Genomic DNA, 72,089 nt, shown 5'->3' with positions numbered 1-72,089 from the left:
ACCATTCCCATCGGAGATACTTGCAAAGATACGACATTTATCGACGCCATCTGAGGCCATCTTGAAGACCACTTTACCCTCATTGGGCTGAATATATTTACCTTCACTGACGTCTTGAAGTTCAAGTTCAGGTTCATAGTTATTCAATGAAACGAACTATAGTTCCTCCGGACCAGATGCCCAACAAGGTGCATATGTTTCACAAGCAACACAGAAAATTACTACAAATAGCTTAACACATAATGACATATAATCCATAAAATTAACAATCAGAATAAGATGCATTTACGACTCAAGTCGGAAGCAAGCTGTGTAATAGTATTGAGACTCCACAGGTGATGAGAACTGGGTGGTCGCGGAGCGTTCAGCAATCTCACGTCCTGGGGGAAGAAGTTGTTCCCCATCCGAGCAGTCCTTGTCCTAATGCTGTGGTACTTCCGGTCTTATGGTGGGGGTCAAATAGGGGATAATAGGCGCTGTAGGAAAGCGCGCCTCACCAGTTTTTTCGTTGTTGAATATGGCTTACAGACTGCATCCCGATGTACGGCTGTCTACTATCGCCACTACAGTAGTGTTCACCTTCCCAACGGGCAGGCTTAATGTTTTATACACAGTATTCTTTGTCATTCAGTAAGCCATAATGTTTAAATGATCATTGCAAATGTGCAATAAATCCGCTCTGCGTGTGTATTTCAGGCGCTTTTCAATAAGGCAGAATCGGGATCAGGCAGAGTCGATATTCAGACGGATAGAGTACAGATACGAATGCTGGAAACCTCAGGAAAATTCATTTCCACAATCTGGCATCAAGCAGATCAAAGCACAGGACTAAAATATACTGAGCAATAAACAGAGAGGCAGATGATAGGTGGGGCAAAATGAGACATAAGCGGCAGCAAAACAGGCAATAATGAGAAAAAGGGGTCGGTGTCGAGCAGGAGCGGTGAGAGGGGCTTATGGGGCATGCATGAGTACAAGTCATTACAAAACCAGAGACTGAGGGCTAGGGGAAAAAGACACAAAAAGACAAAGTTCAACTGGAGATACTGACAGGTGTGGCATCCTCCAGATTCTCTGGTTTCTTTCCACAGCCAAAAGAAGTACTGGTTAGTACGTTAGTTGGTTATTGTAAATTGTCCTGTGATTGCGCTTGGGACAAAACAGTGAGCTGCTGGGTGGTGCGGGGTCGTTCGTCCAGAATGGTTTGGTACGCACTGTATCAATGAATGAATGAATGGATGAATAAATAAATAGATCTGCAGATAGATACCTACATTCATGCATGCATACACAGACAGTTACATTGATACATACACAGGCAGACAGTTAGGTAGATAGATATAAAGACACATAGATAGGTAAATACGTAAACACCAAATAAATATATGTTGTCGCCGAAGGCGTGCTGAAAATTCCGGTCTGTCCCCAGCACAATCCTTATTGATTTGATTTGACACAAACGGCACAGTATGATTGTTTCTACGTATGCCAAATTAAGCTAATATATTATAATATTTAATGTATTCTATTTTATGTTCATTTTTTCTGTTTTAGTGTTGTATAATGCGCTTGACTGTCCCAGTATTTTCAATGTTTTAAAACGTTAAACATGTTAATTGTTCCAGTAAACCAAGTGTGGGCGTCATTTGCCCGATTGTTTATTTGACTTCTGTCTTATGGACTGGACTTATTTTCCCTAATGTCCTTCACGTTTCCATTATAGTCCATAAATAAACTGATTAGCACAGTCCAGGGACAAGTTGATACCATCGCACCTACTTTAAAACCTCTTTAAAGATGAAGTCAGATTTCTACACCAAATTCTTGAAAAATCAGCAGGTCTGGTAACCGTAAATAATTTGTGTAAAATGATATTTAAGTCACTCTCTGTGTGTGGAGCTAACATTCGCAGTCGTCTTATGAGTCACACCCACTATAACGACTACACTCTTGATAAGACAAGCTATACCTTTAACATAAGTAAACGGGTCTCTGTCGTCAACTTTACTTGGTTCGCGCTTCAGCAACTTCCTCCCATCTGAGAACTACAGTCTTTGATCCCACACTACAGGCTTTAGGAAGAGTTCAAACATCAGGCTCTGGAATCAAAGTGAATGACTTAAATCACCGCAGCTCTGAACTGCTTCCGCGATCTCTTGACTCTCTTTCAAACTCGTGTCCTCAGTATTATTTATGCATTTATCCATCATCCCTTTATCCGTTTGTTTATTTATGTATGATTGATTGAATTCAATTGATTTATCATTCATGCATGTTTTATTTATTTATTTCTATTTTTCTATCTATCCATTTATTTACTCGCGTCTTTTCGTCTTTCTGCCTCTCAGTCTTTTGTGTGTAGTTTTTTCATTGCATCCATTGGACATCTGTTTCTACTGTGAAAACACGTAAGAAAATGAAACCTGTGGTCGCATATGAAGATGTGTGCATACTTAGATAACAAATTTACCTTTGACTTTGATGATAACCATGAGTTACAGAAGCTAATGTGTGGGTGTGGGTGTGGTGGGTGGGGACGGTGGTCTCAGGGCGGGAAGTAAGGCTGATGGCCGTTATTCAGAAACTAACGGAATCGATAGAGAGAATGGTCAAGTCACGGGGAAACATCCATATAGTGTCGCACTCCCAATCGTGGTAAATCGTGGCCAAAAGGCAGTGAGAACGTTGATCTTCCTCCCACAGGGATGGTTGTAAATGAAGAGCAGAACTGCAGTACGACGAACAACAGAAGGTTCCGGTGATGGCGAGTGCGGAGGAAGTGGGTTGTGGGAGGTTAGTGCTGACGGCCGAAGAACGCTCAGGACACAGAGAGCAAATAGCGGAATAAGATGTCGGAGACGAGTTAACTGTAATTCTGATTGAAGCTCCTAGACGGCACATTATCCGCGACTATTCTCCGCAAGTACTGTCAGCAACCGAGTCAAGAAAAGACACGATAAATCTACCGTTGTTTCCTCTTTTATTTAGAGCTGTGTTACACAAGTTCCAATCACAGCACAGGAGATTGCTCCTGATTCTACACACAGCGGCAGTTCAGATACAGCACAATAAAGACAATTTTACACAGAATTAACCGTCGCAAAAGATGGATTATTATTGCCACCTGCTCTGAAGTTGATAAACATTCTGTCTGTTTCCATTAGCGAATATTACTACACATTTACATTTCAATGGGCTGCTATACTGAACCAATCATTGCTTCACTGCATTAAACAAGAGCAAACAATCCGCGTGTACTGCCAGCCAGCACACTCTCACTGCGCACAGGCGGCCGAAGAGATGGTGTTGCGCAACGGCGAGCTCAGCGAGCTGTGACTCACGCTGCAGGAATAGCTCGAGCCCTTGTTCCAGGCAGCGGCGGGTACCCGCAGGTAACTGCTCAGTCTGTAGGTCTGGTCGGTGTGCAGGGACACAGTGCCTGTCGTCACTCAGCTCTCCGTCTCGACTCCATCCACGGTCCAGCGCAGCGCTACCAAGCCCGGCTTAAAACCACTAACTAGACAGGAGCGAGTGGCCGAACCCAAGTGGGTCTCCTCCGGAGAAGGAGGGAGCAGGAGAACTGACGGCTCCCGGGAAGCGCTACCTGTGGGAGAGAGCAGACGAAGAGGAATTAACACAATATTAGTTCATGGACTGTTCAGAGATAGAAACACCAGCGCCGAAATTAACGCAGGCATTGGGACACCTTGTATGGCGTATTTGACCTCTCGGGTGCCAACCTTTGAGTGAAGAGTTGTCCGGATTATTCACAGACTTGCGCGGCTACGACGTGACGTTATTTATTTCAAAACTGTTTTTGAATTCACTCTGCTCTCTGCAATGTATTAAACGATACCTTCAACACTACTCAATAACTTCGCTAATTGCCCACACCGTGCCAATAGGATTGGTCCCTTTATTGAGACCAGTTCTTTATTGTTCTCCAATAACTCCCCACGGTATCAATGTTTATCGAAGAACGCCACTGTGAAATGTTCGCTTGTTTTTATTTCTAAAATGGTATCCTGTAGTTTGGTTACTGTAAGGCTTGTTCTATGCATTACCTCTTAATGGAGAATTGGAGATGGTGATTAAAGTTTGAATACGTGTCGTTCATAACCTGGGATATGGTAATTCTTCCTCAACCCTTTCCTGGCCGTAGGACACTGATCAATACAGTTCACATCTCCCTCATTCAGTCAGGCGCTTTCAATTTTTTCTCCCATGGACCCATGATTTTTTTTTCGTCCCTGACCGGAGTACAGGATGAGATGGATAAATAGATAGGGTCGAAATGTTTGTGCTGTAAGCGGCACTGATGCAGCTGCGGCCCGCGTCATCTCCCCATGGGGACCAGGACGGGGCTTGCACAGCCTTTATTTAGTGACAGTTACACAAATTGCTGCTGTTTCTGTCCTGTTAGTGAAGTGGTGCAGGTGGCGCGGTCAGTAGCTCCTGGGAAGGTGGGGGCGCTGATGAAATACGGCAGAACGTTTTTTTATATAATTTTCTAAATCTGAGAAACTGCAATAATAGGAAGAGACACATTCTAAAACTAAACCTGAAAAATAAAAGCTTACACAATTGGAAGTAGTTGTGACAACCAATGAATGGAAGGACATAGGGACAGGGAAAAGAGAAGTAGAATGAGTTAAGGGAAACAGGAGAGACAGAGGGTGAGATGGTGAGGGCGGGGAGCGAGAGCGAGATGGGGTGAAAGAAAAAGCACTGCGAAGTGTGGCAGAATGAGTAAGATCAGAATGTGAGCGGAGACAGTTTGTGTGAGAGATAGGGAGAGACAGAGAGAAGAGAAACTGAAGGAGGGGACAGAGAGACAGGCAGAGAAAGGGAAAGAGAGAGGAGGGAAAGGGGAGATCCCGAAGAGGTCGAAGAGTGAGGGAAGGGTGTGTGTATCTGTCTGAAAGAGAGAGAAAGAGGAGTGGTGTAGATGATGATTCAGCTCTGTGTCTGATAAATGTACAACTTTGAGAGTAGGGAACAGAAAACTCACTTCAGTAACATAGACTACATGGAGAGTGATCATGGGCTCGTTATCTCTGTCCATCTCTGAACCCACCTGCAACATAATCTGAGGACCCCGATAAATGTTTCAATACAAGACACAAAGGGAATTTGTAAGAACATTGATAGACCTCGCGCACAGGCTTTGCTGTTATCCAAGATCAAAAATGGTCATAACCCCAGCACTACCTAGCCGATATCTTCAGCGCTGAATCTCATCGTGCCAAAACATGTATCAGTCCCATTATGGATTTTGGTCGGCGACTGAAAATGCACGGGGCTCTGGGAGAGAAAATTGACAGGCTCTGACTGAATTCAGTCACGTCATGGCTGTTTATCCTATTCCCCCATCGTCCATCCAGAGGAAACAGATTTTGTGTCCTTTTTGTAGTCGAATCAGCATCTTGTCTTCTGGTGTATTCTCCTTACAGTTTCCCGAACTTGTTCGGTTTTGCTTTCCCAGACTGTCATTACGGGTCAGTTCTCTCCTCCAGAGAACATGATCAGCATTGGGTAATTCAATCCCAAAACACACCTGTTTCCTATACTGAACAATTGTCATCCGACCAAAAAGTTCCGTCCTCAAACTGCTAGGAAAAAGCCAAAATTAATCCCTCACAACTGGTTATACTTAGATATCATTCACCTGCGAAGGATGTAATTGATCCTTAATTTTATTCGTTATTACTAACTTCAAACATATTTTGACCTTACATGTCAGTCTCTACAATAAATAACTTTTTGGACGCCTCGGGAGTGGTTCTTGTTAAGCCTCACTGACAACCAACTATAACACAAATTCCCTACCCCCGACAACCGTGACATTTAGACTTACAGAGTTATACAGAACAGAAATGGGCCTTGTTGCCCAACTTGACCATGGCGGGAAAGTTGCCTAACTGCGCTCGTCTCATTTCTTCGCGTTTGACTAATGTCACGATAAAATTTTAATATCCGTCTAACTACCTAGATGTCTTTTAAACTGCACAATTTTACGACCCTCTACCACTAACTCTGGCAGGTTGTTGAACATATCTATACTGGTCTATTAAGGGACTTTTAAAGGGTCTATTAAGAGACTTTTAGATAGGTACATGGAGCTTAGAAAAATAAACGGCTATAATTAAGCTTCGTAATTTCTACGGTAGGGATATATTCGGCACAACTTTGTGGGTCGAGGGCTAGTATTGTGCTGCAGGTTCTCTGTGTTTCTATGTTTCTATGACTGAGTCTATATTGACGGCTTGTATCATTGCCTGCTATGGAAGCACCAACGGAAAGACGTACAAAAAGTAGTGGAATAAAGCCGAGTCCATCACGGGTAAAGCCCTCCCCTCCACTGAGCACACCTAAAGAGGAGTAGTCGCATGAAAGCAGCAACCATCATCAAGGACCACTCCCCACCCCTCCAACCCCACTATGGAAGCCTTGCTCTATTCACACTGCTGCCATAAGAAGCATGTACATGAGCCTGAGGTCCCACAACACTATGAATAGTTGTAGACAGTTGTCACCCTCTATTATCATCCTCTACTATCAGACTCTTGAAACAGAGGGATCACCTTCACTCAACTTCATTCACAACAACACTGAACTGATTCCACCATCTATGAACACTTTCAAGAACTCACGATCCTAATCTTTATTGCGATTTTACTTTATTATTGTATGGGGAATTTATTCATTGGTTCATTGTCCCTCTTTTTGCCTGCCGTTCTTAATTCATTGTTTTTCGCTTCCTTGTATTTACTCTGAAAGTCCGCAAAAAATGAATCCCGTAGGAGTATATGATGACATATATAGACATCGATTCTAAATTTACGTTTCCTTTAAGGCTGAGAAGGACTCCATAACTTTTCTAATTTAATAGGTCTCAAAAGTACCACTTCTATTTTTTTTCTAAATTTAAACATAACATAGTTTGAGAGAACCAATTAAATACACTGGGAGGATCAATTTCTTTCCAATTCAACAATATAGATCTTCTAGCCATCAGAGTTAGAAATGCAATCATTCGACGGGCTGAAGAAGATAAATGCAGTGAGTCTAACATTGGTAAACCAAAAATTGCGGTAATAGGATGAGGTTGTAAATCGATATTCAAAACCGCAGAAATAATATCAAAAATATCTTTCCAAAATTTCTCCAGAAATGAACACGTCCAAAACATATGAGTTAAAGACGCAATTTCAGAATGACATCTATCACAAATAGGACTTATATGAGAGTAAAAACGAGCTAATTTATCCTTGGACATATGGGCCCTATGTACGACCTTAAATTGTATTAGTGAAGGTTTGGCACATAACGATGATGTATTAACTAATTGAAGAATTCTATCCCAATTCTCACTAGAAATACTAAAACTAAGCTCTCTTTCCCAATCCTTTTTAGTCTTATAAAGAGGCTCTGAACGTATCTTCATAATTATATTATAAAGTTATGGAGACCATTTATTCAACATTTTCATATGATGTAATATGACCCTGTGCCAAGTTCTTTTGATTTCCCAGCTTTTAACTTATGTATTTTGAGAGGACCGGAAGTGACGGCATTGATGAATACTTATTTTTGTGAGATATTATAAACAGCCCCCCTTTTTTTTCTTTTCTTTCTCTTTTTTTTTGTTTCTTTTTTTTATTACTTATTAGCTCTAGTTATTAGATTAGCTAGTTTTGCATTATAAATTTTTTTTGTTTTTTTTCTTTCCTTTTTCTGTTTTCTTTATATTATACATTATGAAATATTTAGATTTACTATGTCCATACATATATCTTATGGCTTAGGTCTTGGTAAACCCATATATATTGTAACTATTATGTATGTTTTTTTCATATGTAATGGAATGTGTATGTTGGTAATTTTTTTATCAATATATCATTTGTATTCTGTCCATATTACTAATACTAATAAAAAGATTTAGAAAGGCTGAGAAGGAGAAGTCAAGCTCTCTCTAAAGTTCAAGAAAATGAGAGGCAATCGTATTATGCATTACTGAATTGAAAGCAAAAGGAATTTAAAGTATTTCTCCTCTGTTGTGGTAGGGCTGGTGGGGAGGGGGTTAAGCGATGGTGGCCAGGATAAGAAACTGTGCTATCACGCAGTTCCATCAGGAACTGACAACTGATGAAATTCACTCTCTAATAGTCCGCCAAATTCCAGTCTAGAATTGATATATATTTGGACATAAAATTATGTAGCATCATTCCTTCTGCCACTGGCGTCCCTCAGTCTCTCTGTTCTACAACACTCCCCAGGTTCCTGGAATTTGACGCGGATGTTATTGCAGCTTATCAATCCAAAATGCAACATGCAAAGCATTCCAACTTTATCATCCAAATGATTATTATAGCCGAGCAATCGTGGAGTCAGCACATGTCCCTATTGTACACCATTGACAACAGTCCGCCAGTGTGCAAAAGAATGCTTCAGTACTGCTCCCAGTCCAATGACACACAAAGATTTTTTAGGTGATTGGCACACTCATGTTGGCCCTTATGTTTTCCAAGCTTCCGAACCATCTTACCATGCGGATACTTGAGAAGGGACTTGCTAAAGTCCAGGTAAACACCAAGAGATTTATTCACAACATCTGAGTTTACCAAAACGGCCATACTCTGGAAATTTGCCATCCTTCACTTCGATACTTTCTTTCAGGCATTCGTTGACAGTTTATTTCTTTGCTGTCTGAAGAGGTATCACACTTTGTCGTCTTCTACTAATTCAGGCATGCTTCGTGATTGGGGAGAACGCCGACCTCATCAAATTTTCCTCCAACCTTCACGCTGTCCACAAATATATTTTGTTTATTTCCGACACCTCCTTCTCCTGTTTCGATCTCTCGGCTTTGATCTTTGGAGGTAAGGTTATTTAGATGTCTATTATAAGCTCATTGATTCTCACAGCTACCTAGACAACACCTCTTCAATATGCAATTATTCGTAAAGGTGCCATCAACTTCTTTCGATTCCTCCGTCTCCACCGCATCTCTTTTCAGTATCAAAACAAAGTTGTCCTCCTTCTTCAAAGAAAGGTGCTTTTCATTCTGCACCATCAACGCTGCCCTCAACCGCATCACTTTCATTTCAAACACTTGGATCCTGACCTCATCCTCCACCACCCTACGAGGGATAGGATTCCTCTTGTCATCACCGATCACACAACCGGCCTTCGTGTCCAGTAGGCTTCACTGTAACTTCCACCATCTCCTACAGGATACCAACACCAAGCACCTTTCCGTCTTCCCCTCTCAATTTTATGCTTTCCGCGCTGATCGCACTGTATGCGACCTCCTTCGTGCCTTTCCACTGCCTCTATACATCCTCCCTCAATACCATTCAGGGACCCAAACACTCATTCCAGGTGATGCGATGCTCCGCCTGTGAGTCTGTTGCGGTCACCTACTATATCTGGTGCTCCTGATGTAGCCTCCAAATATTGGTGAAACCCAACGTAGATTCGGAGACCGCTTCGCTGAGCACCTAAGCCAGAAGAAGCTGGATCTCCCAATGTCCACGCATTTTAATTCCACTTCCCTTTCCAATCACGGCATGTCAGTCCATGGCCTCGTCTACTGTCATGATGAGGCTACACACAGGCTGGAGGAGCAACGTCTTCTCTTCCGTCCAAGGACCGTCCAACCTGTTGGCATCAGTCTCGATCTTTTGCACTTCCAGATGCTCCCCCACTTCACCATTCCCCATTCCGATTTCCGTTGGTTTATTTATTCCCTACCTTCTCCCATGGAGTCTTGGTCGCCAAGTATCAGTTCTGGGCATCCTCTTTCACTTGCTTCACATGAACTGTTAAGGCACGAATATACTCCCACCAGCATATCGAGATTTAAACAAATCAGCGAGTTATTAGATGGCAGAAGTAAACAGGCGGATTGGGAAGAGACAATGGAGGAAATATAATAGTAATCTGTACCGTTACTTCTTTGAGGTATTTCCTGTATGTTAATACCCTTCTGCTGCTGTTCCACATTATCTGCATTCAGAGATGCTCCTCTTCATCACTGTTGAACCACGTGATCTGCACAACTGTGTTAGTACAATCGAGTTCCCGTCGCTTTACTGTCATCTTGAACTAGTCTGACTACCCTCCTCTGACATCTCTCAATATCAATTCGTTTTAACAAATACAAATGCTGCTCACTGGATAGATATCTTTAACTGTTTAATTGTTTGTTTTAGCATGATTTTCTGTAAATTCCAATAACAGAATGGATATTCCCTTCTGCCGCCGGCGTGGGATGGCTAGTCTGTCGGGACTCTTGGGACTGGTGGAAACTGTGTGGTGATTTCTTTTGAACTTATAGTCCTTTAACATCTTTGGACTATTTTTACTGTGCCCATAGTCTGTTTTTTATTAATTATGCTATTGTTTGCACTGTTGTAACTACGTGGTTTTGTGCAGGTCTTGTAGCTTTAGTTTTTGGTCTTCTTTGTCTGGTGGATTCGAAGCTCCTTTCCGGGAAAAGCGCTAAGATGGTAGCGCGATATTATATGCAGCAGCCTCTCCGGACTCTGGATTGGGGATTGCCAAACGTTATGTGGATTTTCTAGTGTAGACTGTTTTGTCATATGCTTTTGTGATATCATTCTGGAGGAACGTTGGCTCATTTTTTTAACTGCATTGCATTTGTGGTTTCTAAATAACAATAAACTGAATCTGAATCTGAATCAGTTGTGTGTTAAAATTCCAGGAGAGCAGCGGTTTCCGAAATACTCGAAGCTCTCCATCTGGCACCAAATATCATTCCGGTCAAAATCACTTGGAGCACTTTTGTTCTCCATTCCGTTGTGTAGTCTAAACAACAACTGAACTTCTTTACTATATATGCCTACTTTTATAAAACAAGCTGTAGCCACTTGATTACATATTTACATGAATGATCGAGTATATAAGTGTACCATCTAAGTGACTACTGACAGTATTCTGTAAGGTGGAAGAATTTAATTCCTACATCACTCGATTGTTCTCAACCTTTAACGAAAGTACAGAATTGTGACCAATGTAAACAGCGAACCCACAAAACTTTAGCAAAATAGATCATCCGTTTCGGCACATGATGCTGGAATTCAAAAGCAACACAAACAAGATGCTGGAGGAACTCAGCAGGCCAGGCAAGTTCTAGGGAAATGAATAAACAGAGGACGTTTCGGGCCGAGACCCCTCTTCAGGATCTAACTTAAAAAGAAGTTTCACAGTTATTTGTAATCTTTGCTCCCTGCCTTTAACTGTTCTTCTTTTTCAGTTCATATATTACCCCAGTTAATTTGAAACTGCGGCAACACACACAAGCTGTAGGAGGAAATCAGCAGGTCAAGCATCTATGGAAACATCAGCAATAAATGGTAATTAATGGGATATCAACAATCCGACGGAAATTCCGTAAGGAAATTAGCGGAGCGCATGACAAATGTCGCGCTTAAAGGTGGAAGACCTGCATTCAATATTCAACTTATTTCTCCAAATAGATTGGGCATCAATCCCACGCCAGAGAACATCCAAAGATCCTATCCATGGGAGGAGAAGTATCTGTCGGCGTTCTGCAATCCAGCGGGGGTGACGGGCTTAAGACGGAGAAAAAGATATTACCATTGCAGCTTAATTGTTGTTCTGAGTAATAAATCTTCAGAGCGGAACAGATTCGGAAAATAAATTTGGCACTGGACATCCAAGTAAGGTGTCAATCTGATGCGTTTTAATTCCTCCATGTATTTAACTGATTTACAATTTTTCAACTGCGACCATGAAACAGAAGCAGGAGCCTCATGGAGATGTTGTTGGACACTCATAGAGATGTTGTTGGACACTCATAGAGATGTTGTTGCACCATCCTTCCCTGAAAGATGGTGCGAGAGATCGCAACAAGAACCTGGTTGTACTTCATACGGTAGCTTTCGTTTGTTATGTGATTCCTTTCATGCAAATCAGTCCTGAGTTGCACAAAGGAATATTACCCCTTGGTGCGCGGAGTATAAAGAGCGATACCAAGAGCAATACTACAGCTTCTTATAACTTAACGCAATTTCGGGATTTAATTGTGTGTGGATGGGACTCAACTTTTAATCACGCTTTCCTAATCTATCGTGTCATTCCAGGAACAAAGGCAAGTATGTGATTAGTCTTATTTGTCACATATTCATGGTAAATTCTTTGTGGTGCTCGGTATTGACGGCTGCTATCACCAAACCTCACACCCGTCACCCGACGGATTTCATTAAAAGTAAAATTGGACAGATATATGGACAGGAAAGGAATGGAGTGTTATGGGCTGAGTGCGGGTGAGTGGGACTAGTTGTGTATGCGTTAGGCACGGACTAGAAGGGACGAGATGGTCTGTTTCTGTGCTGTAATTGTTATATGGTTATATGGATTTCAAATCATAGTTGGTTCTCCAGTCCAAAAATTCTCTGCCCAATAATCATCAACATATCATCTGTAACGCCAGGCGTCACAACACACGATATCATTGGTATATAAAAACAAGGAATACCTACTGTTTCCTGCCAAGACCGCATTTAGGGAAACCTGATCATTTGCCCACTGATCCCTTCTCCTTCCTGTATACAGAAGGCTCCAACGCCAAGGACAACAAAGGGACGGTCGCAGAAAGCGGTGGATGGGTACTGGACTACTTCTAGTCGCGGACTGGGAAATGTTCAATGACACATCTGAACATCTGAATACGGTTGTCACAGACTTTAAAACAGTCGTAGACGAGTGTGTCCTCACAAAACCATTCAGAATGTTTCCCACTATAAACATTGGTTGAACTATGACATCCACAGTCTGCTCTACAAATTGTTGGCTGGTCCATAATATAAACCCATTAAACATTTTATACCTTCCTTATTGCTCGTTTCTAACTATAAGCTCTGATTAGACGAGCTCTGCATTCATTTCTCACTGAGCACTGCCATGATATTTTCCCTGAGAAGTAACACCACACCTCCTCCTTTCATTTTTCCCGCTCTATCACTTCTAAGACAACGGAACCTCCGCACGCTGAGCTCTTGTTCATCCTAATGGTGCTGTAGTAGCAGACTTCGGAAGGACTTTTAGCGCTGTCTGGAAGAGTGTGGAAGTGAGAAATGGGTTTGGTTGATTTGGCCTTTGGCATTCTTTTGATCTATTTTAAATTTTGAACGCGGCTGTCTATATAACTTGTTTTCATTTTTTTCCCGTCTATCCCTTGTTTTGGCGGCCGGTTTTTTTATCGCCTTTGCGTAAGCGGTTCGCCTTTCCTAACGGTAATAGAGGCGTTTAGCGTAATTTTCAAAGTAAAAAAAAAACAAGTGGACATACAATTCGAGCAGGGGCGGCGCTTTTGTAGGCCGAGCAAGGCAGGACTAAGGGTCGCTTCGGGGTATGGTTTACCAGTGGAGAGAGCGGAGATGGCCGACTTTAGCTCAAGAGGCTTAGGTGAGCAGTCACAGTTGAGTAGCCGGTAAAGCTTTTGGGGTAGTTGAATGAAAGTCACCAAACTACAACTAATTACATAAAGTAAGGAAGATGCAAGGTCAGGTGATGTGATTCGGCGTCTTCCAGCAATTGTACTTCCTCAATAAAAGAAGACTGCAGTATTCAAAATGGTCACCCGTCAGCCCTCTTCCTTAGCCCATCACCACCCACTCACGCCTCCTCCCCGCCCAAAGACCGCACCAACTGCGTTGCTTCGCAAAGAAGAGAAATCACATCAGCAATTTGCGTCACTGTGGGTTTGATAGGGAAGGGTAATGTCCGAGTTTATTAGCAAACTGCTTTGCAGGTCTCAAACTCACACTCCCATAACTCAATACGGACACCCACTCGACTAATCCCGATTCGATCTGTCCAGTAAAAAGGTATGGAAGAGCTGGAGTACATACTTTATTCCATCGACTCTGTATCACAATAATAAGACCACCGAGAAAATTCCTCCTTCCTTGCGCGCTCTCCATATCGCCCGATTTCCTTTCTGTGAGTAAGACAACAGACACCTTCATAAATAATGTATACTTACTGACTCCAGAGTGGAGCACCTAAGGTGACTGGACGTAATTGAACATAATTCCGGCAAATCCTTGGGCCAAACAGGTGCCAAACGTGTTGTTTCATAAGCTTTCCTTTGAAAAGGCGAGAGGGTGATCTTTACGACTGGGATCCCAGGATCTCCACATATTCCGCCTCAGCTTATGACGTTGAATGTCATTACGTATTGTCCTTCGAGACAGACGGGTTTCAATCAACCACCCCATCCACTGGTGGGACATGAAAATATTGAGTTCCGCAGCCTTTCCTAAATGAATACATCGCTCTTATTTCCAAATGGCCGTGGTGTAACGCTAATCGGAGGCTCTCTTGGAAGCACTCTGGCATTGCCAGGCTCTCTCATGCCTGTCTTTCGGGCTGATCACTTTTCACTACACTCATTCTGCACTGTCACCTATTTTGGCCTGTCCACTCAACCTCCTTTGGTTGAACTATCCTGTCAGCCCAGCCCTCCTTTCTTACAGTAGAAAACCCATCCATCAGACACAATACAATATGGTTTCATTAATTTGTGGGATATGGGTTTCATCCAACGAGGAGAGATAGAATAGGAGAAGCCCACCCCCACTGAACTGTAGTTCAATGTAAGCGCATTCATTAAAATTCCTTTACTCCTCTAAAATGCTGCTACATCAGGCCTTACTTTCGCCCTATTAAATTTCAAGTTGAACTCAGTCATATTGTGATAACTGACTCCGAATGGTTCTTTTACATTAAGCTCGCTAATCATCTCCGGTTCATCCAGTATAGCTGATCCCCAGTATGCTCAACGACAAACTGCTCTAAAAATCCATCTCGTAGACATTCAACAACCTCACTCTCCTGCGATCCATTTCCAATCTGATTTTCCCAATCGACCTGCGTTTTCAAATCTCCGATAACTACCATAAGTTTTCCTATTTGACACGCGTTTTCTAATTTTCCTGTTGTAATCTACTGTCCACACCCCAGCTGCTGTTGGGAGGCCTGTACATGACTGCCATAAAAATACTTTTAACCTTGTAGTTTCTTAATTCAGCCCACAAGGATTCAACATCTTCCAATCACATCTTTCTACTGTTTTGTTGCCATTCTATACCAGCGTAGCCATGCCATCCGCTGTGCCTACCTTCCTATCCCTCCGTTACAACATGTACCTTGGGCATTCTTCACCCGAATATAACCATCCTTCAGCCACGATTCTGTAAATTCCATACATGACAATCTGTTATAGTGCAACAGGATCATCGACGTTATTTCTTATACTCCGTGCATTGAGATATTAAACATTGAGTGGGGCATCTGTTACCCTTTTTGATTAGGCTTCCCTAATGCACTGATACTCACACTGCTGTCTGTAATTATGTCCTATCATCTGCATGTCCATCCTGCACTTTGACTGCACGCTAATTTTGCTTTTCCACCATCCGTCCAATCCTGGGTTCCTTCATACTGATTCCCACCTGCCGTCCCACCGCCACCCCCAACCACCTCCCGCGCCCAAGTTTGTTTAAACCCTTCTAAAAGCTCTGACAAACCTGCTGCCGAGATTATTGGTTCCCCTTCGATTCACATACAACTTTTGAATCAGAATCAGGATTATTAACAACGGGATTTGACGTGAACTCTGTTAACTTTACAGCAGCAGTCCAATGCAATACATAATATAAAAGGAAAATAAACAAAATAATAATATAATAATAATAATAATAATAATAATAATAATAATAATAACAAACAAACAAACAAACAAACAAATAAATAAATAAATTGCTGTGTACCCATGTTGAATAGATTAAAAATCGAGCAAAAGCAGAAATAATATAAATTAAACGTGAGGTAGTGTCAAAGGGTTCATTGACCATTTCGGAATCGGTTGGCAGAGGGGAAATATCGCTGAGTGTGTGCCTTTTTGAGTGTGATGGTGTTTCCGTAGCAAACCATTCCTGTTTTTCCGAGGCTGAGTTGCTAGTTCGACGTTCAACCCGACTTGGATTCACTCGCGGAAACTTTTGCTCCGGAGCCTGCGCAAATATTATTGAGCCACCAAGCGGTACACAAGCTGTTCCAGAATCTCCGAGTCTGTCCCTTCAGGCTTCTATACCTCCTACCCGATGGTAACAGTGAGAAAGGGGCATGCCCTAGGTCTTGGGGGTACTTAATAATGTATGCAGCCTTTCTGAGACACCCCTCCATGAAGACGCCCTGAGTATTTTGTTGGCTAGTTCCCAAGATAGAGCGGACAAAATTAACCCACTGCAGCTTCTTTCCGTCCTGTGCAATATTCACCCCCCAACCCATACCAGGCCGTGATGTAGCCTTTCAGAGTGCTCTATCGAGGTTTTTGAATGCATTTGTTGACTTACCAAATCTCTTCAAACTCCTAATGAAGTATTTCTGCTTTCTTGCCTTCGTTATTACTGCATCGATACGTTAGGACCAGGTTAGTTTCTCAGAGATCTTGACACACAGGAACTTTAAACTGCTAATTCTCTCCACTTCTGATTTCTCTGAGAATTGGTACGTGTTCCTTCTTCTTACCCTTTCGGAAGTCTACAATTAGCTCTTTCGACTTACTGAAGTCGAGTGCCAGGTTATCGATGCGACACCATTCCAAAAGTTGGCATATTTCATTCCTGTCCGCCCTCTCGTCACCACCTGAGATTCTAGCAACAAAGGCTGTATTGTCAGAAAATTTATGGATAGTATTTGAGCTATACCTAGCAACGCAGTCCTGTGTATATAGAGAGTAGAGCCGTGGGCTAAGCACACAGCCCTGAGGTGTACGTGTGTTAATCGTCAGCGAAGAGGAGCTGATATCACCAATCGGCACAGTTTGTGGTCCTCCGGTAAGGAAATCGAGGATCCAATTGCAAAGGGAGTTACAGAGGCCCAGGTTCTGCAATTTCTCAATCAGGATTCCGGGAATGAGTGTACTAAATGCTGAGCTACAGTCGATGAACAGCATCCCGACATAGGTGCATGTGTGTCCAGTTTGTCTAGGGCTTTCTGAGGAGTCATTGAGATTGCATCTGTCGTTGACATATTGTGGCGATAGGCATATTGAAATTGGTCCAGGTCCTTGCTAAGGCAAGAGTTCAGTTTAGTCATGACATTTCATCATTTCATCACTGTAGATGTGAGTGCTACCGGGCGATAGTCATTAAGGCAGCTAACAATATTATTTATTATGCACAGGTCATACCTCACCCAAAAAAAATCCCAATATCCCTGAAGACATGTCCCATGCATTAGCTTCTCAGCTACACATTAATTTGCAAAATCATCCTGCTTTTACCCTCATTGTTGCATGGCACAGGCAGCATTCCAGAAATTACTATCCGGGAGATCTTGCTTCTCAGCTTCCGCCTGGCTCTCTAAATTCTTTTTCAGGACCTCTCCGCTTCACTTTCCTATCTCATTGGCACCAATATGTACCAAGACATCTGACTGCTCTCCCTCTTTCTCCAAAATTCTGTAGATGCGTTCCGGGACGTCCCTGACTGTGGCACCTGAGAGGCAACATACCATTCGGGTGTCCTGTTCACGTCCATTAAAATCCCTGTCTGTTCCCCTGATCATTGGGTCCCCTGTCACTACCGCTCCCCTTCTGAACCATGGACCCATGCTCTGTGCTAATAACCTGGTTTCCGTTGCATTCTCCTGGGAGGTGATCCCCCACGACAGCATCCAAAACAGTATTCTGATTATTAAGGGTAATTGACACAGGGGTGCTCTGTGCTATCTGCCTATTCACCTTTACATGTCTCCTGTCACCAAGTCATGATCTTTCTATTGACTGGCGCGTCTCAGAAACTTCATGAGGAAAGATAAGTCTCTGGGCAGTACTCGGTACATGAAAGGCGCAATGTTAATGCATGACCGTCTCATCGCATTGTTGCCAACATTTTCAGAACAGTTGCATAAAAAATGTCATCAATCCCAAAATACCACGCATATGTAATATTAAAAAAATGACTGTGAGCTCCATTAACAGGCATCAAATAAGCAGAGTTATAGAATCACAAAATCACACAGCACAGAAACAAATCTTTCAATCCAACTGGTCCATGCTAATCATGGTGGTCCATAAAAGTATGTCCTACTTGCCTGTGCTTGAACCATATCCCTCCCAACAATTTCTATGTACATGCCTTTAATTGACTTTTTATGTTTTCGTTGTACCCGTCTCAACCAAATCCAGGTAGATACCACCCTTTATGTAAAAAGGTTGCCCCTGAAGTTCATCTCCTCTTTCCCCTCTCACTTGACACCTATGCCCTCCATTTCTTGATAACTTAAATCTGTGAATAAAGACTTCCACTATATATTTGCAGTTAGTGATTTTATACCCACGAGATGATCACTTCTCAATCTCCCACGTTTTAAGGAATGAAGTCCTGGCCTGTCCACGGTACCAATGTAAGTCATCCCACGACTCCTAACATCCTTGTAAATCTTATCTGAAATCTTTCCAGTTTAATAACATCTTTCCGAAACTACTGATATCCAAAGATATTCAAAGACATTCTCTGGAGATTAAGGAGTCTAGAAAGGAAAACAAATAAAAACATCGAGTGAGCGGAATTTTTGTGGGCGCCAACGCCTTGCTTCTGAGAGAGATTAGAGGAAAATAGCCAGACTTGCTCAAGCTGACTGGAAGGTGACAATATTTCATATAACCACGCGTTTCAACAGTGATGTACAGAAGAGCGTTTATGAACTGAAGTGATACAAAATTCAGGACCACGAGCATACACTTAGTGGACACCTTAATAGATACACATAATAAAATGACTATTGAGTATATGAAGGTCAACGTGCCAAATATAATTGCGAATTAATTCAGTGCATTTGGTGAGATGCAGTCTGAAGGGGTTAAACCCCGGTGTAATTATCAACTTCCACGGATCAAAGAATGAATTGCTAAAAGTGTTTCCATCCCAAGGAATCTCCCTCTTAGCCGACCCACACATATCACCCAACTCTCCACAAAAATAAAACAGTTCACTGAAGATTAAGGATGTATTTCCATGATGTTCTCTGGTTCTGATCTGCACAATATTACATGCTTTGGAAAAGTTATCATAGTAAGAGTTTTACCAAGGCGGTACCAGTACTTAGAGATGATACCGAATAACAAAAAAAAACTCCAAAGAGGAAACCAAGTTTATCAAATAGTTTGATGGGAGTGAGCAACACACACGCAGAATGCTGAACAAATTCAGCAGATCAGGCGGTATCTATGACGGGGAATGAACAGCCGATGTTTCGGGCCCTGCCCGTTCATCAGCACATCTCTATAGATGCTAACTAACTTAATGAGTTCCTCCAGCATTATGCTTGTGTTGCTCCGGATTTCCAGCATCTGCTGACTCTGGTGTGTTTTTGATAACCATGAGAATACTGGCTGACTGCAAGACTGGGTTGGGGAACTGGTCATAAGGATAATCCCTAATAAATCCAACGTAGAAATGGGGAAATATGTAAAACTTTAAGATTCGGAACAATGCGGAACTCGCAGGAGACGGTGAACAATCGCAGCGGATTTAATGCCAAACTTGGTGGTCACACGAGTAGGAAATAATGGGAAGTAGATAGCGATGAGTGGCATGAAAAGAGGTGAGAGCGAGTTCAACATGGAGGTACTCAACAGAAGTATATTCCAGTTACAAGCAAGAAAGTAAGGAAGAGCAAGCCTTGGATAACCAAGGAAATAAAAGAAGACAACAAATTAAAATCTCCTGCATAAAATGTCGCCGAAACTGTTGGGAAGCTGGAAGACTGGGGACACTTTAAAAAGTAACAAGAACCACTAAGCGAGCAATAAAGAAAGTGAAGCTAGATTATGAATATAAATTAGCACAACATATAAAAGGGGATGTTATTTTTTTTATTATGTAAAGACAAAAGGGTGGCTAAAATGAACGTAGGTCCGTTGGAGGACGAGAAAGAAGAATTGATGTGGGTAATGAGGAAATTGCAGAGGCTTTGAAGGTCTATGTTGTGTTTGTCATCACGGCGAAGAACATGGCTAATTTGCCAAAAACAGATGTTATAGATGCAATGGGAGGTGAGGACGTCGATGCAATAGCTATCACTAAAACGCTAGTGCTGAGCAATCTTGTGGGCCTGAAGATAGACAAGTCCCCTGGTCCTGATGGAATGCAACGCAAGGTACTGAAAGAAATGGCAGAAGTTACAGTAAAGGCTATGATGATATAAGGCGCGCAGTGGATAAAGGGGAGCAGTTGGACGTTAATTATTTTGACTTCCAGAAGACGATTGATAAGGTGTTGCATAAAACAATTATCCTTAACATCAGGAAGCATGGAGTTGGGGTGAATTATTACCACGGATAGAGGATTGGTTAACTAATAGAAAGCAGAGACTTGGGAACATGGGTGTTCCTCTGGTTGGCAATCAATGGTGATACAGGTTGCCGCAGGGATTGGGGCTGGGCCCGGAAATGTTTACGATAGACAGTAACGATCCGGAAGAGGGGATTCGAGCGCAGTGTATCTAAGTTTTCTGATTATATTAATTGAGTGGAAATGCAAAATGTGCAGAAGATACAGAGAGTCTGCAGAGAGATACATATATGTTAAGTGAGTGGGCAAGGGTCTGGAAGATGGTGTACAATTCTGGTAAATGCGAGGTCATCAACTTTGGAAGGAAAACCGAAAGAGCAGACTACTATTTCAATGGTAAAACTTTCAGCATGTAAAAGGGGACTTGGGAGAGTTTGTATCTGAATCACAAAGGTTGGTTTGCAGGTGCAGCAGCCTCTCAAGAAATCAAATGGAATGCTGGTCTTCCTTGATGGAGAGATTGCATTTAAGAATAGTGAGATTATGCTGCAATTGTACATGGTATTGGTAAGGAAATATATACTGGTCTTTGAGGCGATGGAGAGGAGTTGTGGAATTCGCTGCCCAATGAAGTGCGCAATGGAGGCTACCTCAGTAAATATATTTAAGACAAGGTCAGATATATTTTTCATAGCAGCGGAATGAAGGGTTATCGTAAAAAGGCAGGTTGGTGGAGATGAGTCTGTGGCCATGTTAGCCATGATCTTATTGAATGGCGAAGCAGGTTCGATGTGCCAGATGGCCTCCTCCTGCTCCTATTTCTTACGTTCTTGTGAGTTACTGCAAAGCAGAACGACCAATGAACTTCTACGGGGGCAGCCTCACGCCCGGTTGCGAAAGACTGAGGCTTGGAACTGGGACTTACACCCCATCCCGTAAAAATACTTCGCTACAGATATAACAACAGAAGATCCAAAGGCCACATCCATGGGTGGACAAAGATCTTCGAAGATGGGTCCTACCTGGGGACAATTTGAAAGACTGGCACAGGACAGAGGATTCTGTAAAGATGCTGTCAGCGGCCTATGATGCAGTGGGGATTAAGAAGAAGAAACATCGCAACAAGGGAATCACCGAATGCTGAAAAACTCAGAACTCCGACAGATTCTTTTGGACAAATGATCAACAGTTAAAGTTTCGGGAGGAGGCCCTTCATCAGAACAGATGACTTTGAGATGAGGCACAAAGAGTGAAATAGGTTTAACTTAGAATTGAAAGCACAACTGCTGGATTTGGACCGAAATGGTCATGTCGTGCCGTAACCAAATTGGTGCTCGAGAGAGATCTGACCTTCAGTAACAAGGAAACGTATCCAGCACAGATACAAAGGCATCAGGACATGCTGTCATCATAGTCGTCCAGTGAACTGCTATTGTGAAAATCCCAGTCAGACTCACTCACGATTAATCTATTTCATCTTCGGACGCTTCAAATACTGGTAAACAGTTGCAGCAACAGTTAACGGTCAAGGTGGAAAATGTGACCGAACTAGAACTTTTGTGTGTGTTTCCTCTTTTCTTAGCTTCGACGCTGCTGCACAAAGGTCAGCTTCGTAGCATTTATGTTATATGTCACCTTGGAAGGGCAACAACGAGCATTTTTATGGAAATTAAACTCATATAATCTGTCCTAAGTTTATTTTTGTGAACGCGAGAATTCCAATATGAACAACGTTCAAACCTAAATAAATAAATAAAATATCACACCGGAGAAACATACTTCTGGAGTACTGACCATCTCGAATGGGATCTGCATCGATAATTAATGTCACTTCAACGAATCCTGAGTAATTCTGGTTGCATGTGACATCAATCAGAAACATCAATCGCTCTTCATATGCAAACCCTTTCATTCCCAACGTCATTCTCGTGAACCTCCTCTATACCATCTCCAGTCGAATTTCGTCCTCCCTTAGATAAGGGAACTAAAGCCACTGACAATAATCCAATTCCTGTCTGACCAATGCCTTACAAAATCTCAGCATTGCAACAACGCTATGGAAATCACCATTAATTATAAACACTGTTTGCTGGTATGAATATAAAGACTGCAAGAGCAGGTCAGAGGTTGGAATCTCAGAGCGAGTAATATTTTGTGACAGCACCATCAATTTCTACCTTAACACGGGTCATAAATGCAACGGAATACAACTTACTAGTGTCTCTTGGTGCTGTTCCGACAAGGCGAACACGGCATTGTACATCGTAAAGTACTCCTATCAAAATTCACTGCAGCTACCCTCCCAAACAACTCCAACAGCTGTTCCCGAACCGTGGGCAAGCAGTTCAAGTGTAACAGGTACGGCAATACACCGCTGCAGGTTCCCTTCCCTGAGGTGAATTATCCGGGCTTATACATCAGTGTTCCGTCAATGTCTCTGATACCTTTACAGGAGGAGCTGCAGTAAGTACACACAGTCGACTCATCGCCAGCTTCTGCGGGAATTTAATCAACAGGAAATAAATGTCGGTTTTGTTAGAGATATACGTGTCTAAATCCCGGAGGCCATAGTCAAACCATGCTCTGTTTGGCAGACTTTCTGAACACTTCTCAGAAGCCGTTTGATCTTGTGACGAACAGACGCGGTAACCTGGTGCAATACGCATAAGGCGCAGGTTGGATGAATAGGCCCCGCCCCGGATCTTCGACACCGAGCAGTATCCACGGCAGCTAAGAAGCTGCACAGACTCGCGGCTGAAATCAGTCCGACTCCTGAGAGTCGAGCACAGCGCTGCCGACTACCGACCGGAGTCCAGATGTTGATGGAAGCTTTGACCTTGTTCGTTACCATTCAGATGTTTCCTGTTTACGGTGAGTGAGTCAGCCTTGAGAACTTCCAAACAAGATCGCCCGAAATGTTGGGAGAAACGGGCCCTTGTGAGTTTGTTATCCCAGTGGAAATGTTGTTCGGTTATAAAAGCAGATCAATGATCGGGGTAAGTTAATCACACGGTCCGCGCCCCTCTCTCGGCATCAAAGCATCCCACGAGAGTGAGGAAATAAATTTTAGTGAATCATATAAATTAGGGTTACAATGCTAGAATCTGTTTAATGTTGATTTTAAAACTACCTAAATAAATTCTAAATAACTTTCTCGCTAAGTCTCGCTCATTTTCTCTTGGTGATGCGTATCTGGCGCACTGATTCTCTGTGCCCGTATGTAAAGCCAAACCCAGTGCAGTATGTTTGGCGAGCCTGCATGAAATGCCCATTAAACTTCTCGATTTTAGGTCACATGTGGAATAACGAACAAACTAATTTTGCCGGCTACACATCCTGTAAATGAATAAAGGAAAGCTCTTAAAATTTTGAGCTGTTTAACGTGTATTTTCCTTCTGGTCGACCGTTGGGTGTTGTTGAGATACCTTAACAAATAAATACAAACTAAAGTAACGGTGCATTTTAAACTATGGGCAATGTGTTTAATCCGACTTCGTTTGATTCCATAGTAGATAGTTTTAATTAACTGATAAAAATTCCAGTTGCAGAACCCAAGCCGTTTTCTGAGAGTCCGGCTGTAGTCACTGCACATGTCGGTCAGACGGTTGAACTCTCCTGCGTACTCCCGTACAAAGTGGAGGTCGCAAGCAATGTGTTCTGGTACAAACAGCGTGCGGAAGAACCCCCGGTAGTGATCAAATCCACGGACTGCCGAAAGACAGGCTGTCGGACCACTTACAAAAAAGGCTCTGGCGATCACACATCAGTGCTGGAAATCCGGGACGTCCGGGTGGAGGACGCGGGTTCCTACCACTGTGTTGGAAGGGATAGCTATTCCTCGTTTGTGAAAGGATCCACAATCCTTGTTGGAGGTAAGATAACTCGACAGTGGGATTATACTCCGACATGTACTTCATTTGAAGCTGCGATTAATGGTATCCCAATCTCTGTCCAGACAGTTCCACCAACCAGACCTACATGCTGGTATTTGTCACGCCGTCTCAGAGAAACGGGTCGGTTCCCCTGGTGTGTCTGGTCGGCGGCCTTTCTTCTATCCGGATTGTCATTTACTGGAACATATCCGGAGAGATCATGGAAGGATGGAGCGACGCCGGCACGCTTGACCCTGACCTGAGTTATAGTGTTAGAAGTCAGATGCGAGTCCCAGTGGAAACCTGGAGGAGCGGTGGAGTCTGTACCTGTATCGCACAACTCGGGGGTGCAGGAAAGACGATAATCAAGAGCGTGTCCCATATCATCATAGAACCAGATCAAGGTGAGGCAATGTTTTGTACATAAAGTATTGATACTCAACTGTGGTGAAATGGCGGAACAGACTCGATGGGCCGAACGGCCTAATTTATTCCAATGTTTTATGCTCTTATGTCTGCTGGAATAACTCGCTGGTTCAACAATGTCACAATCAACATTAATTTGTATTTATTCGTTTTTAATAATCTGCTTATCTCCACCATTGGCTGGCCTTTGAACAGCTGGGGGTCGAACTCCTCCTTAGCTCTTTGACGTCCGTGATGATCTCAGAGTATGGTTGGGAGAGTCTTCTGGGAATTAGACACGGTAGCGATGAAAGAAAGACGTTGTCTTTGCAAGTTGGGATAGGAAACTGGGGAAATTATTGGAAGGGTCATGGTGGCTGCGAGTCAAAGCGGTAAAATGGGCTGAGAAGCCGAATGGCCTCATGCGTTATTTCATTCTTTGAGTCGTCTTTTGTTAACGTTGCCGTGGTTTTCTGGTCGTCCATTATAGTTTCAGGATCAAAGGTCGAACTTGTTCACCATATACATTTACACGTATTGGGAATTTCCTGTAGTGTGCTGATCTGGGGACTACATTGAACACAAGTCAAGATCTTCCTAAAATTATTAGAGTAAAGACTTATAAATAAATATTTAAGAGAGCATCCACTGATGTAAAAAACTTTCATATTACAACCAAATGAAAGCTCAAATAAAGCGTTCTTGGAAACCATGATTTCACCAAACAACAAATCTCTTTCTTTAGGCTGGTGTCTTCCCACAGTGATGTTCCTTGGGATCCTTGTCTTCCTGGTTATCCTAATTATTATTCGGATCTCTAAAGAGCGTAGATCAGGTGAGGGTTGGCTTTCTCCAGTAATATCCATGTAACTATTAACAAGAGCTGTGGTCCCTGTTTCCAGGGTCTGTGTGATACTTGCTGCCAATGGCTTTAGAAGGACAAAGGCAGAGGGCAGGTGCGGTGGTGAGTTGGGCTGAAATCTCAGAATGTAGGGATCTAAGGTCTCAATCTCAACATCAATGGTGTCTTTGTGTATGTTGCTCATATTATTACTCTTGATGAAATTTTATCTTTTTTTCCCTGGATCAATCCCGTAAAACGTGGAGTATGGACATAGCCAAGCTTAGCCTCAATTGCTAGGAACTTTGTACTATTGTATAGGTGTTTAATATTTTCGCTCTTTGAAGGTTTATAGAGATATTGCTGTGCAGACCTCGAAGTTTAATCTAACCGTGAAGAGAATTTGGAGAGATACAAGTTGTAGATATCACTTTTAGGATAACTTATACCCTGTACATGTCCTATACACTTTGAATTTCCTCTTTTAATTCCGCACATATCTGGTGATTTTCACTTTGCGATTTCTCTGTATTACGTGTGTTTGAAATGGCTATGCGTATTAAGTAAGTTGTCTTTTCTTAATATTTTCCTGTAATTTAAAATCCAGGCAGTTATTATAAATCGCCCTATCAGTAATAATGCATCGGTCATAATATAATTTGTCGGACACTGACTCTAAAACTGAACTAGGCTTATATTTAGTGTAGGGTGTCGTGTCTTTTATGAGTTCTGATTTTATGAGTTGTGCCTGACTAAGTAATCAGACTGAATTAATTTGCAGCAGTATCCTGTAAAATGTTGGATTGTCTCCGTTTTTTCTGGCCATTTTCTGTATTTATCGACTTGAATCTGTTGGTCTTTTATTATATATTTTTGATGTTTTTGTGTAATCCACCTGGTGCTGTCTTAACACAAGGAACAGTTCGTCAACTCTGAACCAAACATTCGACATTTCCTTGTCAACATCTAGTCTGCTCCAAACATGGAAAATCTTCCATGGAGGGTTATGCGCTTCCATTGATTCCGCTTTTCTTCTGTGACGATAATTCCTTCATTTTCCTGAATTGTGCTTTCATTGAAGTTTAGTAATGCACCCAAAACTTCTTATCAGTATTGCCTATGCTAGTGTAGATACTGACTCCTGTTTTCCTTGACGAAAATATGTTGTTTAGCTTTGTAATATCTGCTATTCCTCTTCCTTATTCAGTCCTAGGTAGTAATAATCTAAGTATGTTCAAGCGTAAAAGGTGTTTTCTAATCATTGTCATTTCAGTTCCTATTTTTCCTTGTAAAATTTCAGGATCGGTTTCAGACAAAGATATTATACCAAATGAATACGTTATTCACATTGTTATATTTTTACTTTGGATGGAGGGGTGGAGATTCGTCTCGACCAAAGGAGGCGTAAGGCCCTTTTTCCCTCCGCTAGCTTGCAGGTATAGCATCTGCTTGGCACATGGGATTCCATGACTGAGCAGTTTGTGTATTTGAGAAATATTCTCGTGGTGGGTGTTATTCTCATATTTGGAAATGAATATGAAAGTCGTGATGCATTTGAGAACCATTGGTGAATTTGAACTAATTTGCTTAGACCGACAGCTGATTCATTGGGGACTACTGTCATGTTTGGATTGCTGGCATATAACATTTCTGCAAGTAATTATAAGTTATTCAGACCAAATAATTGTTCCAAATCATGTTCGTTCATTGCACAGGGACTCATCGTCAATTGGCGACGCACCATGTACACGGCACTGTGGCTCAGGTACGTATGGTGACTGCAACCCGTTGTAAGAGTCACAAATTTGATGCTTCGGATTGGGTACAAAATAATGATGGGTTTAACCGGAGTCAACAGCGAAATATGAAGGGGAAGCCATACTTTACTAATCTGCTGCAGTTACTTAAGGAGTTTTCTCGCAAAGGAAGTTTGACACGGTCGTGACTGTTGAAAAATGGTAGATCATGCTGTGCGGTATCATTGATTGCCAATGTTTTCTATTCATTCCAGTCACAAGCGCCGATCCTTTACGCCTCTCTCGAGTTCGCTGCATCATCCTCACCCCGCAGATGAGAATCTGTTTGAAGATTTATGAAGAAATGGACCGAACCTGGGGTCACACCAAAACCTACTGAACAAATCATCTGAAGCTCCTGGATTGTCAAGATTTGTGCGGACTCATTTGATTCGTGAATAGAATGTTGGACTAACATTGATGTCACGATTCTGGCAAATTCCTAACCTTAAGTGAAGAACAGTGTTTTTGCATAGTTTGAGTAAGTCTCATCTCAAAGTTTTCCTCTCTGTTATCATTTTGAATTTTCCTTTGTGTAAATTAAATATATTGTAAGATGATTTAAAAAAACTGTATTGCATTAATCAATGGTCACTTGCCGGGTTATTCCGCCTCTGGTTTCAACTTACGCTGCAGCTCAGTTATTGTACATTGAGTCTTATAGGATTGCATTTATATTTATTGTACTTTTATGTGTTTCCATTGTGTTTTTTATCCTGCAACGGATCGAAGTAACAATCAATTTTGACTCTTGAATACGTTTTTTGGACAATAACCGAGGCATTTAGAGAAGTTAAACGCCTGAATTTGACCAAGAGGTCTTTGGCCTGAGAGGGAAAACAGCGTGGTTTAAAACCAAAAACCATAAGACCACATGACATAGAAGCAGAATTAGGCCATTCAGTCCAGCGAGCTTGCTCCGCTATTCCATTATGACTAATTTATTATCCCTCTCACAGCGCCATTCTACATTCTCCCCGTAAACTTTGACATCCTTATTAATCTAGAACCAGTAAACCACCGCTTTAAATATGCCTCCACAATCGTCCGTGGCAATGAATTCCACAGATTCGCCACCCTCTCATTAAAGTAATACTCTTCATCTCTATTTTAATGGGACGTCCCTCTATTCCGAGGCTGTGCCTTTGGTCTTGGACTTCCCCACTATAGAAAACAACATCTGCACGTCCACTCTATCTGGACCATTCACTGTTCAGTATGTTTCACTGAGATCCCGCACCCCACTTAATTCTCCTAAACTCCGGCCATCAAACGATCCTCATACGTTCACCATTTCATTCCGGGATCATTCTCGTCAACTTTTCTCTGGATCCTCTCCAATGTCAGCACATTATTTCCTAGGTAAGGGGCCCGAAACTACTCACAATACATCAAGTGTAATCTGACCAAAGACTACCTGAGATGCTTTACAAGAAGCATTCCTCAAACTGGGTTAAAAGTTTAAATGTGAATCTTCCGGTTCCCTTTAATATTTTGGAAATAACTTTGCAGAGAAATAATGCTGAGGCCCTATAAGGCACAGGTGAGGTCTCATCTTGAGTATTGTGAACAGTTTTGGGCTCCTTATCTAAGAAAGATGTTCTGGCATTGAGGGCAGTTCAGAGGAGGCTCGCAGGGATGATTCCGTGAATGAAAGGGTTCTCGTCTGAGGAATGTTTAATGGCTCTGGACCCGTACTCGCTGGATTCGGAAGGATGAGTGGAGGGGATCTCATTAAAGCCTTTTTAATTTTGAACGGCCTCGACATGGTAGATGTGGAAAGGATGTTTGCCTTGGTGGGGGAGCCTAGGACAAGAGGGCACAACCTCAGGATAGAGGGGCGTTGATTTAAAAGAGATGTGGAGAATTTCTTTAGCAAGGGGCGCTGAATTTGCGTAATTTGTTACCACGGACGGCTATGGCCATGTCGTTGGGTGTATTTAAGGCGAAGATTAATAGGTCCTTGATCGGCTGTGCCATCAAAGGTTACGGGGAGTAGGTCAGGGAGTAGGATTGGGGGCTGGCAGGGTGGTGGAAGGACCCTCCACTCTTTAGAAGAATAAAGAGTGATATGATTAGTTTTTAAGATGTTAGTGGCAGTAGTCAGGGAGTCACGAAATGCAGGATGCAGGGCCATGGTTTAGGAGTGGCGTTATGGAATTCTTTGTATCAGAGGCTAGAAAAAATGTAGAATTCTGTAGAGGAAAAGTCTAAAAACTGTTTTGTTAAAATCTGATGCTGAACTGCATTTATTAACTGTCGGTAGACGAATCAGTCCGAATGGTCTTCTGACGCCATTCTTATAACTTAGTTCCACCTGGAGAAAACGGCTTAACCAATATGAATTTCAAATAACTCCACCTTCTGATTCATACATGATACTCTTGATCTCATCAGAACTTCAGAGAGCTTCGACGAAAGGGAAACTACATCGCAAAGCATTTGGGCTGATAAAGTGAAGACTGACTAAATATCAGTCTGCTGGAATATATTTTTATTCGTGGTAATATTATTTTATGTGTTGTGTGGGAGGTATATGTCCTGTGTTGTACGCCTTCTACGGAAGGAACGACTTTTCATTTGGCTACATACGTGTGTACGGTTGACTGACAGTACGTTGAACTTTAGCTAAATCATCCCACATTTATTATAAGAGTGGCAAATAATTTTAGGTCTAATGCAGTGTGCCTACTGATGGCAATCAAACCTGGGTTTCATGTGATTCTTCCCAAATGTATTTCATTGTGTAAGTATTTGACTCTGTGCCTTCTTAAGCAGAGAAAGTCCCCACCAAAATTGGAGACCAAACCAATGCCGCGAATCTATTAATAGTGGTGGTTCTGACACTCTGTCCCCTCGACCATTCTTTGTTCTAAAAGAATTGTTATATTCATAGGAGATGATGATCATGGTGTTTTAAAGAGGAGCGAATTAAGTTGTGGATGTTGGGAAGTAGACACACTTTGGATGTAGATCAAAATAATAAATGTAGCAAATGTGGTACCATTGCGACTCGTGCTGAAACGTCAACTTCGTATGATTAATGCAAAGGACGTGGGCAAGTGCTTCATAACTTCTTCAGGACACGAAGCAAGTTAGAATACTAAGTTTGAAAGGACCATAAAGAGGCCAAGACTTTTAATGGTAGTTTAAACAAGTGGATAAATAACTTACAAATGCTTTGCCGCACGGGTAAATGCGAAATTGGCCATTCAGGTTGAAACTGTAACAATGAAGGAAGTGATGTACAAGATGAGACACGGAAGATTTCAGAGACACACAGCGATGTGAATCTCCCATTATTTCAGCACAAAATACGATATAAACGGCATTAAAAATTGTTGTTTAAAGGGCTGCAGTACTTGATGGCGGTAATAAATAGAGGGGGCGGGAGGGGCTAACTAGAATGCTTGATTAGATTAAATACCTGGGGGGGGGGAAGACTGTTAAAATAATATGAGATATTTGTTTTATTAGCCATATCGCGCTTTCCAGGGGGAGAATTCTCAAAGGCAGTTCTCTGCGTGAGTTGTATCCACAATGATCTGTCGTACTCGCTTCTTTGTTCTAAAATAAAAAAACAGGGCAGGATTTACATAGTATATAACCCTGCCCGGGGTTGAAGTTGGTGGCCGGTGTTGTAAAACAGACATTGGAGCAGAAGCCATAATTCTATGTATGCGTCAACACAGTTAAAAATACAAAGTTCAAAGTAAATTTATTAACAAAGCACAGACGTGTTACTGTATACCGCCCTGAAGTTGATTTTCATCCGGGTATTCACAGTACGTAATGGAAATACAATAAAATCAATCTAAAACTGCACACAGACAAAGACGGGGAAACAACCAATGTGCAAAAGAAAACCTACTGCGCCACACAAAAAGAACAGTAAGCACGTATGTCAATAATTTTGAAAAATTGAGTTGTAGAGTCGTTGAAGGTGAGTCCATAGGTGGGGGAATCAGATTAGAACATGGATTAAGGATACAATTGGTTGAGCGGAGAGTTGTTCATGGACCTGGAGCTGTGGGACCCAAGATTTCTATACCTCATTCCAAAGCCAGAGGAAAGCATGGCCTGGGTGGTAGGGTTGTTGATGATGAGTGCTGTTTTCCTGCGACCGCCCTCCTGTGTTCAGTGGAGGGGAGGGCGTTTCCTGTAACGTACTGGGATGTACCTACTAATTTTACTTTGCTTTTCTGTTCAAGGGTATCGGTGTTTCTATGCAACGCATTGATAGAACTAATCAGAATATTGTCGAGCTTGCATCTATAGATGTTATTAAAGTTTGACAGCCCGACAGAGTGGTACCTGCAAATGGTGAATAAAGACGTGTTTCCCTTTAGCAAACGGGACATGAAGAACGAGGTAGTGACGGGACTACATTTGAAAAATTGGTTAATTTCTCGTTGCCGTACCATAGAAATAACCTGCTTCTTCAGTGGAGGGAGTCCATATAAGATTGATCAGAATATAACTGGCGACTGACGGGCTTGAGTTAAAAGAAGAGACAGAGAATTCTGGAAATGCTTTCCCTGAAGCGATGGAGGCACAGGGGCCACTCTGCGGATGTTTATAAAATCCTGAGCGATAAAGTGGAATATCATGTCTTTTCCCAAGGTAAGGGAAAGTAAAACGAGACCACGGGGTCAAAGTGAAAGAGGAAAGATTTGAGGAGAAATTTTGGTTAATTTATTCAACAAAGCTCGATCGTACTGTGCATAGAACGACTTGCTAGAGGAAGTGGTAGAGACCAGTACAGTTACAATATTCAGTAATCATTTGGATAGGTACTGTACGTGGATAGAAAAAGTTTAGAAGGATATTAGGAAATTCTAGGCAAAGGAGACTAGCCCAATAATGCATCATAGTCCGCAGGGACGAGCTGGGCCAAAAATTCTGTTTCCATGCTCTATAACTCTCATCAGTAGCTATTCCAGAATGTCAAGGTCCAAACGAAAGATTTGCGCCGCCTCATTTGGAATGTTTTATAGCTTCTTATAATAACCTGAGACAGTCACATGGATGAGGAATGTACACTTGTACAGGTTGAATGAATTAGTTTGGTAGATTTATCAGCGTTCATTCCATTAGCTCGGCAAAGCATTATGGCGGGGAGGCTCTGTTTCTGTGCTGTACTGTGTTGTTCTATATTCTCTAAATAAACCAAACCAAAAATAATTTATTTCCACTTCATTTCCTGCCGCGCGTGGTCTCACTTCTGCAAAGTTCATCCGGTCGCTCTTGTTGCCTGAGATGGAAAGATATTTAAGGTAAACGATAACGTTAAACCCAGAACCAGACAACAACGGCAATAAAAGCAATCCTGGGGAGTTAGAACGTATTTGGAACCTGTCTGCCGGTCCCTGTAGCTTCGGGCCACGGCGAATATATCCGTGAACTGAAAGATAATCACCACAGGAAAGCCAACATGATACAGTTAAAGGCAAACATTCGTCGATGGGTTATCTGTAAGAGAAAAGAAGAGATCGCTTTTTTATATGTTCCAACATCTCTATCTCATAATTTCCGACTTGTTGTTGGGAGCAGATCATAGTGCCACCAGATCCAGAAAATGATTTATAAATATTTATGAAAGATTTAAAAATCCTCCTAGGTATCAAAGGAGAGAGGAAGGGGGAGAAAAGGACTGACGGGTGAATAATTAGAATCAGAATCATGTTTAAAATCACTAACACCAGTCGTGCAACATTAAATTCGATGAATTACGATAATAACCAGATTTTAAAATAAATTTGTTTTATAGATTAACACATCCTGCTGCAGAAAGAGAACAGACTCGTGAGGTAGCGTCAGGTGGTGATAGCCAGATGAATGCTATATATCGGCAGATTGATGCGGTGGAGTACAAAGGACTACCATCCCAGTGTCAGGCACGGGGCAAGGTTATGGTGCTCTTCTTTACCCACGGCTCTGTCCTCAGTCAGATACCAAACACATATTAATTGGAAAGTTTCCGATTTACGCTGGAATGAAACTGTTGTAAACTATCAAGGGATAAGCTATTAATGTAATTGGGGAAAAGTTTAAAGAGATGTCAGAGGTAGACTTTTTTACACAGACTGAGGGGTGCGTAGAACGCGCTGCCCATGTTGGTGATCGAAGCAGATACATTAGGGACCGTTAAGACGCTCTGAAATAGGTTCATGGATGATTGAATAATGGAAGGCTCTGTAAGCGGGTAGGGTTAAAATAGATTAAATCGTCGGCACAATTTCGTGGGACGAGGGGTCTGTACTGTGCTGTACTGCCATACTTTCTGTCGCTAATCAGAGGAATACCCGTTCAGCAGCATTTATATTTTTCCTTGAATACTATTCAACGTTTCGTCTGCCTTGTCAGCGCCCATCAGCTCCTTGTCTTTTTGTTTTCTTTCCTCCTTTTCTGGTGAAACGCTATGTACCATTGTGTTTTGACGTGGAGGATAAGGGGACCTCGTACACTTTGTGAAGTAGGTATCCAGCTAAAGTTCGGTGAGAACAAATGCAAGGGGTGAGAATGCCTGCAGCGTAAGGAAATATCCTGGAAACAGAAAGAAAGGGTTTAATTCGCAGCTCCTGAGGACTAACAACTACGAAAGGAAGAAATTCATCAGGTTGTTATCTAGGTAAAGCTGTACCAAATTATTTGTAATAAATATCTCACCGTACTCTTGTTGGATACCTACTTCTAGACCAGACTCTGCGTAAACTGCATTGAACCTTCACCAAATTATTAGAATTCCTAATTCCCATTGCGACCTACATCCTAAGGATTAATTTCGACCATGGGGAATACAGACAGAAAAAAAAGAGAAATAGAATTAGAATTAGGTTTGTTACTGCTGTTGGGTGGGGTTAAAACTAGATTTGCAGGTGGATGGGAACCACAGTGACAGAGCAGACAGTGAAGCAGGGTTGAAAATAAATTATTTTAAAAGTTCATGCAGAGTCACAAACAGAGGATTTGTGTGTGATTGTAATAACCTTCTGAGGTGTGTCTATTTCAATGGGAGGAGTATTGTGGAGAAGGCAGACGGGCTGAGGGCGTAGATTGACGCGTGGAATTATGACATTATAGCCATTAGTGAAACTTGGCTACAGGAGGGGCAGGGCTGGCAACTTAATGTTTCAGGGTTCCGACGTTTTAGACGTGATAGAGGCGGAGCGATGAAGGGTGGGGGGCGGCATTCCTAGTCAGGGAAAATGTTACAGGAGTGTTCAGGCAGGACATATTAGATGGCTCGTCTACCGAGGCCATGTGGGTGGACCTGAGAAACAGGAAACAGGAAAGGTATGACCACATTAATGGGGTTTTATTATAGAACGCCCAATAGTCAGTGACTTGTGGTTCTAAACTTGAATAAGGCCAGAATTGAAGAAATGAGAAAGGATCTAAAAAGCGTGGATTGTGATAGGTTGTTCTCTGGCAAGAATGTCGTTGGTACGTGGGAGGCCTTCAAAGGAGAAATTTTGAGAGAGCAGAGTTTGTATGTTCCTGTCAGGATTAAAGGCAAAGTGTACAACTCTGATAAGGAAGAAAAGAGAGATGTATGACATGTATAGGAAGCAAGTAGCAAATAAGGTGCTTGCGGAATATAAAAAAGTGCAAAAAGATACTTAAGATAGAAATCAGGAAGGCTAAAAGAAGACAAGTGTTAGCTTTGGCAGTCAAGGTGAAGGATAACCCAAAGAGCTTCTACAGGTATATTAAGAGCAAAATGGTAGTAAGGGATAAAATCGGTCCTCTTGAAGAACAGAGTGGTCAGCTATGTATGGAACCTAAAGAAATGGGGAAGATCTTAAATGGGTTTTTGCGTCTGTATTTACTGAGGAAAGTGGCATGTAGTCTATGGAAATAAATCAAACAGGTAGTCAGGTCATGGAACCTGTACAGATTGAAGAAGAGTACGTGCTTGCTGTCTTGAGGCAAATCGGATTAGATAAATCCCCAGGACTTGACAGTGTATTCCTTCGGACCTTGAAGGAGAGTGGTGTTGAAATTACAGGGGCCTACATTAGAGGGAATTTGAAAAAAAACTTAGAAATGAAATTAATAGGTTAGTTACGCAAGAAATCAGGGAACATTTAATGTTTCTGAAACAGAGACATTCTGAACTTAGCTCTATGTCTATGAAAACACTGGCGTGGAAACTGAAAAAAAGATAGCAGAAAATGCAATTCATAGAATTCGGAATCCGAGAACAAAAATGATTTTAAAAAAAAGCTAAGTGAAATTCAAGAAGCTTTTGAAGTGTTTTAAAAAACTCTATATTCCGAAGATCCAGGGGGAAGGGAAGCATAGCCCAAATTGATACCTTCCTGAATTTTCTAGACTTACCCACTTCAAGCGAAGAAAGAAATAGAACGATGTTTGCTGACATGACGGACTTTGAACTAAAATCTGCAATTAGTAGGTTTAAGTTAAGCAAGTTAGCAGGATCAGATGGGTATACGGAAGACTAGTACAAAGAATTTAAAAAATGATTTAATTCTCTTTTATTCCCCACACCGAACTGGGCTCTAAAAAAAAAAAGCACAAATGCCACCCAGCTGGAAGGAAGCGTTAATCTCAGCCTCACCGGAAAATGAAATGGAGTGTGGGTCATTTAGACCAATATCAGTTCTTAATGTATGGTCAAACGATTAGAAGAGTTTCTACCCATTCTGATACATAACGATCAGGCAGGTTTCATACAACAACGCCAAACAAAAGAGAATAGACGAAGGACACTTCACATTATGGATAATATACCAAAACAAAATCGAAACAATGGTGATAAGCGTGGACGCTGAAGAGGCAGTCGATTTGGTTAATTGGAATTTTCTTTACGGAGTTTTACGTAGATTTAGTTTCCATGACACAATTATTAAAACTATACATTCACTATATAACAACCCTACCTCTAGGATTAAAATCTATCGATATTTATCAAATAGTCTTACCCTAGAAAGAGACACTAGACAGGGTTGTGCATGGTCACCGTTGCTCTTCGCATTATATCTGGAACCATTAGCCCAATACATCAGACAAAATGAAAATATCAGGGTAATTGCTATTAAAAGGACAGAGCATAAATGGGCTTGTTACGCAGATGACATTTTGATCTATCCAGGGCAACCAACATGCTCTTTACCTAAATTGACACAACACTTTGAACAATATGGTCAATTATCAGGATACAAGATCAACATAGGTAACACCCAATTACTTTCATATAACTATAGCCCACCAAGAGAAATTGAAAATAGATATCCCTGGGCATGGCAAAGAAAGTTATTCAAATATTTGGGCATCATTATAACAGAAGATTAGGCAAAAATATCAGAATGCAATTATCAGCTTATATATAAAAATATTAGGGAAGATATAACAAGTTGGAACTTAATTACTTTTTTAAGTTTCGGTTCAAGGATTGACTCTATTAAAATTAATAAACTGCCCAGACTATTATATCTCTTTCAAACCCTGCAAATAGAGATTAATCAAAATCAATTCAATGAATGGAACAAGATGTTATCAAGATATATTTGGTAAGGTAAAAGGCCCAGAGTTCGTCTCAAATCTATGCAATTGGGCAAGGTAAGGGAGGATGAGAACTACCTTCTCTTAGAGATTATTTTTTGCAGCACAGTTGAGAACTGTGTTGTGTCGATGCAACCCATTATATGACGCTCAATGGAAAAACATTGAGGAGCGGGTACTTCCCATCCCCATACAGGCAACTTTGGCTGACAGCAACCTACAAAGGTATATAAATGCGATTGATAAGCCATGGGTGAAATGGAATTTGAAAACATGGAAATTTTTAAAAGAATATAAACTAGAGGGAGATATTGAAATTGTTAAAAGGTGTGCATATGACTCGGATTTTACGCCGAATAAACTTGATGCAACAGTTCAGGACTGGACATCTAAAGGAGTACCTGTTCTTTGCAATAAAATGAGAGAAGGAACGTTGTTCAGTTTTGAAATGCATAAAGAGAAACTCTTATTTGAAAAACAAGACGTTTATCGGTAATTAAAGATGCGACAATATGTTAATAGAACGGTTAAAAATGTAACCAAGGCAACAATATGTTTGATAGGGCTATTTAGAAAAGAACATAATTCAGATAACGGTAGTAAAATCATTTCAGGCGTGTATAAGGGTTTGTCAAATCTTAAAACAGATTCGACTTCAAACATTAAAACAAAATGGGAGAAGGAAGGAGGGATAGTTGTATCTGAGGAAGAATGGACTATAATATGGAGGGATCAGTGGAAGTACACGAGTACACAGAAATGGAGGGAGTTCGGATGGAAAATCTTGATTAGATATTTTGTTACACTCTCTCAGAAATCCCATTATGATAGTAACCTCCCTGTTTGCTGGAAAAGTTGTGGAAATCAAAATGCAAACCATTATCATATTTTCTGGGAATGCCCCGTTATCAAAGACTATTAGAGGGAGATACACAATTCCCTACAAGACATCTTTAAATGTGAAATATCCTCAGAAAGTAAGAGCATATATTTTGGGTACTTACCTCAAGAATGGTTGAAAAGAGATAAATATTTAAGGAATATACTGCTGGTGCTTACTAGGAAATGATTATCACAGGAGAGCCCGAACTTAAATGCATGGATGGAAATTACAATGGACGTTTACAAAACGGAGAAGATAACAGCAACCGTTAATCATAAGTAGGAAAAAAATAATTCATACTGGGGGAAATGTTTTAACTGCATAACACCTCATAGGCCTGAATTTATTCTCACAAATCAATGAAAATGTTGTAAAAAAATCACTCCGTACTTCTACATAGTTTTCTCCTTTCGCTCGTTCTTTTTTTCCTCTGTTTTGTATAAGTGCATAACTCAGATAAATATTATGTGGAGATTTGTGGCATATATAACTGTATGATATATATGCACAATATCTGAAATACATCTTATGGAAATGTATGTTTGATAATGAACTTCAATGAAAAGTAAATTACAATAAAAAATTGGGGGGTGGCAGGTATGTTTAAAATGTCGGTATCTGCGGGTGAAGTGACAGAGGATTGTACGAAAGCTCATGTTGTTCCGTTGTTTTAAAAAGGCTCTAAAAATAACCTGGGAAATGATTGGCCGGTACGTTTCACATTTATAGCAAGTAAGTTATTGGAACGCGACAGGATCGACAAGTATTTGGATAGACAGGGAATTATTAGGGAGAGTCAACATGGCTTTCTGCGTGGTAGGTCATGTTGAAACAATCTATTAGAGTTTTTCAAGGAGGTTATCAGGAAAATTGATGAGGGGAAGGCAGTAGATGTTGTCTATATGGACTTCAGTAAAGCCTTTGACCAGATCCCTCATGGGAGGTTACTTAGGAAGATTCAGTCGCTTGGTGTTCATGGTGAGTAGTAAATTGGATTAGACATTGACTCAATGGGAGAAGGCAGACTGTAGTACTGGAGGATTACTTCTCTGAGTGGAGGCCTGTGACTAGTCGTGTGCCACAGGGATCAGTGCTGGGTCGATTGTTATTTCTCATTTATATCAATGATCCGGATGATAATGTGGTAAATTGGATCAGCAAATTTGCTGATGATACAAAGATTGGAGGTGTGGCGAACAGGGAGGAAGATTCTCAAAGCTTGCAGAGGGATTTAGACCAGATGGAAAAGTGGGATTAAAAATGGCAGATAAAGTTTAATGCAGACAAGTGTGAGGTATTGCATTTTGGAAGTATAAGCCAAGGTAGAACATACAAGGTAAATGGTGGGACACTGAGGATGCAGTAGAACAGAGGGTTCTGGGAAGACAGATACATAATTCCCTAAAAGTGGCGTCACATGTTGATAGGGTCGTAAAGAGAGCGTTTGGTACATTGGCCTTTATAAATCAATGTATTGAGTATAAGAGTTGGAAAGGTATGATGACGTTCTATAAGGCATTGCTGAGTCCGAGTTTGGACTGTTGTGTGCAGTTTTGGTCACCTGATTACAGTATGGATATTAATAAGCTTGAAAGATTGCAAAAAAGTGTTACAAGGATGCTGCCGGCATTTGAGAAACTGAGTTACAGAGAAAGGTTGAATAAGTTAGGACTTTATTCCCTGGAGCGTAGAAGAATGAGGGGTAGTTTGATAGAGGTATATAAAATTATCATGCGTACAGATAGACTGAATGCAAGCAGTCTTTCTCCACTGAAGCTAGGGGAGAGGAAAAGCAAAGGACTTGGGTTAAAAATAAATGGGGGAAATATTAAAGGGAACATTAGGGTGGGGGTTCTTCACATAGAGAGTGGTGGGAGTGTGGAATAAGCTGCCAGATGAAGTGGTAAATGCAGGCTCACTTTTACCATTTGAGAAAAACTTGGACAGGTACATGGAAGAAAGTGGTATGGAGGGATATCGTCCAGGTGCAAGTAAGTGGGTCTAGGCAGGGAACTGTTTCGAAACAGTCACGAGGGCCAAAGGGCCTGTTTCTGTGCTATAATGTTCTATGGTTCTGTGTTTCTATTAGACAAATAGTCGTAGGAGGGTGCCGGAAATGCAATAATCTCCAATAATATTTCAGTCTTCTTCAGTGAAGAATAACTATGCTAAGAAGGACAAGTAAATCCTCTGACCCTGTTCCAAAAATCCAATTTGAGATATTTGATATGTATCAGGAGAGTCAAGTCAAGATCTGACGCGAAGTCCTGATAATGGTGCAACAAGCTGCACTTTGCTTATCCCGGAACAATTCCACATGAACCAACCTTCCCCCCAGGCAGAGGGTTCCCAACATGAAGTCCACGGACCCTTTGGTTATGGTGGAGGTCCATGGCATAAAAAGATTGGGAACCCCGTCCTAAAACAATCACTTCAATGACCTGGAGCTATAAATGCATCCCAAATTTAACGAAGCGAAGACAAACCTGGAAGATGATAAATCAGGACGCAACGGCTGAAAAGCTCACTGTCGCTGCGAATTGTGCACCGAGTGATTGCCCAGATATCGCTGGGTTCGGAAAGGAATACAAATGCAGGTCGGATGCCGAAATTATGTCTACCATTTAAAGAGGTGTCTGAGGAAAATACCGCGCCGTGTCAATTCGCGCTGCAGGTTTCCTGTTTACGCTTTCAAGGTCAGTGATTGCGTCTAACTGCAAAGGTCGCTATGTGATACATGAGCACCCGTGGAAAGCGTTGTGCGGTCCAGGCTGCTTAAACCGTTGGCAAGAAACAGGTGGTGTTAAGTGACATTTATTTGCTTCTCTCACCCGCGTGGCCCCTGTACTTTACTTGTCACCCTGCAGAGTACATACTCTGTAACAGCAACACTGTGTTCTACGTCCTTATTCCTAATAAATAAGGCCATGGATGGTTTGGTACCTCGATGCCATTTTCTTATACTAATCCAGGACCTGGCTTTCCATTTATTATCTACAAATCGATCCAGCTCGGTCTTAAATTTGAACAAATACAAAGATTTGAATGCCATCTGCGTAGAAAATTCTGGAGATTTAATACGATTGAAGAAATTACCTCTTCAATGGGCCACCCTATTTTTAAAGGGTCACCCTTATTCTAGGTATCTCTGTCCAAGAATCAACCCTGTCAGGCCTCATTACTAACTTTAAACTTGTAATCAATTCCTGGTAACAAAACTCGGCGGGTTGTTTGCCGCCTAATTGTTCTTTGTACCTACACATTAACTTTCAGTGATTTGTGAGCAATTAACTCCTTGTCCCCCTTGAAACCAAAATATTTCAGTCTCTGTTCATTTAAAATTTCCTTATCTCTTGTTGACTGATGTGCATGTTCTTACAATTTTCTGCGATACATTTCATTTTCTTTGTACGTTGGAAATTCGCTTGCATACTTGTCACGTTATGTTACAATGATCTATTTCCACTAATCAGTCTTCAGTCAATGCCAAATATATCACAATATTTTTTAACTAATTCCGTTTGACAGCTTATTAACCGTTTAAATAAAGTAAACACGTTAACGTTTCGCCTTTACCTCTTCTGCAAATTACAAGCTCAAAATGTAGATTTGCTAAATATGTTACACTGACAAATCCATAAATCTATCAAACCAAGTCATTATTTTTTCTTGTTTCCACGTCTTTGCCATTATGTTCGGGTAACTAGACTTTGCATATTAATTTCTTTTGCCGCCTTCCTTGAATGATGGGGATTTACAGTCATTGAATCTGAGGGAGTATATATAACATTTAGGAACATGACAACATTAGTACGTCAACGACGTCCTAATATCCTAGGATATGAGTATATCCTAGGATATATATCCAAAGATATCCTCGAAGAAAAAAGAATTTCAAGATCTAGATTGCATACATTTCTTTAACATTAAATATACGTTTGAAACTTTTCAAAACTCTGACCATGTAGTCTCAGAAATTTGCACACATCCTTTCTTGCAAATTTCACTATCAGTATTTCTTTGCGCTAAACGTACCCACTGAGAGATCTCCTTTCACAAATTTATAGTTCTCTGACGATTCCGAGAGAACTTCCGCTTCTTTTGCCTCTCGATGACAAAAAAAAAGCTTGTGTCGCTTAAATTGACAATTTATAAATCAATTGAATTTGTCTTTTTTTTTTTGTAGGTCAGACTGAAACAATGCCGATAGACTTAGAATCTACAGAGGTGAGATTCAGAAAGGACGTTTAGATTCTCCACAACCAAGGCGTCAGCTATTCCTACGATAATTCAGTTCTGTTGTTGTATGGTGTGACACAATATAAAATCAAACGGTCATTAGAAAATCAAATGTCGTAACATGGTCAACTGCTGAAACTTGTCTCCCAAAATGTTTGAAATACAACCTTTCATCATTAGAGAGCATTGGCGACGTGTCTATAGCATCTCCGCGGCGCTTCAGCTTTTAACTGTAGTCAAAGTACGGAATCTTTCGATAAAGTTTGAATCTAGTAGATTGGGGCCATGCATTGAACCTAACTTTTCACTAAATCCTCCACACCATCCTAGAGATACGTGTGATGAAGAAACAAGCCTCCTGTGACTCTTTTACTGACTTTTTCTTTTTTTAGTATTTTTATTCAGAAGAAAAAACAAGATTTACAGAGTGCAACACATAGATACATCTCAACATAAAGTGTGTACATTCATATATTGTAATAAAATTAATCAAAATGTTATAGCATATCACATAAAGGTATACCACTCCATAATCAAAAATTTAAAGATAGGTCATTTTTATATAAAACATTTCTTTTACTGTCGTATCTCTCAATTGTTCATCCTCAGAAAAGTATTTTAGATCACAGATGTGTGGTCAGATTCAGGACAACATCTGTTCTGTAATGTGCAGAATAATTCCTGCAATGCATACTCAATCCGTGACCTCATTGCAACAATGGAGCTGTAGATTTTATTTTATAAAACCAAAAATAACACAGAAAATGTTGGAATAATCAGCAGGTCACACACCATCTGAAGAAAGTTATGGATTCAGCTGGATGAGTCTATTTCAGCTAATAATATCATGGAGTCAAAAGCCACTGAAAGAGGCCTCCCATTCGCCCTCTCCTCCGGGCGAGTACTGGCTTATCCCATCAATGGTATTCTCAACAGCATTAGCGAAGAGAAAGCAGTAATGCAAACACTGAAGCGAACTCTGTAATTCACAATTTGTTCGCCTTTCTCCCGTTCTGTCTTTCCTGACCGACAGCAGACCCTCTCCGTTTTAATATTGCAGCGTTGTTCTGAAATCTTCCCTTGATTTACCTGTTACCAATATGCTCGCTCCCTGAAATCTGACTAGCCTCATTCGTGACACCGTTTCTTGAGTCTCCTATCACGTATATCGTCTCCATCTCGGCTTTCGCTTTATCGGTAATTTATTTCAGCTCTTTGTGTTTTCCCATATCCAATCGGTCTTCAGCATCAGCCGCGATCTAAATGATTGTTGCAGAAGGCGCACGGCAAAGTCCTTGCTCTGGTCCAAGTTACTATACAGCATGGAAAAAACTTCTGGTCCAATTGTCCAACTGGGAAAAAGGCTCGCCCAGTTGTTAGTTCTGCAAGAATTTGGTTGCATGTTATTTTCAGACTCCGTAATCTGTACTCAGTAAATTCCGTTAACTGCCTATTTACGTTTGTAATTGGAAAGTTCTTTGTTCGCTGCTGACATCCGTTGTTTTGAGTTCCCAATATGGCAACCGGAAATCCCAATCTAGCTCTTCACCTCCCTCTTGTGACAAATTTGGACCTGTACAACTACAGAACACTTGTCAATGCCACCTTCTGCTCTCTCCACTGAACGCCCAGAATAAAGGCATTTGATGGGAGAGTGGGAGGTAACTCAGTCACTTCAATGGAAAGGCTCTTTGCTTGAATCTTGGGCGGCGTCTATTTATCGTCTCCGGTTCGATGTTTCTTAATCTGGAATATTAAGGATATGAGGTTAGCTAGCCAACAATGTAAAAGAGGACACCAAAACCTTTTTTTACACACACACACACACACACACACACACACACACACACACACACACACACACACACACACACACACACACACTCACACACACACACACACACACACACACACACACACACACACACACACACACACACACACACACACACACCACGAGCGGTATGGACAGATGATCGAGAGTGTCAGCAATGAGTGTAGTTGCTATTACGAAGCTTATAAAGCTCAAAGGTCTGAAAGTAGATAGGTCATCTGGGCCAGATGGATACACCTCAGGATTGTAAATGAGGCAGCTGGAAACATTATGAAATAAGTAACCTTCACTTAATGCTGTTGGAAATCAGCGGGACAGTCAGAATCAACAGAAAAGAGTAAACAGTTGATGTTTCGAGCCGAGACCCTTCAACAGGGCTACAGAAAAAAGATGAGGTCAGAGTAAGAGGTTGGGCACGAGGAGGAAGAAATAGAAGCTACCACGTGATAGGTGAACCTGGAGAGGAAGAGTAGAGAGCTGGGAAGTCGATCGGTGAAAGAGATAAAGGGCTGGAGAAGGGGTAATCTGGTAGGAGTGGACAAAAGGCCATGAAGAAAGGGAAGTGGGAGGAGTACCAGAAGGGGTTCATGGGCACGTATGAGTCCAGCTGAGAGTGGGGAAGTGAGAATGGGGAACGGTGAAGGAAAGGAGGTAGCAATTACCGAAAGTTCAGGAAATCGATGTTCATGGCATTGGGTTCGAGATTACCCAGATGGAATATCAGGAGTTGATCCTCCAACCTGAATGTAGCTTCATCGCTACAGTAGGGAAGGTTAGAGACTGACATATTAGAAACTGAATGTGAAGTGGTATTAAAATGGGTGACCTCCTGGAGATGCCTCTTTTTTCTGGCGGGCGGAGTGTAGGTGCTCGAAGAAGCCATCTCCCAGTCTGCGTCAGGTCTCAGCAATATGCAGGAGGCCAAACCGGGAACACAGGTGAAGTGCTGCCTCACCTGCAAGGACTGCTTGGGGCCTGAATGGTACTGAGGGCGGATGTGTAGGGGCAGGTATAGCACTTGTCCAGCTTCCAAGGATAAGTGTCAGGATGGGGATCAGTGAGGACGGAGGTATTGACAAGGCAATCGCGTAGGGAGCGATCCCTGCGGAAAGCGGAAAGTAGCCGCAGGAGAAGTGCCTGATGGTAGGATCCAGTTGGAGAACGCCGATGTTACACAGAATTACATGCTGGACGCGGCGGCTGGTGAGGTGGTAGGTGGTAGGCTGGTGAGATGGTAGAGGAACCCTTTTAATAATGGGGAGACGGGTGGATGTAGTGAGGGTAGGCTTGCGAGAAATAGAAGTGATGCGGGTGAGGGCTGTATTGATGGTGGAGGAAGGGAAATCTCTTTCTTTGAGGAAGGGGAAGGTGTTAGTTTTGCAACGAAAAGACTCAAACTCGAGCAGATGCAGTGGAGACTGAGGAATTGAGACAACTGCGTGGCATTTTTGCAAGTAACATGATGGTCAGAGGTATACGCCGGGTAGCTGTGATAATCGGTGGGTTTGTTGCAGGTAGCTGTGAAATGATCTTTCAAGGATCACTAGATTCAGGAATGGTTCTGGAAGACTGGAAATTTGTAACTGTCAGTCCACTCTTTCAGAGGCAGAAGAAAGGACATTATCGGCTAATAAGCCCGATTCCAGTGGTCGGGAAGATGTTGGAATCCATTACGAAGGCTGAGGTTTCAAAGTATTTGGAATCACATGATACAGTAAGCCAACGTCGGCATGGTTTCCGTTAGCAGAAATCTTGACGGACAAGTCTATTGGAAGTCTTCGAGGAAATAATAGGCAAGATAGACAAAGGGGAGTGAGTAGGATTTACTTACTTAGATTTTCAGAAGTCCTTTGATAAGGTGCCGCACATCAGGTTGCTGAATAAGATAAGACCAATGGTATTACAGGAAAGATACAAGCATGGATAGATTAGCTGCCGAAGACATGTGGTGTTCCACAAAGGCCGGTGGTGGGACCGTTTCCTTTTACACTTTATGACAAAGATTTGGTTTACGTGACTGATTCCTTTGTGGCCAGGTTTACGGACAATACAAAGAGAATTGCAGGTACGGGTAGTGTTGAGGAAATATGCTGTCTGCAGAAGTTACAAAGACAGAACTGGAGTATAAACAAAGAAGTTGTAGATGGAGTGAAGAGCAGCAAAGTGTATGATCATACAATTTGGTGGAAAGAATAATGGCGTAAATTATTTTCTAAACAGTCAGAAAATTTAAAAATCAGAGGATCAAGAGCCCTGGGAGTCCTTGTGTAGAAATCCTTGAAGATTATTTGCAGGTTGAGTCGGTAATAAAGTAAGCAGATGCAATGTTAGCATTCATTTCGAGAAAACTGGAATATACAAGCAAGGTTGTAATTCTGGGGCTTTATATGATATTGGTTGCACCGCACTTCGAGTACTGATCTCTGGCATTGGCTCTGTCGCTGTCACTAAAAGGAAAGTGAAAAAGACGCACGATCTGGCAACAGGGGATTCGTTAGCTCTGCGCAGACTGTTCAGGAATTTAGGTGCCATGTTAAAGAACATATGAAATAGGAGCAGGAGTCGGCCATTTGGCCTGTCGAGCTTGCTCCACCATTCAATAAGATCATGGCAGATCTCAATATGCACTCATCTCTACAGTCCTGCCTTTCCTCCACAAACCTTAATTCTCCTACTATGGAAAGATCTATCCAACCTTGTCTTAAATATACTTACTGAGGTAGCCTCCACTGCTTCAATGTGCAGAGAATTCCACAGATTCCCCACTCTGGGAAAAGTAATTCTTCCTCATATCCGTCCTAAATTTATTCCCCCGAATCTTGAGGCTATGTCCTCTAGCTCTAGTCACATTTTCTAGTGGAAATAACTTTCCTGCCTCAATCTTATCTATCACATTCATAATTCGATATGTCTCTACAAGATTTCTTCTCATCCTTCTAAGTTCCAGCAAGTACATTCCCAGGCGATTCAATATCTCCTCATCTCTCCTCGTCTAACCCCCGTATCTCTAAAATTAACCTGGTGAACATCTTCGGCAGAGCCTCCAGAGTCTTTATATTCTTCCTCAAGAAAGGAGACCAGAACCGCACACAGTACTCTAGATGCGGCCTCACCAGTACCCGATACAGCTGAAGCATAGCCTCCCTACTCTTAAATTCAATAGATTTAGCAATCACCTCCAGTCTCTTTGACTTCTTGATAAAATGATACACCTGCAAACCAGCCTTTTGCGATTAATGCTCAAGCACTCCCAAGTTCTGCTGCACAGCATCACGCTGCAATCTTTTAACCGTTTAAATAACAATCTGATCTTCCATTTTTCCTTCTAAGGTATATAACCTTACATTTACCAACATTGTTCTCCATCTGCTAGACCCTTTCCCACTCACTTAACCTATTGTTATCTCTCTGCAGATTCTCTGTTACCACTGCACAATTTCCTTTCCCAATCCATATATTGTCATCAGCAAACTTAGATACAAAACAGTCGGTCCCCCCTTCCAGATCATTAATGTATATCGTGAATAGCTACAGGCCCAGCACCGACCCCTGCGGCACACAACTCACTACTGATTGCCAACCAGAGAAACACTCATGTACCCCAAATGTTTACATTCTACTGGCGAACAAATCCTCTATCCATGCTAATACATTACACCCAAGTCTAAGCATTCTTATTTCATGGACAAGTCTTTTATGTGGCACCTTATCTAATGCCATCTGGAAATTCAAGTAAATAACATCCATGTGTTCCGCTTTATCCACTGCTCTTTTTATATCCTCAAAGATCTCCAGTAAATTTGTAATACAGGACCTGTCTTTGCTGAATCCATGCTACGTCTTTCCAGATGCTTCGTTATTTCTCCTTTAACAATAGCTTCAAGCATTTTCACCACTACAGATGTTAAACAAACTGGCCTGTAGTTACCTGCCTTTTGCTTACATTCCCTTTGAATGGTGGCGTGACATTCGCCTTCGTCAAATTCGTCGGCACCTGCCAGAGTCCAGAAAATACTGCTAACATATGACCAAGCATTCAACTATAACCCCTACATTTTCTTCCAGTATCCTGTGATGCATTTCATCAGAACCAGGGGACTTGTCTATCTTTAGACCCGGAAGTTTGCTCAGCACTGTCTCTTTAGTGATAGTTATTGTATCGAGGTCCCCACCTCCCATTGCATCTATATCATCTCTCTTGGCATGTTAGACATGTCCTCTGCTGTGAAAACTGATAGAAAATAGTCATTCAAAACTCAGTCATTTCCTCAATACCCAATATCCCAAGGGACCCACGTTTACCTTAGCAATCCTTTTCCGGTTTGTATAATTATAAAAGTTTCGCGATCCGTTTTATATTTTGTGCTGGTTTATTTTCATTGTCTGGCTTCCCTTCCTTTATTGCTCGCTTAGTAGTTCTTTGCTGTTTTCCCTAAAGTTAAAGTTTTCCCTATCTTCGTGTTTCCCACTACTCTAGGCGACGTTGTACACACGAATTTTTAGTTGATGCCTTCTTTTATTTTCTTACTATACAAGGCTCTACCCACCATTACTGTTCTTGCCTTTAACTGGAATATACATTTGTTGAGTACCGTGAAAACTTTCTTTGAAGATCTTCCTGTGTTCCTCAACCGTCTCACCATATAGCCTGTGTTCCCAGGCTACAAACCCTCCCTCATCCCATTGTCGTCTCCATTGTTTAGGTATAATACACTGATTGTAGATCTAACTATTACATACTCCATTTCTCTGAGAAACTCAATCATACTGTGATCAGTCTTTCCAAGAGGATCCCCCAACTACAGGATCACAAGTTTTACCTGGCTCCTTGCAAAGAACCGGATGTAAGATAGGACTTTACCTTGAGGGTTCGGTAAGATGCTGTTCAAGAAAGCTGTCACCTGTCACTCTACGAGGTTTTCCTCAAGCCACCATCTAGCAGCTTATTTCACCCAATCTATGTGCAAGTTAAAAGTCCCCCATGAATACTGCGGTTCCATTCTTAAATGTCTCAGATATTTCTTTGTTTATTGCCTGTGCCACCGTAATGTTATTATTCAGCGGCAGATGGACAACTCCCACCAGAGATTGTTTTCTCCACTACTGTTCCTAATCTCTGCCCAGATGGATTCAACATTCTGCTCCTTAGATCTTATATCGTCTCTCACTATCACCCTGATCTCATCTCTAATTAAAGACGCTACCCCATCCCCCTCACCTTCCTGCCAATCCATCTGTATTACCAGATATCCCTGGATCTTTAATTCCCAATCTTCTCCAGCTTGCAACTACGTTTCTGTGATGGCCACTAAATCATAATGATTCGGACTACAAGTTTATTGATCTTGTTACGAATACTATCGGCATTCAAATAAAGTGCCTTTACACTCATTGTGCTTTTTAAAATCTTGTAATCTTTTACTTTTTTCCACTTCAGTTTTCTTCACTCCACTACTACTTTTCTCTTTTTTTGATTTTTGCTTTATCTTTTTCCAGACCTTTCCTTTTTAATTTAGCCACACTTCTCCAATCTATATTTCTATAATCTGTTGAACCCACCCCTACTATTTGTTTCAACCCTATTCACAGCCCTAATTATGCGTTTCGCTGAGAATCCATGTCCCATCACGGTTCAGTTGAGTCCGTCCGATTCCTTCCCGAATAGTGGTACCAATTTCCCATGATTTCAAACCTACTTCTCTCACGCCAATCATTGAGCCACACATTTAACTCTCTAATCTTCTTGACCTCCTGTCAGTAAGGATTTATTTATGTACCTTTAATGGGAACGTCTCATGACCTGGAGTGAGAATTCGGGATCCCTGACTCCAGTGGAGATTGCACAATCATCCTTTGAACTATTACATACAAGCGACTCACCACCAAGTCGGCGTTTAGATGACCAAAAAAGAAAAATCTACATTTTATGCCAAATTTTAATATATTAAAGCATTAGTTAGGACAAGGGTCAGTTTTAATCGTAGCAAGCTGAACATAATCAGGGATGGGAGTACAGATTAACCGTTGTTCATTATTACCGATTGGTCTGAGACTGAGGGAGCTCTGAATGTGGCTTTCGATGGAGAGATCCGGGAATATGACAAGTGCTCATGCAGCCAATCGATGGCGCTGTGAATCAATTGGGCCTCCTACGCACGGGCTTTCTTTCGAGTGTGCAAGTTTTCGTCTCGGCGGGTCTGGTTTGTCTCTCCCGCACTGAAAGTTGCTCAGCTTGTGCCGTTACTAACACTTAAAAAACATTTAATCATACTACTCCTTTGTTGTTCTTGCTCCGCATATACGAAACAAGGTCTAAATTTGTCGGTGTTCACGGAGGATAATATTCACTCTGCAGTTCCAGATCAGTTAGTATCAATCGCCAGCTGGGCGTAGATCTGTAAGGGAATGGCATGAGATTGGTTACTGTATCACTCCCCACCGTGCACCATTCCTCGCCAGGTTGTGTGTATGAGAAAATTTAATCACGCGTTAATTCCAAATCAAAGGGATGTGATATTATGTAGCAAAGAGTTTCATTCATCTTTGATTTCCCTGATTACAACCAGCAACAAAATGCAGGACACTATAGTGCAATCCCTGAACCAGCCGCTGTGATCTCCTTCCGATTTCAAAATTATTCTTCAGTCCGTACTCTGTGTAATCTTGTCCAGCTCTGTCCCTAATAGATTCAAAATATCCTACAGCCAATGAACGACCTGTTGTCCCTTAAATGCAGTGTCTTCCGGCCTTACATCTTCCTTGTCTCCCTTCTCATCTAACGCCACCAGCACCAACGTCCTTCCCTATCTATGCAACTCCCATCAGTCTCTGCACTGCTTAAGCACCTACACAGCAGCCTATTTGCGTAAGCCCCCCCGCCGGTATACCACTCCGTGTGACCTTTTCCAGCCCCGAAACCGTCTATCTGTGTAACCCATCAAACCCTTAAACCGTTTTCCATCTGTGTAATTCGTCCAAATCCTAAACCCCTTTATCAATGCAGCACACTCCAACCTCTACTTCCTCGCCAACCTGTAACTCTGTTAAGCTGTTTCCCTGTAATTGAAATCTCCTCCAATTCCCTCTCCAATTCCATTCCATGTTGTATTCTTTCTCTCCTTCCGCAACTCCACGACGTCTCGAGATCTCTGCACTCTGTTGTTGCGACCTAACGCCAACATTGTCAATGTTCACTGCAGCGGAGCTGCACACCCGACCGCTCCTCCTTTGAAGTCCTCCAGCCGACCGGGAGGTACCAGGTACAGGTCACATGAACTTAAAGTTTGGTGTTAGGTTCTGTCTATTGTCGTATCTGGAATGTGTTTTAGAACAATGAATCCTACACGAAGGTATGAAAACAACAGGGTTGTTGTGGGTGACTTCAACTTTCCTAACAGAGTGGGATCTTAAAGCAAGAGATTTATACAGTGCAACATTTGTTTGCTGAATTCCAAATAGTTTCTATATCAATCTGCAGATGTTCCAACAAGAAGATGGGGCAAAATTGAACTGGAGTTTGATAATGAACCTGGCCAAATGTTCACTGGGAGAACATTTAGGGAACAGTGATCACAACTCCATAGTTTTTCAGATAGCCATAAATAAGAATATTAGAAATACAATTACATTCGAACAGGGTAAATTAGTGAATATTAGACAGAAACAGGACAACGACAATTGGGAACAGCTGTTTTGGCGCAAGTATCGAGACAGACAGTGAATCCGGTCCAGAAGGAAATGAAATCTTTTGGTAAAAAAATTAAAATGTTTGCAAAGCTAAAAAATCAAACCTAGCCCTTAAGAATTATAAAGAACCTAGAACCTAACTCGAAGCGGTTAGGAAGGCCAGAAAAGACCATGAAATGTCAGTGGCAAGTAGGATTAAAGAGAACCCCAGGATGTTCTACTCATACATCAAGAGCTAGATGATAATTAGCAGCGGGTAGGACAACTGAATGATAAATTAGGCCACATGTGCATAGAACTTAAACATGTGGTTTAGTGCTTAACATCAGTACTTACCAAGGAGAATTATGTGGAAAGTGGTGAAATCAGTGTGGAGCGTATGAATTTGCTTGTGCATTATAAGATAAAGAATGAGGCCGTACTGGGTCTCTTAAAGAACATTAAGTGGATGTTCTTGTAGGATTGAGTGGGACAACAGATGAAACCGCTTGAGGCTTCACCAATATCTCGGTGGCTTCTAGCCACAGGCGAGGTCTCTGAGAACTTGTAAGTAGCTAATGTTCCAGTATTTTTGAAAGGAAATAGGGATAATCTTGATAATTTTAGACCGGTGAGATTCCCGTCAGTGGTACGGTCGTTACTGGAAATAATTCTTAACGATCGGATTTATGAGCGTTTGGAAAACCTCTCTTTGTGCGGGGCAAGTCATGTCTTCCTAATTTGATTAAGATTTTTTATATATTTTTTATTAATTTTTTAAGAAAATTACATAAAATGAATAGAATAATAGAATAGCGAAAAATTAATATTAGCCCACCTCACCTTAACCCTTCCCCCTTAAGATCCCTATCTGAAAAAAGAAAGAAAGAAAGAAAGCAAGAAAGAAAGAAAGAAAGGAAGGAAAGAAAGAAAGAAAGAAAGAAAGAAAGAAAGAAAGAAAGAAAGAAAGAAAGAAAGAAAGAAAGAAAGAAAGAAAGAAAGAAAGAAAGAAAGAAAGAAAGAAAGAAAGAAAGAAAGAAAGAAAGAAAGAAAGAAAGAAAGAAAGAAAGAAAGAAAGAAAGAAAGAAAGAAAGGAAGGATTGCCTGGATATCAGAGGATCACCACATGCTTCATGGAGTTCAAAATAACTTTCGTATAGATCCTTGAATTTTTTCCCCAAATAACTAATAATTTTCTCTTCAAATGACCTATATATTTAATCCTATCTTTTGTAGTTAGGGGTGCCAAATTTTGAAATATATATCATATTCATTTCTTAAATTATAAGTATTTTTTCAAGTGGGATGCAGCTATATATTTCATTATTCCAACGGTCCATAGTTAAATAGGAATCCGATTTCCAAGTAACAGCAATAGCTTTTTTGACTACTGCCAATGCAGTTTTTATATTTTTTTTCTGATATTTATTCAATTTAGGTTTCGGTATCATCCCTTCAATATCGCCTAATAAAAATAATGTTGGGCTATGTGGGAGTTGTATTCCAATGCTTAGTTCAGATAAAAGTCTTAGATTTACTCAAAAAGGTTGAATTTTAAAACAAGACCCATTAGAGTTGCTAGGGTCTGGTTCGGTCCGGGTTCCGCGTAACGGGTCTCGATCCGGTCCGAACATCCGGACTCCGGGTCTTGCAGCTGTCCCGCCCGGCCCCGTTGAGCCTGTTAAGATCATCCTGGATCAAGGAGGCACACCTGTGGCCAATTCAGCTGCAGGGGTTTATAAGGGGCCGTGGGACGGAGACCGGGCGGGTGGTAGTTTTCTTCTGCATCCTGTCTGCTCCGAAGCCGGTTTTACCTGCTCCATACCTGATTCGTTTAATCCGAATCTTACTCCGTATCCTGCCCTTTGCCTATTCTGCAACCGGCTCTGTATTCCGCTCTGCAACCCACTCTGTAGCTGTTTTACCCGGTTCGTCAGGCTTTTCCTGCTCCTCTCGGGTGCGCTGGTCCCGCTGCTCCGTCTTGTTCGTCTTGCCCGCGCTTTCTGTTGCCTTTATCAATGTACTCGTTGGATCACTGCGGTTCTGCTGCTCACCCTGGACCCAGCTTCCTACCCGTTGCCTCCGTCGGGGGGCTCCGGCTGGACTGCTGCTGCCCGGCGGAGGTTCTGCCCCCTCCGTCCCGTTGTTTCCATCGGGCGGTCCGGCCGGACTGCCGCTGCGGGGAGTTCTGCCCCCTCCTACCCGTTGCTTCCATCGGGCGGGTCCGGCCGGCCTCCGCTGCCCGGTGGAGGTTCTGCCTCTTCCCTCTTGTTGCATCGTCGGGCGGATCCGGCCAGACTGCCGCTGCCCGGCGGGGGTTCTATCTTTTCCACCTATTGCTCCTTAAGGGTTGTGCACTACGCCTGCCCAGGTGTCCGCGTCTTGCCCAGGTCTCTGTGATTTCCGCCTGGGAAGTGGCCCTGCACGGGATCCCTGCGGCCCCCCATGAGGAATCTGCTTGCCTTCCTGCCCCCAACTGTGGGATCTGCCTGCCTGCCTGCCTGCCTGCCTGCCTGCCTGCCCCGAACTCTGGGATCCTCCTGCCTGGCTGCCTCGTCTGAACTCTGGGATCCTCCTGCCTGCCTGCCTCGTCTGAACTCTTGGATCCAGCCCCGCCGGCATTAACCATTAAATGCCATGGCATCCCCATCCTGTCCTAGCCCAAGTACTTCAGTGTCTGCGTCCTGCGTTTGGGTTCATCCGTTCCTGACAAGAGTGCAAAAAAGTAGCGATTACTTGATTACATCGGAAACATTGGTCAGATAAATAAATCCATAAATCAATCCGATGTTTTAATATAAGAGGTTCTTTCTTTACACCTTACTACCCCTTACGAAATTTTACCCTTACTAAAGGAGATTATAGTCAATGTCGATTAGTAACTCAATTTAGATGGCCGACAAATGATATAAAATATTTAGGTATAAGTGTCGATAAAGATATAAAGAATTTATATAAATTAAATTATTTGCCATTATTGAAAAAAAATACAAGATCTTGATAAGTGGATGATGTTACCAATAACATTAGTAGGTAGATTTAGTGCTGTAAAAATGAATATATTTCATAGATTACAATATTTATTCCAAACATTACCAATACAACTGCCCCGGATGTTTTTTTCAAGAGTTGAATAAATGTATGATGAAGTTTCTTTGGAAAGGTAAGATGTCAAGAATATCGTTGGAAAAATTGACATGTAAGTTTGACCTAGGAGGGTTACAACTCCCAAATTTTAAGAATTATTATAAAGCAAATCAGCTTAGATTTATTGCACCTTTTTTTTTGATGAAGAAAAACCGGCATGGATCAGAATAGAATTAGATAAGATAGGAGAAAATATATCAGAAGATTTTATATATGAATGGGAATCCAAATGGATACGGAAAAGAAAGTATCTTTTGATTATAGTTTTTTATGAAGTGACGATGGTGATGTCTTGTAGACAGAGTTATGGATGTTGTCTACATTGATTATTGTAAGGCGTCTGGCAAGGTTCCATCTAGGAGGCTCAATCGAAGATTAATATTGCATGGGTTCTATGATTTGGATTCAGAATAGGCTTGCCCATAGAAGACAGAGGGTACATGTCGAAGGGACATTCCAGCTGGGGGGGCTGTGTTCTGCATGGATCTGTATTGGGACCTCTGCCATACCCGATGTCTATAAATGACCTGGATGAAAACGTAAATTGGTGGATTAGTAAGTTTGCAGTTGATACCAAAATTGTGGACAGTGTAGAAGGCGACCAAAGGATACAGATCAGTTGCAGATAAGGGCGAATGACAGAGGTTAAACCCATCAAGTGAGAAATGTTGCATTATAAAGTGTTGGTACACTATTAATGACCAGACCCTTAACACCAGTGACATACAGAGGGATTTTGGAGTTGAGTTCATATATCCCTGAATTCAATTTTGGCCGTCTTCATTATTGGAAGGATGTTGAAGGTTTGGAAGAAGTGCAGAAGAAGTTTGTTGGGATGCTGCCTGGAATGGAGAGCTTCTGCTATAAGGAGAGTTTGGCCTTGCATGCGAATTCTTACGTTGTCAATAATCCCTCCCATTCCTCCAACAATATTTCTTATCCCCTACCATCAGGCAAGCGGTACCGGAGAATTAAAACAAGAACTTTTAGGGTGGGGAACAGCTTCATCCCACAGGCCATAAGACTACTAAACTCCCTGCCACCACCCATGTCGCAGCACCTATGAAGTGTCATTGGCGTTATACTGTTTACCTTTGACTTATGCCATATGCTTTATATTATTTGTTAATATATATTGTGGTTATTATGGTTATATTACTTAATGTGGGGTGTGTAAGTTATATGTACGGTGTTGTGCAACTTGGTCCGGAGGAACGTTGTTTCATTTGGCGATATACATGAGTAGGGCTGAATGATAATAAACTGAACCTGAACTTGAATTTGAGCAAACTTGTTTTCTCAGCAACTTCTGAGACAGAGGGACAAATCGTCAGAGATTTCCATACTATGAGAGAGACAGAGACAGAAAAGGTAGCCTGTATCGCTTTTGCACATTGTTGAAACGTGGCATGCGTTTAAGGTAAACTGGGTTAAGTTCAAATGAGATGTGCCGGTCCAGTTTTTTATACAGAGAATGGTAGAAGCCCGAAATTCGCTGTCCTAGGTGATAGAACCGTTCTTCAGACTTTACAATAGGAACACAGATGTGCTGGAAATTGAAGAATATGGACGTTCTTTAAGCAGAAGTGAGTAGTGTAGTTAGGTATTTGATTTCCAGTTCAATTAGCTCAATGCAACATCGTACGCTGAAGGACCTGTTCCCGTGTTGTGCTATTCTACGGGCAAAGTAATTACCTACTTGTAAATGGCATTATTGGGTAGAGCAATGGAACCCAGCGGGGTATTCTGCTGTTGTAACCCATTCACTTCAAGGTTCAACGCACTGTGCGCTCAGTAATGCTCTTCTGACACCACTGTGATGATTTAAGTTACGTTCGCCTTCCTATCAGCTTGAACCAGTCTGCCCATTCTCCTCTAGCCTCCCTGATTAACAAGTCGGTTTCGTCCACATCACTGCCACTGCTTTTCTTAAACCAGCCTCAGTAAGCGCTACAGAATGGTGTGCCAGCAAACGCCAGGGTATCGCATTAACTAGCAGGTTTACAGGTGTACTAGAAATTGTGTATACTTACATCACGTTCTCGATCCTTTCGCCAGGTGGTGGTGCTTTTTCCTGCCGTTTCTCCTTTTACTGATTGAAAGAGATGTATAAAAATGAGCTTTTTTTTTCAAAGGGATTATTCACTATTTGGCAGAAGTTCAGGTCTTGATTAGGTTAAGGCCAACACGTTACCTGGTTTGCGTTCCTTCCGATGCTTCCTAATGGCCACAGTAGTCGCCACAACAGCAAGGAACACGAGGGTCGCAGCAAGGCCAATTGAAAACACTTGACAGAGTTGGAGCTGCAGGCTGTCTGAAGGACATAGAATCGACTTTCAATTGAAAGGAATTTAACATCAGTTCCAATCTGCATTTGTTGGCCTGTGTCCTAATTACTCAACAGATTGAACATAAATTCAAGGTATTATCAGAATCAGAATCAGGCATTTGTCGTGAGACGTGCTGGTTTGCTGTAGCAGTATATTGCAATGCGCAATAATGAATACTGTAAATTACAATAGGAGGTATATGTATGTGTCCGTCTGTCTGTCCGTGTGTCTGCAAATTAAATAATTAGGGCAAACAGAGAAGGAAATCGTAAGGTAGTGTTAATGGGTTAATTATCCATTCAGATATCTGATGGTGGAGGGGAAGAAGCTGATCCTAAAACTTCGAGTGTGTTTTTTTCAGATACTTAGAGTTCGATCGTGAGAGAAGCAATGCGTAGAGGGCATGTCCTGGGTGATGGGGTCCATAATGATAGATGCCCCTTTTTGAAGCATGGCGTTTTGAAAGTGTCCTGGATACTAAGGATACTGTCGGCCATGATGGAGCGAGCTGAGTTTACGATCGATATATTTAAATGGGAGGTTGATAGTTTCCCGATTAGCAAGTGTGTCAGAGGTTTCTGGGAAAGGCAGGAGAATAGGTTTGAGGGCGATAGTGAATCAGCCAAGATGGAATAGCGGAGCAGACTCGATGAGCTGAATAATACAAGGTCTTGTGGTCTTCTGCTCTAATCTCTCATTCCTTCTGAAAATACTGACAGATCTCTACAACAGACTATCCAAATGGCTCCCTACTCGTCACTGGAACTGGCCTTTCGGCCCAGCAACTTCATACCACTATTTGGGCTCCCGGTGGCATTTACATGTTCTTCCGCTTCTGCTCCAGACTGACACTGGGTTAATACCGATAACATTAACGGTCCTTACTGCAACACTTCTTTCAAGTTTGGGGAGGGTGGTCTCTAATTAACCTTGGCTTGCTGGCCAACGTCATTCGCTGTTTGTCGCTCTGTCTCGGATATGTTCGCTCTATTCTATTGTAAAGCTAGCTCGTTACTCTAAGGTTACGATTTCGATCCAGTTCTAGAAAGTCCCCTCTGTGAATTGTGCACGTTTCCGCGTGATCATGTGACATTTCCACCCGATATTCCCGCTGCTTTACATTAAGGAAGGCGTTCCTGGTAACTATGTGGCAATAAAGAATCAAATCAAGTAGGATTTCCCTTTCTATGCGGCAAGTTTAAAGGGGATAAAAAGGTTAGAAATCAGGGACAGTGTTTCTCAAGTCCTGACGCGGCCAATAACAAGCACGAGATTGAGGACTGTAAGAGCCTGAGAGAATGTCATAGAAAATGATCTGATTGGTCACTTTCCTTTGCAAGCTTTGTATCTGTGGTCTAATTTGGAATGTAATAAATCTTGGAAAATTATAGCAATTAGTATCAGGTTTATTAGCATCACATAAACCGAGATGCAGTGAAAAGTTTGCCATCAGACAGATCATATCGCATATAAAACACCGAGTCGTACAAAAGGAGAAAATGGGGAACGATGTATTGCAGTTACAAAGAAAGCGCAGTTTTGGTGAATAAAGAGATGCAAGAGCCATGAAGACTGGATTTTGAGATGCATAGATCACGGAACGGAAATTTGAACAGCACAGTAGAGGCATAAGGATGTTGCGCCGAACTTTTCACTCTAAAATCAGTCTAATCCTCCCCTTCTGCACTATCCTCCATTTTCCTTTCATCCATATCACTATCTAAATCGTGTACGAGCTCTTTTCATAGGGCCCGTAGCGATATACATCCGGGCCAGGGCGACTTGAGTTTGAAATTTACTAACTGTTGAGATTATCGCAAATATGATAGGTAAAGGAGAACTGGAACCTTCAGGGCCGCATGTTGAGGGGTGTTCGATTTCCACAGATAGCTCACAAGTTAAGCGCGCCCGACGCTGGGAAGCGGTATATTGGCCTGGAGAGTCGGCGGTGGATAGGTTATTTTCGTGCCTGAACTACTTATGTCTTATAACCAAATAACCATTTAACAATTACAGCACGGAAACAGGGCTTCTCGGCACTTCTAGTTCGTGCCGAACGCTTATTCTCACCTAGTCCCACTGACTCGCACTCAGCCCATAAACCTCAATTCCTTTCCTGGACATATATCTATTTAATTTTACTTTATGTTATAATACCGAACCTGCCTCTACCACTTATACTGGAAGCTCGTTCCACAATGATGAGTTCTGATGAGTTGAATGTTTTGTAACCAGTTTCTCCCATTATATAAATTCTGAGGTACTGTGGGTAAATTTATAGGTCCGTGCGGTAACGTATCGGCTAGCGAAACGACTTTCAGTGCCGGCTGAAAGATCGTGGCTCGGTTCCTGCTGCTGTCTGCAAAGAGATTGTACATTCTCCCGGTAACCCCGAGTGTTGCCTCAGGGTGCTCCGGTTTGCCCTCACATTCCGAGGCCATAGCGTTTGGGTTAGTGAATTACAGGCATGCTATGCTGCCGCCGGAAGCATGGCGGCACTTACGGGCAACCCCAGCACACCTTCACTGATTTGATTTGACGCAAAAGACGCAGTTCATTGTATTTTTCGATGTACACTTGATAATTAAAGCTTATCTGTCCAAAATTTATCGGAGTCGTGTTTAGAGTAATGAGTAATTTCAAGGACTCTATAACTCATTATTATTTATTAAATTATTTATTATTTGTGCGATTTGACTTCGTTTATACATCGGTTGTTTGTCAGTCTTCGTTATTCATAGCCTTTCACAAATTCTGCTGTAATGCGACTGTCAATGTCCGCGATCTCAATGCGATATATCGTGACATATGCATACTTTGATAATGAATGTACTATGTAGTTTGAAGAAACATAAATGAATTATTATGAATATAAAGTCAATGATAATGAATCTGATTCTGATTCTCACCATTTCCCTGAGCAGAGTGGCCAAACCAAGAGATGCCCATTAAAAGTTATTTTTGAGTGATGATAAAGGGAATGAGGGAAAGGGTTTCACTCGGAGAGAGGTGAAAGTTTCCATGATCTGTGGCGCGGGGGAGAAGCTCTGCTCATATTACCGCAGCGTTTGAATGCGGCAGTAGAGCCGTTAAGCCACGGAGACAGCGCTGGAGAGCGGGATTTAACTCGATGCTAAGCATAAACACAAAGGGCCAAATGGTCTCGCGTCATAAAGCTGATGGGAATCACTAGTTTCTACGATACCTTTCTGAGCGGAGACACTGTCACTGACCAGCTGTCCAGCGGCGCAAGTGCAGACGGCGCCGCTACGCCAACTTTCCGCCGGGATCTGGAAGCGGCTTCTAACGCTGTAGCCTCCATCCGGATCAAATATCGGGGGATCAAAGCGACCTTCTGTGGTATTTCCTGATATGTTCCAGCGGATGCTCAGCGAGTGGGAAGACATGCCTCTCACCAAGCACATCAATGTCACCAGTTGCATTTGAGCAATTTGATCCGCTTGCGGCGCTAACAAGAATATGGTAGGAGACTGTGCTGAATGCGGAAAACACAACAACACTGTATTAATTGGATGGCCAATTTAATCACCGTTTCAAAAACAGGCTATTCTGGCCATCTTCCCCATGTTGGCGGTCAAGTACGTATCTGTGCTAATCCTAGTTTATAAGGCCCTCTGTCTGTGACAGTTCGCCTCCAAAACTAAGTAAGTAGCTGCATCGCTTCCCCTCAGGGAGGGAGATCCCAACGCCCCTCGGAGAGAAACATCCATTTCAAGCCTTTTCTAAATCTCGCACCCCTCCTCTATATAGGTTTATCGTTACATTTACCAGCGCCTCGGCAGCAGAGCGTTTAGCGCGACGCTATTATATCTCAAGGAGGCGGAGTTTGGAGTTCAACACCGGCTTCCACTGTAAGGAATTTGTTGCCCTGAAAAGCCATTCCTCGTGGTGAGCGTGAGTTTCCTCCGGATGCTCCCGTTTCCTGGCACAGTCCAAAATCGTACCAGTCAGTAGGTTAATTGGTCATTGTATATTGTCCCGTGATTAGACTCAGCTGATGTTTCACACTTCTATCAGCTTACCCTCTCCACCCCAAGGAAAACAAAGCAACGTTACAGCCGCTCCTTGCAAACGAAACGACATCGTTGTGATAGAGACCCAGAGCGGGGAAGCAGACAATACGGCTCATCATCTCGAACACTGGGCACGAATCCACATTCATCCTATCTTCCAACACTTAGCAAAGTCTCTTTTGTCTAAGTAATCACTGAACCCATCTAGACACCTCTTAGATGCTGTCAGCAAATCTACTGCAACTATTCTATGATGGTTGATCCACTTCAGCTCCCCACGAAAATATTTTACCTTATAATAATTCTATTCACTTTTGTTTGTCTACCTCAATTAACTGGAACGGCCTGCTGCTGTCTATAACCTTCGTGTCTATAACCTACCTGACTCTCTATTCAATAACCTGACTATGGAAAGTCCAATATCCAGTTCCCTTCATAATCACAGTATGTACGTGCTATGCCACCTTGAATAATCACTGGATTTGTAATCCAAGGTACTTCTGTCCCTCAACCTCTATGTTTCTCATGTCCTTTCCTCATTAATCCTCCCAAAACGCATCCACTCGCGCTATTCCTGGTTAACATTTATAATGCATATCATCAACACTTCAGTATCACCCCTTGGACAAAGACTAACTTTCACACTGTCCATACTATCCACTATTTCGCCCTTCTTTGTCATCTCCATAAATTTACTGATTTTGCTTCATATATCAGAATCTAAACCATTCAAGAATATTTCAAAGAACCAAGGTTCCACCATCTATTCTTGGAGAGCACCGCTTGTAACAGGCATCTAATCTTCCCTCGTCCTTGTTGCCAGTCCAATGTGGAATCGTTTGCGACATTGCCTTGGTCGATGTCTTTGTGGGACCTTGTCAGTGGCTTCACTGAAGTGCATGTAAAACATAGATTGATTGCACTGTCTATATCATATATCAAGAATTTCGATTCAGAGTTCTCAGACATGATCAGCTATTGACACTTGGCTGTCTCTGATTAGACCTTGTCACTGCAACATATTATTAATCCTGTCCCTCGAATTTCAGTCTTTGAAGATCCCTACCACTCATAGGTCTATTTTTGCCATTCTTTGCCCTGGTACTCTAACTGCTACCTTCCAGGAGCCTCACATGTACACCGCAAATATTTACAACACCTCACGTAAAGACCCAGCAATCTCACACTTTGCTAGCCACAAAATCCTAGGATAGATCCGGCGATTTTTGACTTTTAAAGCCGCTATGGATTCAAACGCGTATTCTTAATTTATTGGGATTTACACCCAAAGTTCACCTTTCTCTTCAATGATGCCTCCATCTACAAGGTGCGCTACCATTGTGAAATCTGATGAAGCGTACTCATATAGGACCATTCCAATACCTTTTGGCTCCAAAGACAGATTCGTCCGTTGCTGGTAATGAGCTCTAATATTTCCTTGGATGATCTTTCGCCCTTAATACAGTTTTAGGTGGCTTGCAGATAAACTCTTATCTACTTGCCATTGATAATTTGTGACGTTACTTAATCTGCCTTTTAAGCATCGCCTTCCATTTTGATACCAGGAAGGGCTTTGGTCGTCTTTAACTTTCTGCACATACCATGCGTTTCAGTTTTTTATCATTATCCACCCTCAAAATCCTTATCGTCCATAGTTCGCAGAGATTATGACCTCTTCCTTTTAGCCTTACAGGAGCATGTTCGGCCTGAGTTCTTCCATACACATAGGGACTTACCGGCAAGCGGGTGCTCCAATTGTACTCTATCCAGTTCCTGACTAATATTAACGAACATGGATTTGCCCATTTTAAAACGTTTTTTTCTGGTTCATGCGAACTTTTGTTTTCTTGAAATATAACTCCACTTGAAATATGTGGAGTCACGGCCACTATTTCAAAACCGCTTCCCAGCTGACACTTTTTCAAACTGACGAACCAGAAGGTGGTGAATCGGTGGAATTCATTGCCACAGGGGGATATGCAGACCAATATTTAAAGCAGAGGTTCATAGGATCTTAATTACTAAGAGTGTCAAAGGTTACGGGGAGAAGGCAGGGGAATGGGATCGGGAGGGAAAATACATCTGCCATGAAACTGCTGAGATAATTTATGGTCTTATCACAAACTTCATTCACTTAGATATAGTTAAGTAGCATTCTTTCCCCATTGGTAACCTACACACTTAATTAAAGACCTCTCTTGTCGGATCTTAAAAATCCGACTTGAATCTTTTATGATGAACATTAAATATTAGAGAACTTCGAGGACGCAAAACTGGTGAATCCTTTCTGCATCCTCCAAACGCAATCGCTCCCTTGCTCCAATTTTAACACATGACTCCAGTTTGTTTTGATTAATGTGTTACACAGTTTGAATATACCCACTTCCTTGCTCTTAGATTCTATTCCACAGCAACTGAAGACAGGTATTTGGTATATATGCTTCACCAACTTTTCTCCATGTCTCCTTTGCTACTACTGTTCATTATATCTGTTCCCGAGCTCCCAAAACACTCCGCCTCAAATTTCTCAGATTTAAGTTACATCTGCCATTGTTTTCACCACATTTAGGGTTGGCACGGTAGGGTAGCGATTATGGCAACGCTTTACTGAGCCAACTGTAAGACTATGGTCCAGTCTCCGTCGGTACCTGTAAGGGGTTAGTACGAGAACGCGTGGAGTTCCTCCGAGAGCTCCGATTTCCTCCCTCATTCTAAAGACGTGATAATTAACTCTAAATTGAAAGAGACTGATGCCGTACTGCATCGCTAAATTACACTGAATTAACCTCAGCAGTATCACTCTGTAGCTCAAACCTAATCTCAGCACTTCCAACAGCATCACAAATTCCCGTCAAATTCCCGTCTCATTTGTGAACGTACTAATTATACCCTCTACGTAAACTCTGTTCCGCAGCAAAACGCCGCCATATACAGTCCTAAGCCCGGCTACGAAAGGAGTAGGTTTAGGCAAGGGATTCGTAACCCCATCCCGTAAAACTTCAGTGCTACAGTAAAGCAAACAGAAGCTCTCAGGGAGAAGGACTTTCGAAAATGGGCTACACACTAAAACAATTTGAAAGTGGCCTCCGCATCTGTTCCCAGTAGGGGTGATGGGCTATAAAAAAGGATCCCAGCATCAGCAGAAGTATATGAACTTGTTACGACGATTTACCTGTGACCAGTAGTTTGGATCCATTGCCGAACTCGCCATAGATCTGGTCTGCGCAGAAGTAGATCCCGGAATCATTTTGCTGGACGTTTTCAATCACCAGGGAGTAAGTGGCCGATTTTTCGTCCACTTGTCCCGAGAACCTCCCCTCTGCTTCCACGAATTGGCCCACCCTGGAAACGAACTGCAGATGCCTTTGGTCGCTCCGTTTATACCAGTTTATAAAAGCAAGCACACCGAGGTCCCGGCTACAATTCAGGATGGCTCGACCTCCGACATGGACGGTCTGAATCGGCGGAGACTGGAACAAGGCAGCCTGAGACACAAAAACTGAGAGAAGGAAGATTTGATCACAGAGTGGTCCTCTCACTGATAACACAGAGACTTCAACCTCGCGCCATCTTTTTACGAATTGAGACTTTGGAACACAGAAAGAGCAGCATGCTAAGTCTCTACAGTTAATTGTATTACCGTCTGCTCTACTCTCATAATTGCGTCTAAATCCCTTTCTTAAAACTCCGTTTGAAAGCCTTCCAGTTATTTCATTCCGTTATGGGATGGGAATTAATTTACCGCACCTTCTCTCCAGAGTAATCTGTCTTCCTAATTCTACCTTCTACTTTCTCTGATTATCGGTATCGGTGGTTAAGCAAAAATATCGACTTAGAATATAGAACAGTACAGCAGAGTAACGGGCCCTTTTGTGCCGATCCAATTAAATTAATAATCAAGTGCCCATCTAATCTCTTCTGGTGACACAACGTCCACTTTCCTCGCAGCAATGCGCCTATCTAAACGTATTTCAAAAGTTCCTAATGTGTCTGCTACTAGCACCTCCCCAGCACATTCCAGGTACCACTATTATCTGCCCTTCATATCTCTTTCGAAACGACACCGTTTTAACTTAAATGCATGCCCTCCGGTATTAGAATCCACTTATTTATTCTACCAAATCCCTTCAGTTAGTTAACGATCAGCATTCTCTCTAAACCAGCTGCCCAAGCTCTTCTCTTCTCGAGATTCGGGTGGCTCACCTTGCACTAAGTAAGAGAGCGCGAAGACCGTGCAGCATCTCATTGTTCGTCACCGAGTTAAACTCCGGGTGTTAATCGCAGACGAGTGTTCATCGGTTTGTAAAGCTGGCGGAAGGGAGGGGGCGAAATCCTTTGTAATTGATGAGAATCAAACGTAATGCTTACTATGAAATGATTGGTTGTATTGGAAAAAGGCAGAGGCGTTCTGCGGGTTTCCTGTTTACGCGGGGCCAGGTACACGCCGATGGAACGCGGTTTGCAAACACATAAAAAATATACACGCTTACTCGCGTTGGTCAGACCACACTCGAAGCACTCGACATAGTGCTAACTCTGGTGCGTGAGACTATATACAGGACTCTGGTTAGGTTTATCATGAAGGCCTAATTAGGACAGGAAGTCTTCCTCCAGAGAAGTACATACAGTTGGCTGGGCGGCTGCTATCTCCGGGTTAATTTTAAATCTAGAAGTGTTTGATGAAGTGGTTTAGCAATGTTTCCATGCTGCGATGGTTGTGTTGCCGGCGGGCGAGGACGTTTCTAACATGTTCCACTCCTCCTGCGTGCCAAAGCTTTTTTTAAATTCTCAACGAAGTGTTTTTCTAATCAATGTTGCAGCATTGAAAATACACCGACCAATATTTACACAGAAAGCTCCCATAAACCGTCCACGTAATGGTGTCTGGACTGGATTGATAGACATTGGCTCCAGGGACGGAAAGAGCTCACTTTCTCTTGTTTTCAGTGGAGTGGTAATGAGTAGATCAGCTTCAGTTTAACTTCTCGCGTGAAAACCGCACAGTGGGCAGCGCGGCTCGTTTTCACTCGGGATTCCTTCTGGATATTTCCACACAAGTTGAAGTTAAAGAGTAGATTGGTAGGCAGGTTAAGCGGGAGAGGTATGAAGTTAAATATTGAGGAGGGTGGGAGGGAGGAGGCTGGCATGGTGTGCGCTGACAATGACCAATGGGACTTCTACTGATATAATGAAACGATCTCTCTGAAATGGACGTGAAAGAAAGATTTTTTCACTGTTCCTCGGTACAATAATAATCCAATTATACTGAGTGTTTGATTGCACTAAGTGGTTCTATTATCTTGGTCGAAAATCACATCATATACACACAGAAAAGCATGTATAAGCACACACACGCACGCGCATATTCGTGCTAGAGTTTTCTGACAAGTGGTGTCCCTCAGGGACCGGTGTAGGGGCTTGTTAAAGGAACAGAATATGAGTCATTATCCATTATTCCTTTCCACAGTTGCTATCTAGCCTGCTGAGTTCGTCCAGTATTTTGTGTCTGTTGCTCTGGATTTTCAGCATCTCCAGAACCTCTTCTGTTTATGACAGTGACGTTTAAGAGTCTGTTAGACAAAATATCAATATGACAGGACATGGATCACGTTCAAGTAAACGAGAATTTGTTTCATTTGCCACTGTGTTCGGCAAACCACATCGTGGGCCGAAGGGCATGTTCCTGTTTTTTGTTCCTATTTTATTATTATTAAGTATTTCCAGAGTATTTGGGCTATAGTTCTCGATCACACCGACTTCCTGCACAAAGGTCCTTTGCCCCCCGTTTTGAATCTTTGTTTATTGGGATTCAATTTCCAGAAACATTCCTGTCTGTTTCTCGGAAGCAACAGTGATATCATAGACTCACACAGTTGTCAAAGCGGCCCTTCGGCCCAATGTCCGTCCCATCTGCCTGCTTTTGGTCCATAGACCGCTAACCCTGTCCGATCCTTCTGTTTTTCCAGTTAGCTTATAAACGTTGTTAATGTACGCGCCTCGACCTCAGTATCTGGCAGCTCCTTTCAAATATACACCACCCTTTGCATGAAAAAGCAGCACCTGATTTTCGTCTTAAATCTCTCGCATCTGATCTTAAACCTTTGTCCTCTTCTTCTTAGCGCCCTTTACCTGGAAAAACAGACGGCGTGTTTTCGTCTTGCCTTCGCTCCACATGATCTTATATGCCTGCCAGGTCATTTTTAAATCTGTAACATTCCAGATAAGTCCCAGTCTACTCAACTACACAACGTTCCCTTGTAACTCGAGCCCTCAAGTCAATGCAACGTTCTAAGCTCTTTCTAGTTCATACCGATTGAATTGGGCCAGGATTGTGCACTTGGCCATGAAGTTAGATCCTTGGCAGATCAACTGACAGTAAAATTTAACCTCTCCCTGCATTAAGGTTTAGTTCATTCCTACTTTAAGTAGACCCCTATCATTCCAGTACAAAAGGCCATGCCTGAAAGACCACCGCACGGCGGCTTTAACAGCTGGCATCATGAAAAGCTCCGACAGCCTCTTCATGGTTTGTATCCACTCCAGTTTTCTGGACAAACTACACCCGCTGCAATTCACCTACCGTCAAACAGGTCTGTGGCGGACGCTATAACCGGAGCCAGGAGAATCTGCAGAGAATTGTGAATAGAGCTCAGCATACCACGGAAACCAGCCTCAGTAAACCATAATGAAAGACCCCACCCACCCCGGACATTCTCTCTTCTTTGCTCTCCCAAAGGGCAGAATTCTGGCTTTACAATCTATCAGGATATTGCATTGTGTAATGATTTCATCTCTCTTAGCAGCATCCTAGACAAGATTTTCAATCTACGTTGGTAACTGTCACATTAATAAACCAACACTGATGACAATATTTTAATAACACATTTATTTAGTTTAATAACATCATGTTAACGTGGGAAACTGGGGGCTGTACATTTCGGGGACAATCTCTCTTCATTACAAGCATAGATTAAGGGTCTTGACAAGAAATGTCCACTGTCCACTTCCCTTCAAAGATACGCCCTGACGCGATGGGTTGCACCAGTTACTTTATAAGTTGCCTCGCGTCTCTGTTCAGTAGCTAGCTGGTTGATTATGATAGTTCGTTGTCCCTTTGCGGTAGGCAATCCACAGACGTATGAGAGACCAGATGAATGGTGACCCTGCCCCTTTAATGGGAAGGGGAGGTTTGCCGGAGTGGCAAGTCGTAACATTTGAATCGGGATGGAATTCAGACAGAGTGAAAAGGCTTTCTTTTGCACCGGCTTGTCTAGAGGACGGACACTGCCCCTTCAAGCGGCTCTTTCCTTTTCCGGCAGCTTCTTGGAAAACAATGGGGCCCCGTATTTTCCATTTCCTCCACTCAACCCTCTTCCAGAAGGCGGCGACTGAGTCCCAGTGACACAGACGCGGTACGCGGACAGTTGGCCACTTTGATCCGTAAAGCTGTTCTCAACAGGCACCAGGAAACGCCACGATTCCCGCGGGAAGAATAGTCCCATCTCAGAGGATGGGACTCCCCGTTTTGCATACTCGTGAGACACCGCTGAGCTCTTTCCAAACCATTGCACTGAATGTACGACTCAACGGAACCGTCTTAACTCGGTAACTATTAGCGCGAGAAGGATACTCGGGGAAGTGGGTTGGGGGGTGGAGGTGTGCGGCCTACCTATGGAAAGCAACAGTAGCCGCGCCTCTAGCACAGAATGTGGTCCTGTGCCTCAGAAAGGTAAGGAAAGGAAGAAGGCAACAGTAATCGGGGACTCTGTAGCTGGGAGGTCAGGCAGGCAATTCTGTGGACGAGGGAAAGAAACACGGATGGTAGTTTGCCTCCCAGGGGCCAGAGTCCGAAATAATTCTGATCGCGTCCATGATATCCCGAAGTTGGAAGTTGAACGGCCAGAGGTCGTGTTACCTGCAATATAGGTGGGAAAAGGGAGGAGGCCTTGAAATCAGACTACAGGGAGATAAGAAGGATGTGGAGAAGCAGGACCTCAAAGGCAGTCGTCTCGTGCTTCTCTGCCAAGCGACAGTAAGTACAGGAATAGCGTGAGATGAAGGACAAATTCGTGGCTGAGGGATGGGAGCAGGGGGCAGGCATTCCGATTTCTGGATCATTGGGACCTCGTTTAGGACAGGCGTGATGTGCACAAAAAAGCGGGATGCACTTCATTTCCAGAGGGATCAATATCCTGGCAGGGAGGTTTGCTCTTGGGGAGAGTTTAAACTAGAATTGGACGGGTTTGGGAACCGAACAGTGAAGAAGGAAGAAGAGGCGATTGACTCACAATCAGAGAAAGCTTGGAGACAGTGCTAGAGGGACGATAGGCACGTGATAGAGAAGGGATACGCTCAGACCGATGGTTTGAGATGTGACTAGTTTAATGCAAGAAACACCATGAACAAAGCGGATGAGCTTAGAGCGTGTATCAATACTTGGAGGGATGATGTTGTGGTCTTTCCAGAGACTTGGATTGCTCAGGGGTAGGAACGGTCAATTTGAGTGCCAGGCTTTAGATGTTTAGGTGTGGCACTGCTGATCAGAAATCACGGCTGCAGAAAATGAGGAAATCATGCAGTGATTGCCAACTGAGCCTCTGTGGGTGCAAGTTAGATACTAAAGGGGCCAAAACGCGATATGTTTAAAAAGGTAAGGAATCTTCAACAGGTTTTTTTTTAAATTCAGAGCAAGACGGCTGCGAGTGAACTGCTGCTTTTTTGGAGCGAGTGAGTTTTTTTACCACACGGGTTAAAGAGAGGCGTGACTGCGCAGGCGTGTGACGTCAGCAAACAGAAAGCGGAAAGTTTAAAAAGAAGCCCGCTACATCCAGCGGAGTGAGAGGCCTCAGGGCGTTGGCTCAACGGGCTTAGACGGTAACGAGGCGAAGCGAGGTGGGAGGTATGTGTGTGAGGCCAGATTTCTGCTTTCAGTGTCAGATGTGGGGGGTCCTGGAGTCACCCAGCCTCCTGGACGGCCATATCTGCACCAGGTGTGTCGAGCTTCAACTCCTAAGGGACAGAGTTAGGGAACTGGAAATGCAGTTCGATGACCTTCGAGTCAGAGAGAGCGAGGAGGTGATAGAGCGGAGATACAGGCAGGTGGACACACCGGGGCAACAGGAGACAGACAAGTGTGTCAGTCAGGAGGGGGAGGGGGGAGGGGAAGAGTCCGGTATTAGAGATTACTCCTGTGGCTGTACCCCTTGACAAAAAGTACTCCTATTTGATTACTGCAGGGGGGAGGGGAGAAAGCCTACCTGGGGAAAGCGGCAGTGGCCGTCCCTCTGACACAGAGTCTGGCCCTGTAGCTCAGAAAGGTAGGGAAAGGAAGAGGAATTTTGGGGAGCTTTGTAATGTTAGAGATCTAGAAGATTATAAGGCTACCAGGACGGAGCTTAAGAAGGTAATTAGAAGAGCCAGAAGGGGCCATGAGAAGGCTTTGATGGGTAGAATTAAGGAAAACCCCAAGGCATTCTAGAAGTACGTGAAGAGCAAGTGGATATACTCGTGAGAGAATAAAACCAATTAAGTGTGACAGTACAAAAGTGTGTATTGTACCGGAGGAGATAGCTGAGGTACTTAATGAATACTTTACCTCGAGCCTGATTGAATTTTTTGAGGATGTGACCAAACACGTTAATGAATGTAGAGCAGTAGGTGTAGTGTATACGGATTTCAGGAAGTCATTTGATATGGAACCCCATGCAAGACTTATTGAGAAAGTAAGGAGGCATGGGATCCCAGGGGACATTGCTTTGTGGGTCCGGAATTGGTTTGACAACAGAAGGCAAAGAATGGTTATAAACGTGCTATATTCTGCATCAAGGTCGGTGCCCAGTGCTGTGCCTCTGGGATCTGTTCTGAGACCTCTTTTCTTCGTGACTTATAACTGATCTGCATGAGGAAGAGGAGGGATTGGTTGGTAATTTTGTTGATGACACGAAGAGTGTGGGTGTTGAGGTTCGTATGGAGGGCTGTCAGACGGTACAGCGGAACAAAATAGGATTCAAAACTGGGCTGAGAAATGGCAGATGGAATTCACCCCCGATAAGTGTGAGGTGCTTCAATTTAGTAAGTCAAATATAATGACAAAATATAGTGTTAATAACCATATAACCATATGACAATTACAGCACGGAAACAGGCCATCTCGGCTGTTCTAGTCCGCGCCAAACGCTTACTCTCACCTGGTCCCACCGACCAGCACACAGCCCATAACCCTCCATTCCTTTTCCTGTCCATATACCTATCAAATTTTTAACTAACAATATCGAACCTGCCTCTACCACTTCTATTGGAAGCTCGTTCCACACAGCTACCACACTCTGTATAAAGAAATTCCCCGTCGTATGAACCCTAAACCTTTGCCCATTAACTCTCAACTTATGTCCTCTTGTTTGAATCTCCATAGAAAAAAAGCCTATCGATGTCAACTCTATCTATACCCTGCATAATTTTAAATACCTCTCTCAAGTCCCCCATCAACTTTCTACGCTCCAAAGAATAAAGACCTAATTTGCTCATCCTTCTCTGTAACTTAGGAGCTGAAACCCAGGTAACATTCTAGTAAATCATTTCTGTACTCTCTCTATAAATGGGAAAACTCTTGGCTGTGTGGAGGATCAGAAGGTTCTTGTGGTCCAAGTCCATAGAACACTCAAAGCATCTCTGCAGGTTGTCTCCGTGGTGAAGACAGCATCGGTGCATTACCTTTCATCAACAGTAGGATTGAGTTTAATAGCCGAAAGGTAATGTTACAGCTGGAGAGGACCCTGGTCAGACTCCACTTGGAGAACTGTGCTTCACTGCAGGAAGGATGTTGAAACTATAGAAAAAGTGCAGAGGAGATTTACAAGGATGTTGCCTGGATTGGGGAGCATGCCTTACGAGAATACGTTGAGTGAGCTTTGCCTTTTCTCCGTGGAGCGACCGACGGAGGATGAGAGGTAACCTGATAGAGGTGTATAAGATGATAAATAGTATTGTGGGCCGAAGGGCCTGTGTTGTGCTGTAGTTCTTCTATGTTTCTATATTTCCCTCTTTCTATGAAACTGACTGTGGGGGTGTAATGTGTTTCCTTTCCCTGGGGAAGAATTTATTTAAAATATCCATGAAGAATTTCACCGTGAGTAACCGACTACTGTCGTAGTTTCCCGTGCCC

At 42.4% G+C, this 72,089-nt stretch overlaps 1 protein-coding gene across 1 annotated transcript; it reads right to left on the bottom strand.

Annotated features, from left to right (window-relative positions):
• Window positions 1-49,715: 49,715 nt before the first annotated feature.
• LOC132399644 (Ig heavy chain Mem5-like) lies at window positions 49,716-65,223 on the bottom strand. Its single transcript, XM_059980242.1, has 6 exons — window positions 65,132-65,223; window positions 64,101-64,427; window positions 60,100-60,390; window positions 56,759-56,878; window positions 56,598-56,656; window positions 49,716-50,147 (listed from the first exon to the last, which is right to left on the bottom strand). The coding sequence occupies exons 1-6, from the start codon at window positions 65,172-65,174 to the stop codon at window positions 50,115-50,117; spliced, it is 873 nt and encodes a 290-aa protein (XP_059836225.1). The 5' UTR covers window positions 65,175-65,223; the 3' UTR covers window positions 49,716-50,114.
• Window positions 65,224-72,089: the final 6,866 nt, after the last annotated feature.

This window comes from Hypanus sabinus, chromosome 9 (genome assembly GCF_030144855.1).
Source record: "Hypanus sabinus isolate sHypSab1 chromosome 9, sHypSab1.hap1, whole genome shotgun sequence".
NCBI classification, from domain to species: Eukaryota; Metazoa; Chordata; class Chondrichthyes; order Myliobatiformes; family Dasyatidae; genus Hypanus; species Hypanus sabinus.
This window is presented reverse-complemented; position numbering and strand designations above follow the sequence as displayed.

What these genes read in the sequence shown, in the direction of transcription:
- LOC132399644 (XM_059980242.1), bottom strand. Translation starts at nt 65,174, where the DNA reads ATGAGATGCTGCACGGTCTTCGCGCTCTCTTACTTAGTGCAAG. An exon ending in GCTCTCTTACTTAGTGCAAG is followed by an intron (nt 64,428 to 65,131) that starts GTGAGCCACCCG and finishes TCCTTCTCTCAG; the next exon opens with TTTTTGTGTCTCAGGCTGCC. An exon ending in GAAAGGATCGAGAACGTGAT is followed by an intron (nt 50,148 to 56,597) that starts GTAAGTATACAC and finishes ATTCCCTTACAG; the next exon opens with ATCTACGCCCAGCTGGCGAT.